This window comes from Nuphar pumila, chromosome 6, assembly GCF_984573655.1.
Source record: "Nuphar pumila chromosome 6, dmNupPumi1.hap1.1, whole genome shotgun sequence".
Lineage (NCBI taxonomy): Eukaryota > Viridiplantae > Streptophyta > Magnoliopsida > Nymphaeales > Nymphaeaceae > Nuphar > Nuphar pumila.
Window position 1 is genome coordinate 5612250 of NC_143254.1, and position 72089 is coordinate 5684338.

Consider the following 72089-nt stretch of genomic DNA (forward strand, 5'->3'; position numbering starts at 1 on the left):
ACGTTAAATCATTGTTTCAACTTCCAAATCAAAAATTAAACAGAAATTATTCTAACTAAATATCACGACGAAAAAAAATTCTAAAGCAAAGAGATTAAATAACTATTAAACCTAATCCAAAATTTTAAATATTAATTAATATTAACTACGCTAAATATGCAAGTTGTGAACAACCAATGGCAATTACGCTAGAATGCATGATTGACATTGGTCCAAGATAAAACACGCAGATTAACGGCAGCAGGGTATGTTAAAAAAAATATAAATAAGTCTAATATATTCTATCCTACGCTAAAAATGACAATCAGATTTATGCTCTATGCAATAAAAAAATCACGTTTAATCTATGCTAAAAATATTTAAATCTAACTACGTGCAAAAACAAGTAAAGAACAGGGGGGAGAAGAAACAAACCTCGCAGCTTGCTTCTGATGGAAGGGTTGAGAAAAAACACAGCCGCTCTCGTGGTTGAACGTGTACTCCGATGACGAGACAAGAAGGCACTGACGAAAGCAAGGGTTCGAAGAAAGATGAAATCGAGATTGAAGAAGGGAAGAGAAGAGAAGAGGGAGAACCGGTGATCAGATGAGATTCAAGGGAGAAGAACGAAGACAAGAGGGAGAGAAGAGCACTTGCATTTTTTCCAAAGAGAGGATGCCCCCCTCTTCTCAAAAAATACTATTTATACTAAAAATCTAGGTTAAAACAAAAAATTCTAAAAACTATATTTAATTTTCTAAATATTCCAAAAAACTACCTTGCTAAAGACTAATTTTCAGAAACACTCAATCCTAAACTAATTAAAATATGAATAAAAAACTCCTAAACTAATTAAAATACACAGGGAAGATTGAAATTGATGTTTTTCCTTTATTTTTATTTTAAAGCAATTGCTCGAAAACATTGTCAAGAATGCATTTTTAATGCAATTTTTCAATAGATCATGCGTAAAAATATATATCTAAAATGTAAAAATTATGCATGATCAAACTCTCCCATGCTTATTGTTTGCTAGTCCTCGAGCAAACTGACCCTCATAGAAAAAACAAAAGCAAAACAATTAAAGCAAAAACCTAACTCACTTTCGTAGGAAGCATAATTGCATTTAGCATATGCAATAAGCCCTTTCAGTGCCTGAGTTACCCCATTGGATGAGTAAGGACTCGTGAGGGTTTACAGTGATGCTACCAACAAACATCTCTGTCATGTATACAAAAGATTCCAATTCAAGAAGCATTAGGCCATTAAGGAGTTTGTTTTCACGAATATTTTTTGTCATTACATTCTCAAACCATATTTAGAGTCTTTACAAGCCACCATAGAGTAAACACTTTTTCCTTAACTTTTTTAAGATTTGGAATCATTTGTACTTTATTCTTGAAAAATCAAATATACATATGTCATTTCTTATTTATCCTCACTTATATGTTTTCTGCACAGATTTTCCAAAATTATTCCTAAGCAGTGAACTTTGTCTTTATACTCTTGATTTTCTTTCTTTTTCTTTTTCAGATTTTTTCATTTTATCACACTCTTTTTTTTTCAGTCGATCACTATAGCAGTTTTCAGTTTTTGTGACCCGTGTAATGAGCTTTAGGTCAATGACTCCCAGGCCCGACGACCTTAGGGCAACAAATACAAAGTATCCCTCATACTTAATTGCTTGAGTCACTAGACCTTCTATTTTTATGGTTTTATGTATAACTTTTTTCTTGTCATGTGCATTGTCAATATATATTAGGCTCTCTATAAAGTTCATGTAATGGGCTTTCAGGCCGGTGGTTCCCAAACCAGATGGCTTTAGGGCACCTAAACACCCCTCAGACTCTACTTGCTCAAACCAAATAGGCTACATATATTGACTTAGACAATAAAGTGATTTCCTTCGTTATCCTTTTCAACATGTGAATCAAACACTTCAACTTGTGTCTGAGCTCAGCTACTAGGGAATAGAAAGAGATCAAACAATTAAACGTATACATTTTTTTCACTTTTGAGCTCTTATTTTTTTATGTTGTTCATTTGTTTAGTTTTTCAAAAATAAACTGTGCATATTCATACTTGTGTTTCAAAATAAACTCTAACATGCATCTACTATCATTTCTTTGAAATCCACATAAATGACCATATTTTTCAGATTAGTATTAGAATTTTTTTTTTGGGCTTAAATTTTTTTTAAAAATGTTAGATTATGTAAAGTATTCATATAAGATTAAAAGTTATTCCTTAAAAACCTATTTTTTATGAGTTTTCATCAATACAAATACATGGATAGAAAGGAAATTTTTTGGTGTGCAAACTACACCCTCCCCCATGCTTGAATGACACTATCCTCAGTGGCACTCCCCCATGCTTAGATGCAACTGAATGAATGTGTACTAAGAAACAAAAGACATATAAGAGAAATGATAGATGTCACCTGATGTACACTTTGTCTTGTCACCTGTAACTCATAAATCATATCAATATATATATATATATATATATATATATATATATATATATATATATATATATACATGATCTATCATACATGCTCACAAAACAAAAAGAAGCAAAAACTACTGGATTACTAAAATTACAACAACAGTATGGGCTGCCTCCCATAAAATGCTAAATTTTACGTCTTCAGCCAGACGGATCTCTGGTTACCCTTTATCGTCCATGAGATCAATGGACTGAAGGTCATGCTCAATCAAGAGATTTGAGATATATAGAATCATCTTTTGCCCTATCCACTATATTTCCTAAAATTCTACTCCTCGGGACCCTGAAATGGTCATTTTCTCTGCTATGATCGAGATTAGTCCCCACACATATTTGAAAATCTTTTGGATACTTGTGGGGACACTTCTCAGATAATAAGCCATAAACTGAAGTATCATCCATGCATCTCTCTATCTGGGATGGATCAGATTGCTTCTATTGAGGATAAGTGTCCTCCACATGAAAACATTCATCATTTTCTTTCGCTTTCATGGCAGTATCAAATATATTTATCCGCAATCGCTTATTGCCAAAAAAAATATCCATCTCCTCAGTACGACAGTTAATACATGCATTGGCAGTGGCCAAGAATAGTCTGGCGAGAATGATAGGGGTCTGGTGAGCGACATTAGTACCTTCCATATCTTGAACAAGAAAATAAAAGTCCTCAACCTTGACTAACACATCTTCCAAGATTCCTCTGGGAAGCTTGGTAGACCTGTCGACCAACTGTAAGATGGTCATAGTGGGTTTCAAATCTCTAATCTCAAATATATCATAAAGAGAACTCAACAATATGTTCACACTGGCCTTAAGATCGAGCAAAGCACGCTCGATGATCATGTTCCTAATGACACAAGAGATGATCGGTGCCCCTGAATCCTTAAGTTTAGGCGGGGTTTGGTGTTGAAACACCAATCTCACATGCTTAATTAGGAAGATCTTCTTAGGCAACTATTTTGCTTATCTTTTCTAGGTGCAAAGTTTCTTAAGAAACTTTGCATGGGCAGGTACTTGTTGGATGACGTCGAGCAGGGAGAGGTTTATGTGAACATGCTTGAATATCTCAAGTATTTCTTGTATTTTTTATCCTTGCTTGCCAAAAAAATTTGGTTTCTCTAAAGCCTCATGGAAGGAGGTCTTTGGTATATATGATATGGAAGGCTCACATGGAGGAGCCCTCCCACTTTCCTAGGATGTCTCAATAGGGACTGACTACTCAACAATCAGTCTCTCTCCTTCTTCTGCAGTCTCCCTGGTTCTATGAAATTGTTTTTCACTCCTGAGGGTAGTAATAGCCTGGACTTGCTTGTGATGTGAGTCAGTCATGTGCAGACTAGAATGCATGGGTTCCTTACCCCTCAGGCTGACGACAAGCTGACTAGGAAGGCTCCCTTCGTGACACCTGCTCAAGGCCTCTGCCAACTATCCCATCTGGGTCTCTAATTTTGCAATGGATTGAGTATGGGAGTTGAGGTTGGCCTTTATGTTAAAAAAGGCCTCGAAGAGCTTCTCCTGAAAAGATTGATGGTGTGTTCTTGAGGAGGAGTCAAGCTAAGCTGGGAAGGGGCCTGTGGGAATGTAGGTCTTGGGTAACTTTTGGGGCAGTTACCCAGTCTAGCCTATGGCTGAGAAGGCATATGGGGTGGGTCTTATGGATTTTTCTACCCAAAGTTGGAGTGATTTTGTTATCTCAGGTTATAGGTAGGTGCATATGGATCATGCACCAGTCTGGAGAAAATTTGAGCAACACTCACTTGCTCCTAAACGAATTCAGGATAGAGCGGTGTTACTGGATAGTTAGAAACATAGTGTTCAGGGCTAGCGCACAACTCACACACTTTACTCACGTGAATTATTAAAGTTGGGTTGGCTAGTAGTTTGTCCACTTTTTTAGTCAACTGGTCCATTTTGATTTGCAATTCTTGGTTGAACCCAACTTAAAAACTCCATTCCCTTTTAATGTCACTTGGAGCAGATGTGGTCCTATCAAATCTCGAGGACAATGCATGGTGCATAGAGTTTTCACTCAGTGTTTTGAATAAGGCCTATGCCTCATCCTCGCTCTTGAGCATGAACGTGCCCCCACATGAAAAATCAACCATTTGTCTGTCTTTCTTAGTCAGGCCATCGTAAAAGTACTGCACCAGTTTCTATCAGAGCACTTGGTGGTGGGATCACTTCCTCAGTAGGTCTTTCAACCTATACCAGGTCTTGTGAAACTGTTCTCCCTCAATATGAAGGAAACTGGTTATTATCTTTTGATATTGGTTTGTCTTTTCAATATAAAAATATTTTTTAAGAAACTCTTTTTGCAACTATTTCCAAGTGACAATTTGTACCGTATCTAAAGACTTTAGCCAGTGCTTGGCTTTGTCCTTGAGGGAGAACGCGAATAAGGTTAACCTTAATGCATGATCTTCGAAATTGTTGATCCACATTGTAGAACAGATCTTAAAGAACTCATCAAGATGACAGTAGAGGGTCCTCATTGCTAAGGCCATAGACGGAAGGTAACATCTGTATGACACTGGCCTTAATCTCAAATTTGTTTGCTCCTACATCAGGTTCTGTGATGCAGAAGGTAGGAGTATATTAATTGAGAATGAAATACTCCCTCAGGGAATGGGTCAATTGTTGATCCTCAGCCATGGGGCTGGATTTGTGGGCTCTCCTAAGGATGGTCTCGGGGTCCTCTATAGGTAAAACAAGCTCGGGGTCAACAGAGTGTCGCCCTTGCATACACTTTGGATAGAGACCATTGTAGCAACCGTCCTAGGGATTGGTTTTCTACCTACCTAGTGCGCAATCACGATCAAAACCACATCACGAAAGCAAGCAAAAATAAAATAAAGAACTGAAAGCAAGAAATAAACAACCACACACTTAAACCCAAGCAGTTATTTTGCAGGAATCAAACTATGTGCAAGGTACCAATCATGCACAGTCATCTATGAAAGGGTAGCTTACTAGGTGGGCTGGGCAAGAAAAGTAAACTTGGCTGTAGGGATAACAAGCAATGTGGTTTTACAAATCCTAATTACAAAAGCAAACTAACAATCCTAATTAATAAGCAAGGAAAAATAACTAGCAATCCGAAAAAAAATTGCAGAAAAGAAACTAACAATCCTAAATAAAGCGCAAACAAACAAGAGGCAATAAAGTGAATACTCATTTTTCGATCGTCATTTTTCGGCAACGGCGCCAAAAATTTGGTGTAAGTTTTATGAAATAGATTTTTAAAGATATATTTTTGATAAAATATTTTGTGAAAGCCTAACACCAAATAATAAAAGTTGGCTCACACTAGGGTGAGATCTGGGTCGAACTCGAGGAACAGAGCAAAAAACTTTGTATTCCATAGAAATGCAAGCTTTATTGCCTTAAAAATTAAATGAATTAAATTAAAGAAATGAGAGTGCTACCCTCTGCGGAGGGCTCAAAGAATAAAAATAATAATTACAGACCTTATTACAAACCCATTTAAATTAAATGATCCTAAAACTAAAAGAAAATAAAAAGAGAGGGTCTTCTTGTTGCTTGTGACTAGTCCTTTGATCTTCACTGCTTCACTTGAATTAACAGGCTTATAAAAGCTACTAGTATTTCTTGAGGGCTCTTCTGAGGGGCCTTCAAATGACTTTTGAGGGACCTCTGAGGGCTCTTTTAAGGGTTCGAAGGGCTTTTTCACCTTTAACCGCTACCCTGCAAAATACATAAAGACAAAAACAAAACCAGACAAACGAAGAACTAGCCCTAAAACTAATGTTTGTTTTGGCAAGAAACAAAACTAATTCTAACAACTTTAACAAACTAAAGTGTAACAATTAAATTAACAAACTATGAAACAAACCAACTAACTTGAAACAAATTTAAAACAAACAAACTAAAACAAACAAACTAAAACTTATAACCAACTAACTACTTAAAACAGAATGAAACACTAACTAACGTAATTCAAGAAACACGTGAAGTTTAAAACTGAATTAATTTTCAATAATTCAAGTAAATCTAACTATTATGCAATAAACTAAACTAATTAAACTAAACACTAATACTAAAATATGAAATTAACTGATGGAAAACATAAACTAAATTATGAACTATTTAATTACAATGTAACAAAAAATCTAAACCACACTAATTAAAAGAAATGATTCACGTATTGATGTCAATTACACGGGTGCATGATTTGCATTAATCAATGTGAATTGCTAACACGTCTACTTAATCTAGTGCTGAAAATATTTCTATACTAACTAATAAATAACTAAATAACGAAAAACATGAACCCAACTAAAAATTTATTTCTAAAATGGATTAAGTGAAACAATAAAAAAACTCAACTCAAGCATGCAAATGATCATCAATCAACGTGCTGCATGATTGATGCTAGACGCCAAGTCATTGTTTCAACTTTCAAATCTAAAATTAACCTAACTAAATATCATGACAAAAAAAATTTCTGAAGCAAACTGGTTAAATAACTATTGAACCTAATCTAAAATTTTAAACACTAATTAATATTAACTACGCTACGCAGCCACTACGCTAAATATACAGACCGTGAATAGCCAACGACAATCATGCTGGAATGCATGATTGACATTGATCCCAGATAAAACACGCAGATTAAATCCTATGCTAAAAATGACAATCGGATTTACGCTCTATGCAATAAAAAAATCATGTTTAATCTATGCTAAAAAAATATATTTAAATCTAACTATGTGCAAAAACAAGTAAAGAACGGGGGGGGGGGGGGAGAGAAGAAACAAACCTCGTGGCTCGCTTCTGATGGAAGGGTTGAGAAGAAGAAACTGCTGCTTCTCGTGGTTGAATGTGTACTCTGACGATGAGGCAAGAAGGCATCGATGAAAGCAAAGGGTTCAAAGAAAGATGAAAGCGAGATTGAAGAAGGGAAGAGAAGAAAAGAGAAGAGAAGAGGGGAAACCGGTGATCGAACGAGAATCAAGCGGGAAGAACGAAGAGAAGAGGGAGAGAAGAGTATCTGCATTTTTTCCAAAGGGAGGACACCTCCTCTTCTCAGAAAATACTATTTATACTAAAAATCTAGGTTAAAACAAAAATTTCTAAAAACTATATTTAATTTTCTAAAAAATCTAAAAACTACCTTGCTAAAACCTAATTTTCAGAAACACTTAATCCTAAACTTATTAAAATATGAATCAAAAACTCATAAACTAATTAAAATACACATTTTCCCTCAATTTTTATTTTAAAGCAATTTCTTGAAAACATTGACAAGAATGAATTTTTAATACAATTTCCCTCAATTTTTATTTTAAAGCAATTTCTTGAAAACATTGACAAGCAATTTCTTGAAAACATTTGCATAAAAATATATATCTAAAATACAGAAATTATGCATAATCAATTGTCACTTGATTTAACATGCGATAATTAATGCACAAGCGCATCGACCCATCCTTCTTCTTGACGAACAAGACTGGAGCACCCCAAGGTAAAACTCTTGGCCGAATAAAGCTCTTGTCCATCAATTCTTGTAACTGATTTTTCAATTCCTCCAATTTCACTGAGGCCATACGATAAGGAGCTCTGGATATTGTAGTCATTCTGAGCACCAATTCTATGGCAAAATCAACCTCTCTTGCTGACAATATGCCTGGCAAGTCATCTAAAAATAGGTATGCGAACTCACAAACCACGTCCAAGTCTTTATCGGGGTCGTGCTGGGATCTATTAAAGACGCGCTGGCCAAGAAGGCCTCACAACCCTTTTCCATGCATCGTTGCACCTTTATTGCCAAAATTATCTGTCCTTTGCTTTCCTTTTTACAAGCCTTGTACTCAAGTATAGGCTGATATGGGCGAGTGAATCGAATGTGTCGCTCACGACAAATCATACAAGCGTAGTGCTCATACATCCAGTCCAACAAAATGAGATTGGCAGAGGTTCTGCCCTGAAATCATAAATTCTACTTTGGGTAGATAAGTACGAGCGATAAAACTACGCTCAATGGTGTGATAACCTCTAGAATATATCTCAATGTGATCAATGTAATGTCAAGTAAGTTTGCAAATCATGTAGACACAAAGGAATGTATAGCGCCAGTGTCAAATAAAACTTTAGCATCAAACTTTGTGATAGGAATTATACCTTCAATAACATTTGCACCCTCTTGCAACTCCTCTGCAGAAGTCGCGTAGGTGCGGCCTGTGGCTCTTCTTTGTCCCTGTGTCTGGGACTGTTGGGGTCGCTGCTACGAATGCCTTTGAGGTGTAGAGGTCTATCCCTCCTTACCTGGCTTCTTAGGGCAATCTTTGATGAAATGCCCTATCTCACCGCATCTGATACAAGCTTTTGTTGCCCTATAGTAGACTTCTGAGTGGATCTTCTTGCAATACTAACATACCGCAATTGTCTATTGTGGTTGAATACCACCCTGTTGTACTTTGTCCTTCTTCGCAGGTGGTGTTGTACTGGTCTCAGCGGCAGGTCTGAAGGGCTTTGTTCACGTTGCTCTTCGTTCTGTCGAACCGCTTGGGCTGAGTCTTCCTAGAAGACTCTCAGTCGTCTTGTGACACAAAAATCATTGTTACTATCTACTCGGGGTTGTCTTGGGAAATAAAAAGGTCAAATTTTATTTTTTCCACATGAAGTACGGTGGCCATCTCAATGACCTGGTTGAGATTCTATGGACGACTGATAAGCACTCGTGTCTTCAGTCCATCACGCAGCCCGTGAGCATACTTCTTTGCCCGAGCCTTGTCAGTGATATAGGTATGCAGGCAATATTTCTCCAGGTGTCGGAATCGTGTGGTGTATTTCGCCACCTTCATGGAGCCCTTCTAGAGATCCAAGAATTCATGCATCTTGCGATCTCGAGCAAACTACGGGAAATAGGTGTCCAAGAACACCTCCGAGAACTTCTCCCAAGATAGTGTGCGTCGCTCGTCCGGTGTGTAGCACACCTCTCGTGTAGTCTCCCACCAACTCTTGGTATCGCCCTAGAGTTGGTAGGTGGCGAAAGAGACCCGCCTTTTAATGGAAATTTTGAGAATCTCAAAGATCTCACCGATACACGAACCCACCCCTCTGTTGCGTCTGGGTCCTCCTTCTCAATGAAGGCTAGGGAACTCAATTTCATGGAGCATTTATAGGATGCTCCATGGGTTGCAGAAGCAGGCGGTGTTGTATTGCCATCTGGTTGATGGCCATTGTCATTGCCATTACCCCCATTACTAGCAAGGTTCTGACAGGTGGCAGTTAGAGTCACGAGGGCTTCCAAGATAAAGTCTCTCTGGGTAGTCCAACCAGCGGGTTGTCGGTCGGCCATTTACAACCACATAAATTTAATTTGAATTACTTCTTTGTTTAACATAAATAAAGATATTTGTTCACATGACCCTACTAGGCATCTATGTTCTAATTTTGCAACAATTATAAATTATAAGTAATTCAAGAATATAATTTCTAAAAAAAATAGAACATATTTATAGCGATAGTGGTTAGCTTGACGAGATTTGAACCAAACTTTCCCTATGCTCTGATACCAGGTTGTAACACCCCAATTTTTAAATCCTGAAAAAAAAGGTGAAATTTTTTTTTTGAAATACTTTTAAATCCTTTATCAAAATTACAACGAAAAAATTCTATCGGGACTAAAACTTGGCATGCTACTTCTCAAATACATTCATAACCATACAACAATGGAATTAAAAATTCAAATATTCATGAATTAATTTTAAAAGTCCACAATCATCCAAAATTAATTATAATTATCCAATCACAAGTAAATCTAAATAAAATATCAGTCTTAATCCAAAATGTCAGAGGTATGGAAAAGTTATGGCTTGATCCCCATCGCAACCTCCCACCATCACACGTAAGTCTACTCACTTTGTGAAAAATATTAAAATCAAAGGGTCAGACACACAATGTCTCATTATGGTAGAGCTATATTAAACAAGTGAAGCACAAATTGCATCTAACTTTTCATGCACTAAATCAAATTAAATCTAAAATAATTCAACAAGCATTCTAATAATTCAAGTAAGATACTATTTACAAAAATATCAAATATGTATAATTCATTTCAACTTAAGTCAGTAAAATGCATGAACAATTAAAAATGCATATACTTACCATTGTAGAAGCTATTCATATGCATATGCCAATTCTTATCTATAATTATATATTTTCTTTCTTAAATGATGCATGTTATGCCTATCTAATGCACATACATTTAAGTTTCACTTCTTAGCCCCGTGGGTACAAACACAGGCAGATACGTGAATCAGGGGCATGGTGCAGACAGTGTTTTCATACAAGGGTGACTTTAGCTTAGCTAGCGGGGCACCATTCACTAGTTCCTAGTGAGGAACGACAAAAGTGAGATAGACTCCTGACACCACCATCCCGATGCATCGGAATTTCACTCATAAGTTTCTTCTCCCTATGCTGCAGTCTATTGCAAAGGGTTCTTCTATTTTTGTGGGTAGGGAGGAGCAACCTTTCGTGCTCAAAATAGAATTTCATGAAGCAGATGTACCGCTTGCCCTCTCCTTGCAAGCCCTTTCTTTAATGTTGCATGTTTTACTTATTTAAATTAAATGTCTTACATGCAATATCATGATTAAATCCATCAAATAGGATTCAACCACTTTAGGGCAGTGGCTGCATATATATTAGAGCATTGCATTCAATAACATATTTATTTTTATGCTTTACAAACACACATGCATATTACATAAGCAATGTGATAAAGATTCATAACTTGGATGCATCCACACATTTACATTATCATCATCATCATCATAGAGATATGCATAAACATACATCAAGGATAACATTAAAACATTTTTAATAAATTAGCAAGTCGGACCTTTTGGTCCCTTAGCGTATAGTCACTTAGGCAAACACATTTCATTAATTAAACATTCATTTATGTCTCCATATTTGGCATATCATTCTCTCCATAAAATTAGACTTTTGCAGCATATATATAGTCTGTATTTTGTTCATAATGGCACACACATCAATAAATAAATTACTCAAGCGTTTAAAGATCAATTCTTAAACTGATTCTAAACTTGCGAAAGGTCCAACTTTGTTCGACGATTACAGAGTTTACAAACAAGTTTTTACTTGGTTGTCAAAGCTGAATTTTTTACAGTTTATAGAAAATTTTGTCAACTTTCTAGAGTTGCAAACCGTTCATAAAAATTCATATGTATGAGAAAGTTACCAATACTTTACTATAGACCTATACTTTTCTGTTTTGACTATCACAAAATAGTGGTCAATCGATGAATAGAGTCCAAAATTTCATAATAGATATAAAATTTTGTTAGCTTTCTAATGCAATAAACCGCTTGTAAAAACTCCTTCGGACAAGAGAGATACAAGCAATTTATCAGTCGGGTGTCAGGTCAAAAATACGTAATACCAGGTATATGTATTCAGGTGGGGCCAAAACGGATCACCTGAATCCATATTTTTAACTTTTTGTATAAATTAAATCAGAAAAATTATGAAATTCATACTATACTAAACTATAATAATCTACAATGGACAAATCTATTTTTCTCATCCATTTGGCTGAAAAAACGGACCCGTCTCACATAGGCTTAATTCCTCAAAAATAATTTTGATAAATTTTATAGTATAAGAAGAAAATCATGCAATTTTACTACGAATAAAAATAAAAAAATTATGTAATAATTTCATATTAATAGCATGCATATACACTACCATTTACAATTAAATTTTTTATGAACTTAATTAGGCATACCATGGGCTTCACTAAAATTACTGGATTTTTTTCTAAGAAACCCGATAAAACCAAATACGTAATATCTAAGGAATTTGACCATAAAAATCCTTCAAATTTTTAAAAAACATCTATACTAACATGATCTAGTATCTCAAACTGAGCTTTACAAAAAAATCATTGCATAACCTAAGTATTTTGAAATTTTATGGTTTTATTTTCTGATAAACCAATTTTTAGGAAAATAATACGATTTCTAAAGGGGTTTTCTCTCAAAAACCCATTCTATTTTCATTCTTTGATAGCTCTAAGCCAAACTCACATGTGGGAGGCATGGTTTAGGGTCTATACTTATGAAAATTTGATGGAATTTGTGCCACGAATTCTGTTTCACAAGTAGAGCATAAACCCCCCTACCTCTTTTGGCAAAATTCAGTTCTACGAACCTAGGTTGTTTTTTCGCATGAACTAGCCATTCTACAAGACCCACAACTTCTCACATGACCTCCTTAATCTCCCTTCATGCATGTGGAACCCTCCCTTGTTGAGCCAAGGGTGAAACGCTAAAGACTTGGTATAAGGAAATGAGAGAGAAGAGGAAGGAAAATTTGGGAGTGAGAAAAAAAACTTGGGAAAAATAAAAGGGAAACAAATGGGGTGGGGGGGTGAGACCCTCTTCCCTTTTTATAGGTCATTGATTAGGTCATGGGTTGGGGGTAATCTCAGCCCTTGATCTAATCTAAGCTAAGTTTCCAAATCAAAATTTATTTTACTTTTCCTTTTTTTTGTATTATTAATTCAAGCATAGTATGTAATGTATATGCCATATAGATTACATAATATATTTATTGTATTGTAGGCTAAATACATAAGGAAGGGGGTAGGTCAACCCCATGGGTTTCCCCCCCTTTTCCATTTTGAAAACAAATTTCAACTTGCTTGCTTGGTAAGCAAGTTGACTAAGGAAATTTTCTTTTTTTTCCTTTTTTTTCCTTCTTCTTTCCTTAGTCTAGCCCTTGCTAGACCTTTCTAGACCCATCTAGGCTAGATACCCCCCTTTATGGGGCTTGGTTTTGATAAAAGGCAACTATTGACTTTTTAGCCTTGTTTTAGGTTTTTGGTAAGTTTTTAATTTAACTTGTTTTTAAAGTTTTGTTTTTATTTTGTCTTATTTAAAAGTTAAAATGGTGTGCCACATAGGATGAGATGGCCCACCTATGGACTCCTACAAGTTTATTAAACTTAGCTAATTTTTAAATTCTATTCTATTAAATGAAATTCTAATTTAATTCAAATGACATTCTTTGCAAAGTCAAAATGTGAGATTACATGAAATGTCAATAAATAAAATTTGGGTTAAGCTTACACATAATTAAATTCCATTCATAGATTTTTGAATTTTCATAAATTTAAATTATTTGTCTTAGTTATCCTTTAAGGGTTAATTCAAATTTCTTAAAAATAAATTTTGAAAAATTTGTAACTCAATAGGGTTGATGAGACCCTCAAGCGTGCAGGGGTATTTTATCATATTTAATTTTTTTTCCAAATCCTACAAACCCTCTATCACCATGCCCACTTAAATTTTAAAATTTTATTTTATTACATAGTAAGGAAAAATGCAAAAAATTCACCAAAATGCCTAAAAAAATTGTGGGTATTACAATAATCCCTAAGTTCAGTTGTGATCCTCTCATGGCTTCCGGTTCAACTTTTTCTATATCTCTTCACTCATGCCCAATCTTGCCATTCAATAGAATGTGTTCTCATCATTGGTGTATATCAAACATAATAAACACAATTATCTATTTTGAAGGTCATAAATAGAATCTGTGATGTTCTTATAAGATCTCACCAAGCACGTAGATGAATCCTTCCTTGCACCAAGTCAGTTTATCAGAAAAGGAGAAGAGATAAAGCCAAATCCCGAATACATGGTATAGAAATGAGTAGATCAACTAGCTCTAAGTTGTATTTGTGCCACTGTTAGAGAGCTAATTCTTGGGAAGATTATTCATATATCAACTGCACACGAAGCATGAGTTACATCGAAATAATGTTGTGTTTGTCAATCCAGTCTCAGGATCCTACAATTGAAGAAGGATCTTGTGGATTCTTTGTATGATGTTAGTGAACCTGTCTCAGATGAAAATTTGGTTCACTATATGTTGAGTGGTCTCTCATGAGACTATGAGAGTTTTATCACTTTTGTATCCACCAGTGAAAAGTTACCCATGTTTGTGAAGATTTATAAACTCGTGTTAAATCAAGAGAATAGGTTGCAAATGATCCATAAACAACCTCCTCAAGGAGAATTGTCCACCACAACCTTCTTTTCTCAAAGATTGCATGAAAAATCTGGCTTTCAAGGTCAAGGATGTTATAGAAGAGCTAGACATTCATTTCAAAATTTTCATAATTTCATAAGGACAGTCTTCTTGTCTCCAATAAAGATATGGACAAGTTGTTGGTTAGTTTTTCAGGTGCTATAATCATACTGCCCGTACATACTACGATATTCTCAAAGTGTTTACAACCATGACTCTCAATAGCATGCATGACTCATCATGATACCCAGATACAAGAGTCACACATCATATCATATCAAAAGATCAAGGCATGACCAACAAAAATGAGTACCATGGATCGAATGGCATCATGGTTGGAAGTGGTTCACATTTACCCATCACTAGTACAAAGGAATGAATCATTTATGTTAAAGGGAGTTCTTCATGTTTCTTCCATTAACAAAATCTTTTGTTGGTAGTTAAATTCTCAAGAGATAACCATTATTTTTTTCAATTCTATTCTAGTAAATTTTGTGTGAAGGATCTATAGAGCAGGACTACTCTCCTAAGATGACCAATTAAAGGAAGCCTATAACCATGGTCAGTTGAACAACATGATAAAATGAACCGTTCTCTTGAAGTTAGTTTTACTCATGTTGGCAACAATCAATTTAGGATTTCTGATGAGATTTGACATTGTCAATTATTCATCCTAGCTTTAAGGTTTCAGAAAACACTTGAGATATTGCTTATAAATAATAATGGTTTTGAGTTATGTTCTTCATATGCTATGAGCAAAATTCACAAGTTGTCTTTTGATAAAGTTGAATTTCAACTAAGGTTCCATTAGAGCTTATTCATGCGGACCTTTAGGGACCCATAGCTATGCCATCGCATGAAGGATATAAGTTTTATTTGTTGCTTGATAATGATTTTTCAAAATTTTCATGATTATTAATGTTGGTCAAGAAATCTAATGCTTTATCATGTTTTATAAATTTTAAAAATATCGTTGAAAAGTAAATCAGTGGCAAAATTAAGATATTTCATAGTGATGGAGGTGGAGAGTTCTTTAGTGTTGATTTTATAAAATTCTTAAATTATTGTGACATCAAACGCTAGTTGTTTTGTCCATACACACCCAAACAAAATGGTGTGGTGGAAAGAAAACACATGCATATCGTCCAAATGGGTTTTAACTTGTTATTTCTCTAGATCAAAATTTTTGAGTGAATGCCTTTAGAACAGTCATGTATCTCATAAATTGTCTTTCTACTCTAAATATTGGCCGAAAATCACCATATGAGCTCTTTCTCAAAAGAGCGTCTGGGTATGACCACCTCAAAAAATGTTGGTGCACGTGCTACTCATATTTAGTTCCCTATATTAAATCTAAACTTGCACCAAGATCCAAGCCCTATGTTTTTATCGGATATGGGTCCAACTACAAGAAATATATATGTTATTATCCCGTGACCAAGAAAACTGTTATATCAAGACATTATTTTTTGATGAAAGAAATTTCTTTATGTTGGTAAGAAGGAGCCTATCACATTTAAAGAGATGTTAAAATGGATCCAAAACAAAAAACAATAAAAACAAGAGCAAAACTTTACCTACAATTGTAGAGAGTCACTCTCCAAATCCTATACTTTTACCCAATACCATATCTTTCCATCAAACTTCACTACCTAGTCCTCCCTCTGAACTGTTTCACTCATAAAAACCGAAAAATGAGATCACCATGAAACCTGAAAATCTAACTCCTACCCATTCCAATCAACCAAGTGAGCCTAATGAGTTTAGTATGTCGTCTTGCACTTCATCCTTTGGATTAAACCTAATTATTGACCTCTCAAATCAAACTCCTTTTAGAACTCATCATATGATCACGAGATCACATGATGGAACATTAAGACCCCGATTATTTTTGGATCTAAATATCCTATGGCCCCTTCTTAGTGAAGTGAATAAAAAAGAACAATAACCTCATCCTTTCAACCAAGTCATTGATGAATCCAAGTGTTATCAAGCCATGGAAGAAAAAATAAAGGCCCTTCACCAAAACCAGACTTGGACTCTAGTTAAAGGTTGTAATCTTGTTGGGTGTAAATGGGTCTAGAAGATCAAGAAGCATGTTGATGGATCCATTGCTATATATAGCTCGCTTAATTTTTAAAGGCTATAATCAACAAGAAGGAGTTGATTGCTTTAAAACATTCATCCATGTTATTAAACCCATGTCAGTTAGAATGATGTTGTCCATTGCTATTAGTTTGGGCTAGTTGATTTACCAATTGGATGTAAATAATGCCTTCCTTCATGGTATTTTGAGAGAGAAAGTCTATATGAGCCAACCACTGCTTCGAAGATAAGAATCATCTTCATTTTGTGTGCAAACTTAATGGTGCTCTTTATATATGTCACTTTTATTCGTCATAGCAATGATCTACATATGTTTGTTTTGGTTGACATCATTGTGGTTTCATATGATAATGTTGAACATATTGTTCAAGATTTTGGTTGTAAATTCTTCATATATTATTTTTCTGGAATAGAATTGGTTCAGAGACCTTCAGAAATCATGTTGTGCCAAAGAAAGTATATTATGGAGCTCTTGGTCAAAACAGATATGACAAAATGTAAGCCTGTTATTACTCCAGTTGCACCAAATATTACCTTATCTAGATATAGTGGGACTTTGCTAGAATATGCTACACAATCCAGAAGTATTGTTGGTGCTTTGCAATATGTTACCTTCATAAGGCTTGATATAGTTTTTTCGGTCGACAAAGCATGCCAATTTATGCATAAACCAAATCATGATCATTAGAGTCATGCAAAGAGAATCCTAAGATATCTCGAGGGACCATAAATCTGGGGTTAAAAATCAAGAAGTCTCCCTCTCTTCATTTGTCTTCTTTCTTTGATACTGACTGAGCAAGATGCTCAGACGATTGTAAGTCTAAAAGTGGTTATCTCACTGATTTGGGAACCAATATATTATCCTGGAGCTCAACCAAGCAACACACTGTTGCCAAGTAAAGTACTAAAGTCAAGTACAAAGTTGTTACAGTAGTTTCTGAGTTTGTATGGCTCAAGCAGTTGTTGAAAGAGATGAATGTTCTCCCCTTGAAACTCCAAATATATGGTATGACAACTTGGGTGCCACGTATCTTGCTGCAAATTCAGTATTTCATGCCATAACTAAACATATTGAAATTGATTATCTTTTCATTCGAAAAAAAGGTCTCTAAAACAGAAATTGATGTTCAGTTTATTTTCTCTTAAGATCAAGTTGCTGATATTCTCACTAGGGGTGGCAATCGGGTCAGGTTGGCGGGTTGGAGGGTCGTGTGGGCGGGTTGGTGGGTCAGCATACCTCAACACGAAGCCGACCCATTTATTAAACGGGTCGGCTGTGGCAAACATGAACCTGACCCATTTATTAAACGGGTAACCCGACATGACACGGTTAACCCGTTTAATAAACGGGTCAGGTCAGGTAAACGGGTTGGCAGGTTAGCGGGCGGGTTGGCGGGTCGGGTTCGGGTAAACGGGTTGGTGGGTCGAGTACGAATAAACCGGTAAACGGGTTGGCGGGCGGGTCAGAGTCGGGTAAACGGGTTGGTGGGTCGGGTTCGTGTAAACATGTTGACCAACCCACCTAACCCGTTTATTAAACGGGTCAGCCGGGTTGGCGGGTTGGCATACCCCTAACACGAACCCGACCCGTTTAATAAACTGGTCTAAGAAGCGGATTGGCGGGTCGTGTCAAATTTTGCTTGCCACCCTTAATTCTCACCAAGCCTCTCCTAAGTTTGGTTTCTTCATAGACAAGCTCAATCTTAATCTTACTAATATTAGCTTCAAGGGGCGTGTTAAGATAGCATGTGTAGATTAGTGTGATCCAGATATTTTACCCAAAACAGATCCAGTACCACATTAGGATGAGTCCAATTGTGAAGAAACTCATCTAAGCGTGAATTCAATAAGAGAAACCCCATCCAACGTGAATCCAAGAGAAGGAAAGTTGTTTTTTCAAACCACTAAATTATCAAGTGGTTCTCATGAGTTTGTTAATGATCCCAACATTTTAGCTAAAAGATCACACTCCAATCTTGATTGTAAACTCCTTTACAAAATTGTATGTACTCTTAGAGATCCAACTGCATTAAAAATCTCTTTAAAATGGGACTTGTACATGTTTATTTAAATGGAGAGAGACATGCTGCTCTGTCGTATGAGATAGAGAGAGACTGTTTATCGTGGATGTAGGTCACGCTAGACCTAACCACATTAAACTGTTTGTCTTGTGTGTGTGCGGTTCCTTTCTTTTCACAGATCGTGGATGTAGGCTTGCTGTAAGCCTAACCATGTTAAATATAGTGTGTTAGTGTGATTGTTTGTGTAATCGTGTGCAGGACCAAACCATCTGATAATTTATCAAATGCATGTAGAATTAGAAAGGTGTTAATATGGTGACAAAACCTTGTCATTTTAGATATAAGCAATGTAATGAATTATGTCACATCTTTTAAGGGATTCAAATACTCCTAAAAATACCACAATAAAATTGTGATAGTTTTCAAAACATGGCTGATATTTGTGAGTATGACAGAGAGAAATGAAAACCTACCATATAGAAAATGTACCAACCCTACCCATTAAGATTTTTTTTTGGTGTTTTCTTGAAATTCTGACCTTACAAATGTGTTCAACATGATTGTTTTACTAGAAATTGACACTTGAATAATGTATTTTGAATGTAAAAATCTTATTTGAAGCCTCAAAATTTTATGAAAATTGTAGACTGTTGATTTTTGAACCATATAAAAACCTATCCATGCATCATAATTAAATGACCCAAATGTCAATTTCTAGTAAATCGATCATGAAAACATATGTAAGGTCAGAACTTCGAAAAAATGCTAAAAATTGATGGCTCAAGCAATCAGGTACCATTTGCTAGGGTAGGGATGCAGTCGGGTAGTTTCCCACTGCTCTTGTGACATATTGAAACTTGGCTAGAGCACTAGTATATTTTGAAATCATACCAAGCGCTGCAAACATGAAATTGTGTCAATTATGATAAGATTGAATTAGTATACTGGATCTAATGAAAGAAAAGGGTCGACAAAAGTGGTTTTGTATGTTATAAAAGTGCAGATAGATTGGATTTGATCTAGATATAAATATAGAATTGAGAGAAGATATTGATCAAACCCAAAGTTATACCTGTAAAGATCAAATCAGGTAGGTTCGGATCCTGTGGGAGAATAAGGTGTCTGATTCTGATCAGAAGTCTTGCTGAACCCAATTCACTTGCACCTAATTCTGTCATAGACTTGAACCTGTCTGGAAATGGGTATTAAACCTTTGATATCCATAACTCCTGGAGGGATATAGATGCGGATCAACCTGAATATCCCAACCCATTTTTACCCGGTAGAACCATTGGATGAAAATGGGTCGGATCTAGGCATTACTGAGTCCTACATAATCAGATCTAGCACAATCGGATCAGGATCCGGATTCAGAGCCAGACGGGAAATAGCAAAAACCTAATCCGTATCTGACTTGCTTATTATCCGACATTTATATATGTATTCGGATTTGGATTTTCGTTGGATTCCGATGCAAAAACTTGACACTGAATCGGTTCTCATTTTGGCCACCGAATCCTAAACGGATTCGGATTGGGTCGGATATCCGAACTGAATCCTAACCGTTTACATCCAACGAAAGAGCCAATGCAGAAATGAAAATAGGGATGGAGCAGGTTGGTTGCAGGAAAGGTGTGTTTTTGTGAGTTCTCTTCCTTTCATTCTTTCCGGTATCTTTGTTGGTATCTCAAAATTGGTGTGCTCGTTCGAATCATAGGAGTTTTCTCTTCAACCAACAATCGTTGATCTCAAGGGTGTCTGAAGGTCGGGGTTCTCAATCTCATGTGGTCTTCCATAGCTGTAGCTTCAGAGCAATTCCAACTCCTCGTTGGTATGGACCATTGATTAAATGGAGTAAGAGGAATAAGCGAATGTGTTTGAAGGAAAAAACCATTCTTTCAAATGCTTCATTTGTTTCTTCTACTTCTTGCTCTTCTTTTTCATGTGTTCCCTGCCAGAATGATCTTCGTTTTGCAGATTGTACTGAAATAGCTTGATAAAATGAGTTGTTTTCTTATTGGGTCATGGTCCGTTTGATGGTTACTTTATCCTCTCCTGCTTTCCTTGCACAACAATTAATTGTACGTGCCATGTTTCTATAACGGTGGGACTCACTGAAGTGCACGATTTCGGTTTTTGGTCTTAAGGGTTTTTTTCCCTTCACTTGAGTGTTTTGGAACATGCTTAAATTTTCATTCTTTTTGGGTTGAAAACTGATGGGGTTTTGTTGCACTTGAATAACAAGTAGGAGTGTGTTTTGGTGGTACCTCGAGCATAATTGCGCACGTATTGTGGGAATTCTGGGTCTTTGTTACTAAAGTCTCCAATTTTTTGGTGTGCATTTTGGAAGATTTGAAACATTCACTATTGTTTTTCTTTTTAATTTCTTAATTGGGTGGCTGGAAACAAATATTGTTGACCCCTAGTGTGAAACATGTTCTAAGATTATCTGTTTGTGTTGTGCTGCTCTGATAATGTAATGACATGCTTGGCCGAACGAGAGATTATTCTACTCTAACTATTATACTGTTTCTTCTGTTTGATTTTGTTTGCTACAGAGACTGCTCTGTTGCACCTTATACGTCTTCAAGTATACTGATCTATTTGCACGTTTGATCTATTGACATGCATTATTTGGACTAACTTTTAAGAGAAGCATCTCTTTCTGATTGGCTGTGCGGTGCATTCTTCTTGGTTGTAAACCATTAGTTGCTTTTCTGGTTCTCATTCCATTAAATTCTCTGTTCGAGATATGGTGATGATAGAGGAAGACATATTTTTTCTCCGTACAGCATTTTCTAAGCACATGAGTCGGACTTCATTGATTTAAAAATTACTTAACGGGAACATATCTTCTTGTACAAAAGGCATTGGGTTCTGTACTCAGTGTTAATACCCCTCAATGCAGGCCCTGTTATGAACCCCAAATTGTGCCTGAGAATTGCTCATTCTGGGCTATGGGAAATTATTGATGACTTCAGTTTCTCTAGTAATCACTTTCTATAGGAAGTAATGGCTATGCATTTCCATCTGTTATGCTCTTGAATAAAAAATGACATTTCCACAAATTGGATTTAGTGTACCTTCCAACTAGATAATATTACTCTATCTTTTCTAGGCTGTCAAGCCAGCCACATTATCCAGCAACCTTGAGCGGCTTGATGTTCTGTTTTTTCTTGACAAAAGGCATATTTGGTCTTCTACAGAACCAAGAAATAAAATATTTTTTTCAACCTAAAATTGTATTGGGAATGTGTCTGGTTCAATCTTCTCCTTGTTGTAGATTGTCATCCATCAGCATATTCATCTAACTCTTGAGCCACTACTGCCAAATAAAGGATTCTGCTATTTGTCTGCTTAAATGTTTTCAAAGTTGCATCTTAGCATATAGAGGGCACTTGAGCACCTTCCTCAAATTTAAATCAAGGGAATATTTAAGCTTCTACATCTGTACATCTGCATCATAAAAAAGATGAGTCATGTTCGCAAAACCCTTAAATATTTTTGGGATATTTCTTTAATGATATATGAATATATGACCGACTTTGTAATCAGGTTATGCTTCTAATCATAAAAAAAAAACAAAAAAAAAACTTCAATTAAGCTTTTAATGCATGCTGTTAATAGGCCGACAACGATTTTAATTTTCAAAAGCATTTTTTTGGAGCTTGTTTTGAGCCATAAAAATAAGCTACTTCTCCAACTTGCATATATACCTTGAATTCTTCTCATTCTGATTCTGTTGGTCATTACGTTGTTACAACTCACGTGTTGTAAATTTGTTTTTGACTCTTGTACCACTGGTGACAAGGTTTATTTCTTGGTGGAAAGTTTAGTAATTACAGAATATTTCTCTTTGCAGCAAAGATGAATTGTCTCTTCATAATCAATCATATGCTTTACTCCCAATTTCAAGAGATGGGCTTTAATCATTCAGGTAGTGGATGAGTAAAATATGCTTGTACTTTATTTAGGATATCCTTCACAATATATTCATCACTATGTGGTACCATTTTCCTTTCTGGATGATGTGGATCATTCATTCTCATTAGAGGACGTGAACAAGTTGAGCTGACCAGTACCCTGTTAGGCTTGGGATAGCTTGAAGGGATCTTGCACTCATAGAATTTTCTTTGAGCTTCACTCAGTTAGCTTGACAGAACTTCCATCCTTGTGTTGAGCTCATATCGAAACCAAAATTTTTAGTTTTCATGTTTTTCCATTCTACATAGCAGGAGAGGGATAGGAAGGGTTTTTTGGAAACTTACCTATTTGAAATAAGATTTTCTTCTACGAATCCAACACTTGGCTCTAAAAGAGAGGGATGGTCTTTAAGTAATTGTTAAATATTGTATTTGCTAAAAATCAATACTATACAAAAATCATACTTATAAAGGACTTCCAACTATGAAATGGAAACAAAGAGGGGATGCTGGTGGCTCTGTCAGTGCTGAGAGAGAGACATGGTCTTTAAGTAAAAAATTAAATATTATATTTGCTTGTCAATCAATGGATGGTGACACAATATGTTTTGTTGATTGAAAATCTAAGTAGTGCACTTTGTCATTCAAACAACCAACAAAATAAGGTTGATTCTCTAGCTATATATGAAGTCTGCATTTGTGTGTGTGGACCAGCATTATGCACTAGTGTATTAGATGGCAAGAACACTTTGTTGATCATTGGCCATGGCAAGGTAGGTTCCTTTCTTCTGCTTTCCTTCCTTGAGGTGACTGGGAACCAGTTGGAGCACACTCTTTTGGAGGAGTGCCCTCACCATAAGGGGAGTGGTTGGTTTCTTCTGCAGTTTTGTTGACACACAATCTCCACTTACCTGCTTGGCCCATATGTCAATTTGTTCCTCTGTGTGTTTTCCAGTTAGGGAATTGTTTGTCTATGTTTCCTCTAGAAATAGGAAAAGGAGAAAAAAGGTTTCCACAGTTCTGTTTTCTTTTATGATTGTAGCTTTTTGACTGTTGTTATTATCATTACAGATAAAGATAGAAGTAGTTCAACTTGGCTGGATGTTGTTGAATGATAACATCATTTGTAATGGACCATAAAAACCAGTCTCAGCAAGGTCTGTTCTTTCCACTTCATTCTTCTTGATGAACTATGGATTGATAGCTGGAACTCATTGCAGGTGAGATCACACAAATCCTGGTCGAATTTTTAGAAGTTGCTATAAACTCCATTGTCTTTCTTAAAGGGATATATCCTTCTGGTATTACTTTTCTCACATCTTTTGGTCCTTTTTCCTATGTAACGTTTTCATGGAAACCAGCTTAAGCTTGCAGCAATTTTTATGCAGGTGCATTTGAGAGGCATCGTTACATGAACATTGTTGTGCAGAGGGCTCATCATCCTCAACTTCGTGATTACATCCATTCTGTAGTGTCATGCCTACAGCCTTTTCTATGCAAGGTGCTTTCAACTACTTTGAGTGAAAACTGCTCTTTCCTTAGACTAACATCATCATACTGATTATGTTTTGCTTTTAAAACATTTTCTTATTTCTTGATACCATTTTTATAAGATTTGGAGATTGACTCGTCAATTTCTCTCTCTCACCATTTATGTGTGTAAGACAAAGATGCAAACTCACAATATATGAATGCGCAATCTGAGATATTTTTTCGCCTCATGGAGTTCAGGTGTTAGCTGTTCTAAATTCTTTATATTGATCATAGGTATATAAAATTGAAAGATGTAGAATAGGTTCGTTTTGTCTTTGGAGTACGTAGTGGGTTGTTTATGTGCTCTGGTATTATCATCCCTATATGATTTTTGGCATGTAAAATTGAAATAATGTAGCATAAATTTGCTTTGTCTTTGGTATTTGGAATAAGAGCATTGGCAGGTCTGCCATGTCAGGAAACAAGGTCCTCCAAAATATATTCACCGAAACATCAAGAGTGGACACTCAAAGAGATCCACCAAAGCACCAAAAGAATACACAAGCCACAAAATGGGCTCACACACAAACACTCACTAAAGGGCAAAACACAAGAAATAAAATAATATTTTATTGATCAAATCTATGCAAGAAGGCATATATTGTAGAAGGGCTTTGCCCCATATTTATACACAAAGAGGAGACTCATAGAGAGTCGTTGGGGCCCCAAGAGCTCCTTATGTTGACTAGCTCAAAACCAAAAAAACAAAAACTAGAAAATCTAATCCTAGTTGTTATATTACATATGACTATATATATAATATATAAAGTAATGCGTTCCTTAGGTCCCCTTTTTCGTTAGGTCTCATTAGGCCCCTTCAAAAATCATAATTTGAAGTATTTTTTCTCACGTCTAACACCGTAGATGTGATCTATAGGTTTTGTTTAGTGAGAACCAACTTTTGGATTGCCAAAATCTGACCTCTATACAGGTTTTTCCTGTGATCCAAAATCAATGGCTATGAAGGTACCAGTTTTTTCTGTCATAAAAGTTTTTTCTGTGTCATAAGATCATGTCTTTTTGTCGAAAAAACATGATCCAAGAGTCTATTCTCACTAAACCGGTCATGTTAAACACATCTAAGAGTTCAGATCTATCATAAAACACTTAAAACCTATAGGGAAAAATGGGGCATAACGAGAAATGGGGCCTAATATATTCAGTTCTTATATATATATACATATAAATATATATATGCACATTTATTTTTAACACTCCCCCTCAAACTTACGGTTGGATAATCGAAAATTTATCCAAGAGAAAGTGGAATCTAGGAGCAGCGAGAGGTTTGGTGAAGAAATCCACCAGTTGATATTCTGAAGTAACATAAAAAAAAATAATAGTGTCATGTAGGAATTCCTCTCGAGCATAGTGACAGTCCATCTCAATGTGTTTGGTTCGTTTGTGTAAGGTTCGGTTGCTTGCAATGTAGATGAAACTTTTGTTGTCACAACATAGTCGTGATGCTCCTTTACTCTAAACGCCCATGTCAGCCAACAATCTCCTTAGCCAGATCACCTCCATAGTAGTTGTAGCTATGTCACATGGGTGCGGGTGCGGCACTTTCAAAAACCTAAGGTGTGGGGGTGCGGCAGGGGCAAAAATGTAAAAAAAAAATTATATATATATATATATATAATTTTGAAGTTTTAATAGTTAGCAGTAACACTATATATATATATATATAAAGAGAAACCTTGACTGTTTCAAGGTTGGCATAGTCATGGCATAGTCAGATAGACCATTTTCTTAGTCAACTATATGTCTTGGACTGGTCAAAACAGGGGTATATTAACCAGGTTATATGAACATATACATGCTTGAGTGATTCGATGTAACTTCATATTTCTATCATTAAACCTTCTGCAACATGTGTCATTAAATGAGTTATGAAACGAACTGCAGCAAAATTATGACCATGCAACAAAAACTAAAATCGAGTACAAACACATATAAGCATACACCTGTACGAAGAGCAACCATCAAAAGAACTTGAATGAAGAGAATACCTTGCGTTTCTTGAGACAGGAAAGTGAGCAACTGCACCTTAAAATATTGACAAATCAATAACTTCTGTAACTTGGTAGATCTTATAATCCTATGAACTGAACTTAGATAATGAATCAATCCCAAAACAAATAAATTAAACCCATTACATGCCCATAACATAGCAACACATTTTAAGCAATGGTTGATAGAACGACTTTTCAAAAAAGATGAAAGTAACATTTGACCTTAAGTCATCAAGCATAAGCAACTAATAAAATAGATTGTAAACGAAATAAAAAATCAAGAAGCTCCACAAAACCCATTTTAGCATAGAATCAAAAGCCCCAAAATCAAATAGTCAAAGATCCCCAAAAAATAAATACAAATTTCATTAACTATATACCTCTATAGCATCATCAATTCATCAAAAACTTTCGGAATGCCCAAACTCCCCAAATAACATTATTGAGAAAATTTCAGAATGCCCAAAACCACCAAATAATATTATTGAAAAAATTTTGAAATGACCAAAAAGCCTATCAATAAAAAGTTAAAAACCCTAGATGCTAATGACCCACATATAATACAATCAGAGAGAAGAGAGACAGTGAGAGTGACGACGAGCAAGAGACAGTGAGAGTGACGGAGAGAAGAGAGACTATGAGAGAGACAGTGAGAGTGACATAGAGAAGAGAGACCGTGAGTGAGAGAGAGAGCAAGTCAGAAGGAAACATACCTGAGAACTGAGGAGGAGCGGCCGGAGATCGTCGGCATCGACTTCAGGCTTCACGAGGATTTTGCCCTAATCCTTCTTCTCTCACTCGCTTTTCATCGGGCGAAAAAAAGAGTCTAAAAATTGGACCTAAATGACCCTGGGTGCGTTGACCGCACCCAGGGTTATGTTGACCGCACCCGGTGCCGCACCCGCGTCGCGTCGCGTCGACGCAGGTGTGGCACCTACTTTGCCGAGTCCCTGTGACTTAGAGTTGTAGCTATGACTCGATATTCTGCTTTAGTTAAAGAGAAACTTTTTGTTGCTTCTTACACCTCTAGGAAATCAACGAGTCACCTAAAAACACACAAAAACCAGTGGTTGAGTGTCGGTTATTTGGATCACCTCCCAATCAACATCAGTATAAACAATTAAATCTAAGGAGGAAGATGTTAAAAAGTGTACTCATCCATGTAACTATATATAATATAATATATTTATTTATTTTGTTTTTATTTTTTATTTATTTATTTTCTTTTTTTTGTATTTTTATTTTTGTCTAGTTCAATTTGATCTAGACCTTAAACTAGTCAAGATCCAACTAGTTCTTGACTAGTTGGTGTAGCCGTTGGAGCTAGTCCAACAACTACAATTAGAGCCGTTGGACTCTATGGAGCTCTTTAGAGCTTCTCTCTCTTCCTCTCACTTTGTGTATAAATAAAGGGTGATCCCCCTCTCCAATGTAACAATGCTTTTATGCATTTCATGTGAATGAAATAAAGTTTATTATTTTATCTTTTGTGTTTTTTCATTTATGTCCTTTTGTGGGTTATGATTGTAGTGTCTTCAATAGACACCTATTACAAACATTTGTGCTTTCGTGGAGGATCTTCATTTCCTTACATGGTATCAAAACTTAAAGCTTCTAGATCTTGGAAAGTTTCCACCTCATTTTCTGTGCCTTCATGAATGTTAATTCATCTTCTTGTTCACGATTCAAGTGCCTTTTGTGCCATCATAGTTGAAGAAAGAAGACATGTAGAGGATCATTGGCTACACAAAGATCGAGATTGTTCTCTTGTCCTTTCCTTTTTTTTCTTTTTTCTTTTCTCCTTTCTCTCTTATCATTGCTCTTTCTTCTTCACCCTTGTAAAAATGGATGACAAAGATAAAGTCAGCATCATGCCCATGAAACTAAATGATACCAATTATGTGATGTGGGCTTCAATCATAAAACATTATGTTTGGGGAAAAGGGTTGTGGGGAATAGTAGATGGTTCTGATTCAGAACAAAAACTAATTCTTGCAAAAATTGAAAATAAGAAAGAGGTGCCTCTCATGGAAGGAGAGAAAAATAAGGTATTGGCCACTTATGAGAAAAAGTGGAAAGAATGGAGGATAGGGCATGCCAAAATTATGTCATGGTTAATTAATAGCGTTGACATCAAGAAATGCTCTAGTCTAGCCAAATTCGAGCATGCCAATAAGGCTTGGGAATACTTTAGAAATATATATTCCCTTAAAGACATTTCACATGTGCGCAATTTGCAAGATAAAGTTCAGACTTTGACTCAAAAGGATAAAAGTATTAGAGAATATTATAATGAGTTGTCCGAACTTTGGAAAAAGTTGGCTCTTCTTGAGCCAAAGTGACATTGTCCCGAAGATACCGAGCTTCGCAAAAAAATAATTCGATGTAGAACATTTTTACCTATTTATAAATGGTTTGAAGCCAGAATTTGAAAAAACCAAATCGGCTCTTTTACATAGGGGAAAAGTTCTCTCTATTATTGACACTATTGAGGAACTAACTATGGAGGAAAATAGACTCAAGAAGAATACTTCAAAGAATGAAGAAGATTTCATTCTAGCCGTATCTAGATTTATAAATTATATGCATACGTATAGGCCGCCTCATTTTAATAGACAAAACAATGATTATGATAAAAGAAAAGTCATTTGTCACCATTGTCATGAATTAGGGCACAATAGGCCTCAATGTTCTAAATTAAAGAGAAGAGAAAAAAAAAAGTTGCATCCGTTTATTCATCACAAGAATCAAAAGATCAAATCAATCAAGATGCACATGTATCTATGACACAATTAATGAAAATCCTTCAACCTCTTCTTAAAGGAGCATCCTCCTCAACTGAAGCCTCAACCGGAGCAACAATCTCATCCTTCTCTGATTTCGGTAACTTTTTTTGGCTCCTTGACTCTGGTGCTTCTCTTCATATGACCTCAAATATCAATAGTTTGTTCTAATGTCTTAACAATAACTCAAGTATGTCAAAAGTTTTCACAGTTGATGGTACATCTCTTGAAATAAAAGGGATAGGAAAATTTGAAAACCTTTAAAAATAAAAAAATTTCTTTATTCCAGAAGTTAGATATATTCCCAAACTAAATCTAAACCTTTTATATGTTTCTCAAATATCTGATTATGGGTGTATCATCTCCTTCTCTTCTCATAGTTGTTGGGTACAGGATCGTCAGTCAGGGAAGTTGATTGGGGAAGGCCATAAAGAATGACTCCACTGTGGATTTTTTGGAATTACCAAAGAATGCCTTTTGTTATAATGTTCAGAAATTGGATTTGGATCTATGGGACAAAAGACTTGGCCATATTCATATATCCAAAATCCAACACTTTCCAAGTTAATTTTTTTTTTTGTAATTATGAAAGTTTTGCTTGTAAAAATTGTATTTTTGGTAAAATGAAAAGATTACTATTTCATGATAGAACTTTTGATTCATCTAGACCACTTGAGTTAATACATTCGGACGTTTGGGGTACCGCACCGGTCATATCAAAAGGCGAATATGCTTATTATGTAATTTTTGTTGATGACTTCTCTAGACATACTTGGATCTACTTTCTTAAACATAAATCAGAGGTCTTTTCGCATTTTCAAACATTTCATAAAATGCCTAAAAATAAATTTCAAAATGATATTTTCATTTTTCGCACTGATTCAAGGAGAGGATTTTTGTTAAAAGAATTTAAAGACTATCTCAATTTTCATGGCATTACACAACAAAGATCTTGCCCACACACACCTCAACAAAATGGTTTGGTCGAATGAAAACACCGGCACATTATGGAAACCACTAAGACTTTATTGATAGAAAACCAAATTCCAAAAGAGTTTTGGGCAGAAGCAACCCTAACTGCTACCTATCTCATTAATCGAATGCCATCTTTTTCTTTAAAAAATATAACTTCAATTGAAAAACTTGTCAAGTTATCTCCTGATTACTCCAGATTAAAAGTTTTTTGATGCAAATGTTTTGTCTTCACCAACAAAAAATGATAAACTCTCTCCCCGTGCCATTCCTTGTGCTGCTATAGATGTTATGATTTCAAAAATGAAAAATTGTATGTATCAAGAAATGTATCCTTCTTGGAAAAATAAAGTTTTTTTTTATTTTGAAAAGACCAAGGAAGTAACTGAATATTTCTTTTTGATGGATTTAACTTCAAAATCTGATGGATGTGACTATGAATACGACCTAAACGATGGTCAAGGTATTGTTGATTCTGAACATAATGTTACTAATGAATAGCAAACCCATAGGGACAACAATTTACAATACTTCAAACGTAGTGAATCCAATCTTCTGCGCATTAGAAAAATATTTCGAAGCACAAACCAGAAGGTCATCTAGAGTCTCTAAGCCTCCCGAAAAATTTGTGTCTTATAAATCTTTTTTCACCCACATATAAGACATTTATTGCATTAATTCACTTGTATATAGAACCTTTATCCTATACTCAAGCCAAAAACCATACAAAGTGGGTAGAAGTCATGAAAGCAAAATTAGAAGCATTAGAAAGGGCTAAGACTTGGACCATTCAAGATATTTCATAAGGAAATAAACCTATAGGCTGTAGGTGGGTTTATAAAGTTAAAACTAAGATTGACAAAACTCTTAAAAGATATAAAGCCCGATTAGTGACCAAGGAGTATTCCTAAGAGTATGACATCGATTACGAAGAAACTTTTGCTTCAGTTGCTCGGATGACCACAGTCAGGACACTGATAGCCTTGACATCTATTAGAAAATGACTCATATTTCAAATGGATGTCAAAAATACTTTTCTCAATGAAATCTTAGTTGAAAAAGTTTATATGGAAGCACCTCTTGGTATTAGTATTCTTAAGGGTAAAACTCTTCGTTTAGAAAAAGCTCCTTATGGTCTTAAACAATCACCAAAAGCCTGGTATGACAGGTTTAGTTATGTTATGCTTGATATTGGATTCAGAACTTGGCTGACTGACACTCTTTGTTTATTAAGATTTCTGATGCAGAGATGATTCTTCTTCTTCTTTATGTGGATGACATGATCATCACTGGAGGCGACAAACAAGGAGTTGAAAATATTAAAAAGCTTCTTAAAAATTATTTTGAAATGATTGATTTAGGTTTATTGAGATATTTTTTAGGAATTGAAGTTTCTTATTGCCCTCGAGGTTATTTATTATCTCGGTCTAACTTTGCTTTTGATATTGTTTCCAGGTTTGAAATTACAGATGATAACAGAGTGAATACTCCACAAGTTGTCAATATTAAAATGAGAATCGATGATGGAGAACCTCTTGATGATCCCACTCCTTATAGACAACTTATTGGAGCACTTTTCTATATCTCCATTACTAGACCTGATATAGCACACACTGTACACAAAGTTAGTCAGTTTCAGCACGCTCCCACTTCTGTTCACATGGGAGCAATTTTGCGTATTATTAGATACATCAAGTCTTCCCTTTCACGAGACATCTTTTTGTCGGCTTTATCTTCATTAGATTTAATTGCTTATACTGATGTTGACTGGGGAGGTGATCTCAATAATAGACACTCAACCATTGGTTTTTGTGTTTTCTTAAGTAAATTTTTGATTTCGTGGCAGTGCAAAAAGCAGCAGGTCTTTCTTTCGTCCATCGAAGCTGAATACAAAGTCATGGCTACCACAACAATGGAGGTAGTTTGGCTCAGAAGACTGCTGACTGACATGGTAGTTGAAGTGACACACGCTTCACGCATGTGCTGTGACAACAAGAGTGCGATCTATATTACCAGCAACCAAACATTTCATGAACGCATCAAACATATTGAAATAGATTTTCACTATGTCAGAGAGGAGTATCTACATGAAACCATTGATCTGCCATATGTTACATCAGAATACCAACTAACATATTTCTTCACCAAACCTCTGGCTGCTTCTAGATATCATTTCTTCTTAAACAAACTTTCGCTCATTGTATTGTAAGTTTGAGGGGGAGTATTAAAAAGTGTACTCATCCATGTAACTATATATATATAGTATAATATATAATATAATATATTTATTTATTTTATTTTTATTTTTATTTTTATCTAGTTCAATTTGAACTAGACCTTAAACTAGTCAAGATCCAACTAGATCTTGACTAGTTGGTGTAGCTGTTGGAGCTAGTCCTGTAAGAAGATGCAACCCACAATCCGAATCCTCAAATGATTCTCACAAAAGATCTTCCAAAAAAACCATAAAGGTTCATAAGCAAAGCTCACTCGCAAGAATCAATAGGATTCATAAAAAGACCACCCAAGAAAGAATGCAAATATAATTTCATTCAAGTGGGATATAACCCACACAACAAGATACCTTTACAATGGGGTGAGACCCCACATTTATACAAGTAATAAAGAAGAGGGAGAGGGAGTCGTTGGGCTCCCAACGGCTCTATTAAGAGTCGTTGGGAGTCCAACGACTCTCTTAGTGCTTTATGCTTTTTGACTAAGTCAAAAGGCATAAAACCTATTATATGTCCAAAAAGTAAGAAATGATGCTTTATGCTTTTTAACTTAGTCAAAAATGCATAAAGCCTATTATATGTCCAAAACTGAAAAAAGAAAAGCTAACTAAACTGAAAAGATAAACTAAACTAAACAAATAAGATTACATATGATAGTGATATATTACATATGAGATTAGCTATGAGATTACAATTTTAACACTCCCCCTCAAACTTATGGTTGAACAACCGAAAGTTTGTCTAAGAGAAAATGAAATCGGAGAGCAGCGAGATGTTTAGTAAAGAAGTCTGCCAGCTGATATTCTGATGAGATATATGAAAGATCAATGGTGCCGTGTAGAAATTCCTCTCGTACATAGTGATAATTCATCTCGATATGCTTAGTCCTTTCATGGAATGTCCGGTTGCTAGCAATGTAAATAGAACTTTTATTGTCGTAGCATAGTTGTGATGCTCCCGTACTCATAACACCCATATCTTGAAGTAATCGCCTTAACCAGACTACTTCCATGGTGGTTGTAGCCATGGCTCTGTACTCGACTTCAATTGATGAAAGCGAGACCTTTTGTTGCTTCTTGCATCTCCAAGAAATCAATGATTCTCCTAAAAACACACAAAGTCCAGTAGTTGATTGCCGATCATTAGGATCACCTCCCCAATCTGCATCAGTATAAGCAATTAATTCTAATAAGGAAGAAGCAGACAAGAAAAGTCCTCGAAAGATGAAAGTTTTAAGATATCTAATAATGCGTAACACAGCTCTCATATGGACTGTGGTAGGAGCATGTTGGAATTGACTTGCTTTGTGGACAACATGTGCAATGTTAGGTCTTGTGATTGAGAGGTAAGATAATGCCCCAATAAGTTGTTTGTAAGGTGTTGGGTTCTCAAGTGGTTCTCCATCATTAATATTCATTTTAATATTCACAACTTTAGGAGTATCAACATGTTTTTCATCTGTGATTCCTGACCTGTCAACAATATCAAGAGCAAATTTGGATTGAGTTAGTAAATAACCTTTAGGAGAATAAACACTTCGATACCAAGATTTTTTTTTTAAAATCTTAAATCACTCATTTCAAAGTTATCTCTAAGAAATTTTTTGATATTGTCAACTCCCTGTTTATCACTTCCAGTGATGATCATGTTGTCCAAATAGAGAAGAATAATAATAATACCTGCATTAGATTTCTTAATAAACAAAGTTGTGTCAGTAAGACAAAATTGAAAACCAAAATCAAGCATGACTTGACTGAATTTATCATACAAAGCCTTTGGGGCTTGCTTAAGACCATACAAAGCTTTATGTAAACGAAGGTCTTTTCCTTGAGGAATCTTAATACCAGGTGGTGGTTCCATATACACTTCTTACGCTAGGCTCCCATTGAGAAATGCATTTTTGACATCCATATGAAAAATATGCCATTTCTTTATCAAGGCAAGAGCTATTAAGGTTCTTACAGTGGTCATTCTAGCGACTGGTGCAAAAGTCTCTTCATAGTCTATTTCATACTCTTGGGAATAGCCTTTGGCAACTAGTCGGACTTTAAACCTTTCAAGAGTGTCATCGCTCTTGGTTTTAACTTTGTATACCCATCGACATCCTATGGGCTTTTTTCCTAGTAGAATATCTTAAACAGTCTATGTATTTGCCTTTTCTAAGGCATTTAACTCTGCTGTCGTGGCTTCGACCCATTCTGATTGTTCTTTTGCTGAATCATAATTAGAAGGTTTTATGTATGAATGTAATAAGGCAATATATGCTTGATGTTTTGGGGAAAAAGACTCATATGATATAATTTTTTTGGGCACTTTTGACACCCTAGAAGATTTTCTTGTTTCTATTTGATCCTATATTTTAGAATATTTTTCTAGAGCACAAGGTTGCTCTAGATTACCTCGTCTGAAATATTGAATACAATCTGGGTTATTATGAGATGGTTTGGTGCTTACAATATCATTTTGATCTTCTTGATCAACTTCACCTTCATTAATCTTTGGAACTAAGTCCAATAAGAAAGAGTATTCATCTACTTCTCTAAAATTCTTAATTTCAAAATAACTCTCGTTTTCTAAGAATGATACATTTCGTGATACATATAACTTTCTAGTTTTGAGATCAAGGCATGTATAACCTTTTTGACGGTTTGCATAACCAAGGAATGCACATGGAATAACATGAGGGAAAAGTTTGTCATTCTTGTTAGAAAAAACAAAACATTTGCAACCAAATACCCTTAATCTTGAATAATCTGGAATTTGTTTGAAAAGTTTTTCCACAGGTGATATATTGTTTAGCAAAGATGATGGCATTTTATTAATGAGATATACTGCAGTTAGAGTAGCTTCGGCCCAAAAGTTTTTTGGTACTTGCTTGTTGTTTTTATAATATGCCTATGTTTTCTTTCTCCTAAACCATTTTATTGTGGAGTATATAGGCATGATCTTTGATGTGTAATGCCATGTAAATTTAAATAATCGTAAAATTCTTTTGATATATATTTTTTCCTTGAATCAGTGCGAAAAATTGAAATATCATTTTTAAATTGGTTCTTGACCATATTATGAAATATTTGAAAATAAAAAAATATTTCGAATTTATGTTTGAGAAAATAAATCCAAGTATGCCTTGTAAAGTCATCTACAAAAATGACAGTACGAAAAACCTCCTTCTGATATGACAGGTGCAGGACCCCACACATCCGAATATACTAACTCAAGAGTTGAGTAGAGACAAAATTTCTTTCTTGAAAGGGTAATCTCTTCTTTTTTTTAAGAATACACTTTTCACACTTGAATGTCTTAGAATTACAAAAAAAATTCATATTTGGAAGAAAATGAATCTTGGATATGCTAGAATGACCAAGTCTCCTATGCCATAGATCCAAGTCCATTTTTTGAATATTACAATATAAAGTATTCTTGGGAATTTCCAAAAAATCCATGTAGTATAGGCCTCCTTTTCTATGACCTTCCCCAATCAGCTTCCCTGACTAGTGATCCTGCACCCGACAACCACGAGAGGAGAAGGAAACGTTATATTCATGGTCAAATAATTGAGAAACAAACAAAAGATTGAGGTTTAATTTGGGAATATACCTAATTTGTGGAATAATTTTTTTTTTGAGTTTTAAGAAATATTTTCAAAATTTCCTATCCCTTTGATTTCTAATGATGTTCCATCAGCAATAAAAACATTTGACCCTTTTGAGTTATGACTTTCAGATAACATATTAATATTTGGGGTCATGTGTAAAGAAGCACCTGAGTCAAGAAGCCGTAAAAATTTACCTGGATCGAAAGTGCTAACTGAAGAGACTGCGACTTCAGTAGATGAAGATGCTCCTTTGAGTAGAGGTTGAAGCGCTTCCACCAATTGTGCTAAGGACATACTTCCAATAGAAGATTCATTTGACTCTTGTGGAGGTCCGACTGAGGCAACCTTTTTCTCATAAGGTCTCTTCAATTTTGGACAGTGAGTTTTCACATGTCCTGGTTCCCGACAATAATAAAAAATGATTTTTCTTTTCTAAAAGTCATTCCCTTGTCTTTTATCATTTCTCCTTCCATAGTTAGGGGGTTTGTAAGTTCTAACATAATTTTCTGGTTTTGACACGGCTAAAACAGAGTAATCATCACACTTAGTAATTCTACTCTTGAGTCTATTTTCTTTCATACTTAGTTCTTCTATTGTGTCTTCTATTGAAGGTACATTTCCACGGTGGAGAAGAATAAACTTGGTGGATTCAAACTCTGATCTTAATCCACTAATAAATTGAAAAAAATATTTCGCATTTATTTGGTTTTGGCTGAGTTCTATATCTTGTGGGCAATGCCACTTTGGTTTAAGAAGAGCTAACTCTTCCCATAATTCCGACAAACCATTGTAATATTCTCTAATACTCTTGTCTCCTTGAATCATATTTCTAACTTTGATTTGTAGATTGTACATATGTGCAATATCTTTAAGAGAATACATTCTCTTAAGGTAATCCCATGCATCATTTGCATGCTCAAACTTTGCAAGGCTTGAGCATTTCTTTATGTCGACACTTGTTATGAGCCAAGACATGATCTTGGCATGTCCCATTCTCCGTTCATTCCATTTTTTTCGTAAGTGGAGATGGCTTTAATTCTTTCTACCTCCGTGAGAGATATTTCTTTTTCTCTTTCATCTTTAATAAGGATTAGGGTAGGTTCCACATCGGTCCCATCTATTAATCCCCATAATCCTTTTTCCCATATAAGATGCTTCATGATTGAAGCCCATGTGACATAATTGGAATCAGTGAGTTTGATGGGCTTAATGGTGACATTCCATTTTACAATTTTTGGGAAGAAAAAGATAAAGAAGAGAAAAAAAAAGATCAAATGCAAGAAAAAAAATAAAGATGAGAATACTCTACCACAAACGGTGAGTACAAGTATTCCTCCAAACTTTCACACGCTCACAACTTCAAGGGAACTTTACTTCCTTTCAAAATATCGAATGCCACGCTTCCCGATACACCAAAAAAACTTAGCTTGATCTCTTCAACCAACGATTCTGATACCATGTAAGAAGATGCAACCCACAATCTGAATCCTCAAATGATTCTCACAAAAGATCTTCCAAAAAAACCATAAAGGTTCATAAGCAAAGCTCACTCACAAGAATCAATAGGATTCATAAAAACACCACCCAAGAAAGAATGCAAATATAATTTCATTCAAGTGAGATATAACCCACACAACAAGATACCTTTACAATGGGGTGAGACCCCACATTTATACAAGTAATAAAGAAGAGGGAGAGGGAGTCGTTGGGCTCCCAACGGCTCTATTTAGAGCCGTTGGGAGTCCAACGACTCTCTTAGTGCTTTATGCTTTTAAACTAAGTCAAAAAGGCATAAAGCCTATTATATGTCCAAAAAGTAAGAAATGATGCTTTATGCTTTTTGACTTAGTCAAAAAGGCATAAAGCCTATTACATGTCCAAATCTGAAAAAAAAAAGCTAACTAAACTAAAAAGAAAAGCTAACTAAACTAAAAAGATAAACTAAACTAAACATATAAGATTATATATGATAGTGGTATATTACATATGAGATTAACTATGAGATTACAATTTTAACAAGTCCAACGGCTACAATTAGAGTCGTTGGACTCTATGGAGCTCTTTAGAGCTCCTCTCTCTTCCTCTCACTTTGTGTATAAATAAGGGTGATCCCCCTCTTTAATGTAACAATGCTTTTATGTATTTCATGTGAATTAAATAAAGTTTATTATTTTATCTTTTGTATTATTTCATTTATGCCCTTTTGTGAGTTATGATTATAGTGTCTTCAATAGACACCCTATTATAAGTATTTGTGCTTTCGTGAAAGGTCCTCATTTTCTTACAGAAGAAGCATATAAGAAAAGTCATAAAAATAGAAGTTTTGATATATCTAATAATACACAAAACTACTCTGAAACTGGCTTGTTGTGCGAACTGCATGCGCAATGTCAGGTCTCGTAATTGAGAGATATGACAGAGTCCCGAAAAGTTGTTTGTATGGTGTTGAATTTTCAAGTGGTTTCCCGTCATCAATCTTCATTTTAACATTTACAACTTTGAGAGTATCAACCTTTTATCATCTGAAATACCTAACCTGACAATAATATTTAAATCAAATTTAGATTGAGTCAGTAAATAATCTCTAGAGGAATAAACAACTTCTATACCAAGAAAATACTTTAAAAATCTCAAATCAATCATTTCAAAATGTGTTTTGAAAAGTCTTTTAATGTTTTTAACTCCCTATTTGTCACCTCCTGTGATGATCATATCGTCCACATAAATAATAATAATAATAATAATAATAATAATAATAATAATAATACCTGCATTAAAAATCTTAACAAACAAAGCTATGTCAGTTAAACAAGATTGAAATCTAATATCAAGTATAACTTGACTAAACCTGTCATATTAAGCTTTTGGAGTTTGTTTAAGGCCATACAAAGCCTTATCTAAACAAAAAGCCTTTCCTTTAGGAATAACTATACCAGGCAGTGCCTCCATATAAACTTCTTAAACCAATTTACCATTGAGCAACACATTCTTAACATCCATTTGGTATATAGGCTATTTTTTTACAAAGGCAAGGGCTACTACGGTTGTAACTGTGGTCATCTTAATAACATGTGCAAAGGTTTCCTCATAATCTATTTTATACTCTTGGGAGTATCACTTAGCAAATAACTTAGCTTTGTACCTTTCAAGGGTTCTATCACTTTTGGTTTTTATCTTATAAACCCATCAACAACCTATGGGTTTTTTTCTTAGGAAAATATCTTGGATATTCTAAGTATTCACTTTTTCTAAAACATCTAATTCTACCCTCACGGCTTCTTTGGCATACTGAATTGCAAATTAATGAAACAACTATTAATAATAACTTAAAGAAAAAGAACAGTGTAATGTACATTTTGAGATGTTTCGTCGAGAGTATGAGACTCTTGGAGTTGTAGTTTTGGGAAAACCGAAATGATACAAAAACTTCGTGTGCATTGTTGTTGCCGCTGAACCCGATATTGTGGTTCTTCCTCTTGACCACGGTTTTAGGGAGTTTTCGCCACTTTTCCTGGGAGTGGTATGTAGACATAGCTGTTGTTTTGGTATACCAAGAAAAGTAGCACTTATGGATAAGTGGTCCCTGGTGTCCCGAGATTAGATGAGTGGTTTAATGTTCTAAAGTCTGTTTCGGTCGAGGGCTAAGTTTGGAAGCCAGTAATAAAATATAATTTATGTGCTAAGTTACCCAGAGAATTCTACTTGACTTCGGGAATTCTTATCCGTTTGGTGTATCTGCGGACAATTGTAATAAAAAGATGAACTTAAATTGTGTGCATCTTAGTAGGGATATGAATACAATTAAGAGAACTTGATAAAAATAATAATTTATTCATGCATGTGCACTGACATCATTCAGAAGGTTTTTTTGCTTCAACATAGTTTGAGGGTTCTATGTAGGAACGTATCAATGCAATGTAAGCTTGATACTTAGGTGAAAAGGACTCATAGGACACAATTTTTTCAGGGGTTTTGCTACTCTCAATGACCTAGTTTGTGTTTCTATATGATTTTCATTAGTATATTTTTCAAGTGCACATGGATGTTTAGAACTATTATGCTTGAAATATTGAATACAATTCTGATTTCTTCACTTATCTCGTTGTCATGTGATTCTTCTTCACTCACCATATCATTTTCGATACCTTGATCTTCATCAAGATCAACATCACAATCACCAATATTTGGAACTAGATCCAACATAAAAGAATACTTAGTTATGTCCTTAGGATTTTCAAATCCATTTTTTTCTTTTTCTAAGAAAAACACATTTCTTGAAACATATAATTTCTTAATTTTTAAAATCAAAGCATCTATAGCCTTTTTGGTTATTTGCATATCCCCAAAAGGCACAAAGAATAACACGAGAAAAAGAGTTTATCATTTTTATCAGTAAATACAAAACATTTGCATGTCATCAAAAGTCATGTCCTAGTGGTTTCTATAATATGCCATGTTTTTTTTTGGCTAATCCATTTTGTTAAGTAGTTCTAGGACACTACTTATTTCTAAAGATATTTCAAAAAGTTTTTAGGCCGATGCCGTTCTAACATCAACGTATTTGATAAATAGAATGACCTCATTTTCCTTGAAAAATATATCTCCTTATGAAACATTATTTGAAAGAACACCCAATTTCAAGCGATTTCGAATTTTTGGTTATAAGTGTTTTGTACTCTTACATAAAAGAGATAAATTGTCTTCAAAAGCCATTGAATGCATATTCATGGGTTATGAAGAAAACCAAAAAGGATATAGATGTTTTGATTCTAAGAGTAACAAACTATATCTTTCTAAAGATGTAACCTTTTTGGAAAATGAAATTTGTTTTGAGAGAACCAAAGAAAATAATGAAGTAGATTATACTTTTCTATTTGACCTCTTGCCACAAGAAGAGTTGACTTCTTGTGATGATTCTTTGAACGATAACGGTGATAATACCTTGAATGATAATATGCATTCAAATGATGAGAATGCATAATCATCTATAAGAAATAATGATATTATTGATAAACCCATACAAATATATACCTGGCGAGAGCAAAGGAATCTTCTAAATGCTTTAGAAAAATATTCACAAAATTCGTCTTTAGAAGAAACCTCTCTTAAAAGATTCAATAGTGTCTCCAACCCACCAAATAGGTTTGCATCTTATTACACATTGACACCAAATTATAGAACGTGTCTAATAGCTTTACATTCCCATCATGAACCGTTACATTATAATGAAACAAAAAATCTTTCACGATGGGTTGAAGCAATGAATATAGAACTTAAAGCTCTTGAAAAGGCTAAAACATGAGAAATAACTTCATTACCCATAAGGAAGAAATCTATAGGATGAAGATGAGTTTTAAGGTTAAAACCAAAAGTGATGAGACTTTAGAAAAACATAAAGCTAGGTTAGTGACCAAAGGGTACTATCAAGAATATGAAATTGACTATGAAAAAACCTTTGCCTTAGTAGCTAGAATGACTAGTGTTAGGATACTCATAGCCATTGCAACTATTAAAAGATCACCCATATACCAACTAGATGTTAAAAATACTTTTCTAAATAGTGAATTAAATAAGAAAGTTTACATGGATCCTCCGTCGGGGTTTTGTATTGAAAAAGGAAAAATCCTTAAACTTAAGAAAAATTTATATGGTCTTAAACAAACTCTTAAAACTTGGCATGATAAATTTAGTAATGCAATGACTCCACTGGGTTTTCATTCTTGCTATACTGACATTGCTCTTTTTGTCAAAAGCATAAGTTCTAAAGTTGTTATTCTTCTACTTTATGTAGATGATATGATAATCACCAGAAGTGACAATCTGAGAGTCAGTGATATTAAAAATATTTTTTTTTGATATGTTTGACTTAGGCTTTTAAAGATATTTCTTAGGCATTGAAGTTGCGTACTCTCTCAGAGTGTACATTCTTTCTCAAATGAAACTTGCTGCTGATATTTGTACTAAGTCTGATATTTCAGATGACAAGAAGATAGAAACCCTTGAAGTGATTAATGCTAAATTAAGGTTGAAAGATGAGACTCTGCTAAAAAATCCTATACCTTACCGCCAACTTGTTAGGTCTCTCACTCACCTAGATATAGCTTATGCTGTTTACCTGGTCAACAAGTTTCAGCATATGCTCCAACCACTATACACATGAGTGTTGAATTAAGAATTGTGAGATATATCAATAGTACTATAACAAATGGAGTTTTCTTATCTTCATCTTCTTCATTAGATTTACATGCTTATACTAATGCTGATTGAGGAGAAAATCCCAATGATAGAGTCTCAACTATGGGTTTTTGTGTATTTTTAGGTGACTTTTTGATTTCGTGAAGATGCAAGAAACAACAAAAAATATCTCTATCTTCAACAAAAACTGAATATCGTGCGATGACTACGACAACTATGGAGCTTGTATGGTTAAGAAGCCTTCTCAGATACATGATGATAATAATCTCAAAACTTTCGAAGATGTATTGCGATAATATGAGTGCAATTTATATCAGAGTTACCAGTCGAGGAAGCGGGAGCGGGAAGCGATACAGGAAGCGGGAGTGTGAAGCGAGGCACTTTCAAAAATTTAGGAAGCGGGAAAGCGTGGGACCACTTAGAAGAAAATTCCGAACCGTCTCGGAAGCGAACCGGAAGCAACTTAGGAAGCGAACCGGAAGCGAAAAAAATATAAAAAAATGGAGAAGCGAGGGGGGAAGCGTGGGGGAAGTGCGCTTCTCAAAAAAAGGGGACGCTTCCCCTCACACTTCGGAAGTGCGACGTTTCGCGCTTCCCCTTTTACCTAGGCGCTTCCGGTAACTCTGATTTATATTGTAAGCAACCACACCTTCCATGAGCGAACCAAACACATTGAGATGGACTATCATAATGTTCATGATGAATACATGAGAGGGACCATTGAGTTGCCATATGTTACATTAGAGTAACAGTTGACTGACTTTTTCATCAAGGCTTTTCCTGCTCAGTTTATTTTTCTCCTTAACAAACTTCCGGTTACTTCGTCGTAAGTTTAAGGAGGGTATTAAAATATGTGTATATGTGTATATATACTTATGTATGTATATATATATATATTTTGGTATTGTAATAGTTAAATGCCTTATAGGGGCATTTCTATCTTTTCATATGTAATAAATACACTGTTTATTAAAAATAATATTTTTTTTATTAATTTTTTTCTTTTTTGTAATTAGGGAGTTCCTCGACGACTCTAATTGGGAGCTCCCCAAGGTCACTCCCTCTTCTCTATTTTTTTTTGTGTATAAATAGTGATCATCACAAAATTTGACGAGTGTTGAGTTCTGGCAGGAGCTCGTTTGAACTCGGAAGGGATAAGAGATATTGCTGAAATTCCAGTGTGCATTGTGGAACAACTTTAGTATTATAGCCCTTTAATAATCATTGCCATCTTAAAAGAAAATGAAAACATAAGCCTGAAAATTTTGAAAGAACATTAATTCTTTTTTGGGGGATGAGGTAGTCGTACAGAAGAATCATATGAAGAAAAAATTTAGGCGTATACTCAATGTTTTCCATGTTATGTGTTTTGTTTTTTTGGACAAATGAACTCTAGATATATGAGCAAAATCTGTAGTGGAATTTGCATTTTCAATATAGATCAGGTGGCATGGTCCTGTAAGGATCATACAGTAGATTTAGCTTTCCAAAATGCATTTGCTACGAGAAAAGTTTAAGACATTTTTGGCAGCCAAGAGGTTTAGTGGATGAACTGTAATGAAGTGCCGGATGAAGTCTCCAAGAGCAAAACAAGAGAGCACGCACATACACAAATAGCCACTAATGGGCAAAAGAACAACACAACCACTTAAAGTGGTAAGGCACCCAAAAGAAGAGGAAAAATATATATTCCACTCAAAAGGCTTCAAAGAAGCATTCTTTACAATGGGGAGAAACCCCTTTATTTATAGACAAAAGAGGAGGCCTTGGAAGGGCTCCTAGAGGGACGTTGGAGCCCTTCCAACGGTCATAAATATGACCGTTGGATGCTCCAACGTCCCCCTAGGTGGGGCCCATTCCAAGGAGGAAAAGGAAAAGGAAAAGAATAAAGAAAATAAAAAAGAAAGAAAAAAAGGAAATAAAAGAAAAGGAGAAAAAATACAATATGCGATAAGAAGTAAAAAGACTGTTTTACCCCTATATGGGTCTATTTACAAAAGATATAAATATATATATATTTATATATGTAGATAGACACATAGACATATATATAATTAATATATATATGTGTATGTGTCGTGATCTATATATATAAATATATATATGTACAACATATTTTAACACCCCCCCTCAAACACACGGTGAGATCACCGAGAGTTTGCTAAGGAGAAAGAAGAAACGAGGCGATGGCAAAGCTTTGGTGAAGAAGTCCGCCAACTGGTACTCGGTTGGAACATAAGGCAATTGAATGGTGCCTCGTAGGAACTCATCACGAACATAATGGCAATCCATCTCAATGTGCTTTGTTCTTTCATGAAAGGTGTGATTGCTGGCAATGTAGATAGAGCTCTTGTTGTCGCTGCACAGTTTTGAGGGAGTTGAGAATGAGACTCCCATATCTTTAAGCAAACTTCTTAACCATATGATCTCCGTGGTGGTAGTGGCCATCGCACGATACTCTGCTTCAGTAGAAGAGAGTGAAACTTTCTGTTGCTTCTTACACCTCCAAGAGATAAGTGACTCTCCAAGAAACACACAATACCCTGTGGTAGAAATACGATCATCGGGGTTACCACTGTGAAATTGTCTACGAAGAGACAATACATAAACAAGCATAAAAACCTTATAAAAGAAGTGCACGAAAGCACTCTCACAACACTTGAACAAAATACACAAAAAGTGTATAAATAATAAACATGCAATAATGCATGTATTTCAATATATAAAAGCAAATGCTTGAGACTCTCAAGCTTGTCTTACAACAAGAGGGAACACCCCTATTTATACAAGAAAGAAGAGGGCAAGAGGGGGCTCCCCAAAGGAGTCGTTGGGGAGCTCCCAACGGTCACAATTGTGACCGTTGGGGGCTCCCCAACGACTCTATTGGGGAGACCCCCAATGCCCCTTTTTGAAAGTGCAAAAAGGCAAAAATAAAAGAAAAAAAAGAGTTACAAAAATAAAAAGAAAAAGGAAAAAAATACAGCATATTCCAAATGGGATATGCGCAAAATGTGGAAAGACAAAAATACCCTTATCGGGTAAAAAGAGAAAAATGTATAAATATATATAATTATATATAGAGATACGTATACATATAATATATGTATACGTATCTCTATGTATATAAGTATATATATTTATACTTACAATAATGCTTTTGTGTATACATTTTAACACCCCCTCTCAAACTTACGGTGTGATAACCGCAAGTTTGTCAAGGAGGAAATGAAATCTAGGCGAACAAAGAGCTTTTGTGAAGAAGTCCGCAAGTTGATATTCAGACGTCACGTATGGTAAATCAATGACCTTCTTCAAGTATTCTTCCCTGACATAATGGCAGTCCATCTCAATATGCTTTGTTCGCTCATGAAATGTGTGGTTTTTGGCAATATAGATTGCACTTTTATTGTCGCAGCACAACTTAGTTGGTTCTCTGATAGGCACTCCCATATCTTCCAAGAGGCGTCGAATCCATACAATTTCCATGGTAGTGGATGCCATGGCTCTGTATTCGGCTTCAGTGGATGATAAGGATACCTTCTGTTGCTTCTTACAACGCCACGAGATCAACGATTCTCCTAAGAAAATACAAAAGCCAGTGGTGGAGTGACGGTTACTAGGGTCACCTCCCCAATCTGAGTCAGTATAAGCAAGCAATTTTAATTCAGAAGAAGAAGATAGGAATACTCCCTTATTCACCGTTCCCTTTAAATATCTGATGATGCGAAGCACAACACTCATATGAACGGTTGTAGGAGCATGCTGAAATTGGCTGGCGATGTGTATAGCATGTGACAAATCGGGTCGAGTAATGCTAAGATACATTAAAGAACCTACCAACTGCCTGTAAGGAGTAGGATCCGTTAGAGGAACACCGTCGTCAATCTTCATTTTTGCTCCCACAACTTCAGGAGTTTCGCATACTTTGTCATCAGAAATCCCTGATCTGTCAATAATCTCACAAGCAAGCTTAGACTGAGATAGAAAATAACCACGTTGCGAATAAGCAACCTCAATTCCAAGAAAATATGTCAGAAAACCCAAGTCTGACATCTCAAATTTTGAAGTCAAGACGAACTTAATACCCTTGACTCCTTGAACATCATCACCTGTAATTAACATGTCATCAACATATAGTAACAATATTACAATCCCTGCCTTAGATTTTCTAGTAAATAGAGCAGTGTCAGTATAACAGGAGGAGAAACCATTTTCCAGCATTACACTGGTAAATCTGTCATACCAAGCTTTGGGGGCCTGTTTCAAACCATAAAGGGCCTTTCGAAGATGAAGAACTTTATCTTTAGGGATCTCCATGCCTGGTGGAGCATCCATATACACTTCTTCGTTAAGATCACCATTTAAAAAAGCATTTTTTACATCCATTTGAAAAATATTCCAATTTTTAATAAATGCAATAGTGATAAGACATCTAACTGTAACCATTCGGGCTACAGGAGCAAAAGTTTCTTCATAATCAATTCCATACTCTTGCCCATATCCTTTTGCAACTAAGCGAGCTTTATACCTTTCAAGGGATCCGTCACTCTTAGTTTTAACCTTAAAAACCCATCGACAACCTATAGTTTTCTTTCCTATGGGTAGAGTTTCGAAATCCCAAGTTTCAGCCCTTTTAAGAGCATTAAGTTCATTTTGCATAGCTTCTTGCCATTCTATACATTTTTTAGCTTCTTCAAAATTTCTAGGTTCAAAATAAGAATGAATGGCACTAAGACAAGCCCTATATCGGGGTGAAAAGGAATCAAAGGAGACAAAACGAGTTGGAGGTCTCCTATTCCTCTCAGATCTACGGTGATCGAGAACAGGAACAAGTTCACTATATTGATCAATAGCACTTCTAAAGGTGTCTTGGTTTCTACGTGAGTATGTTATTGGATCACTTGAAATCCTGCCTTCTTGTTGGTTATGCTCTTCGACATTACCCTCAATGTCCTCATCATGGTTTGATGATACATCATCATCACTAGATATATCATCATTACTAGACAATAAGTCAAAAAGGAAGGAATAATCAAAATTTTCTTGTTGCGAAACATTTTTTTCAAATCCACTTTCATTTTCCAAAAAAGTTACATTTCTAGAGACATAACTTATCTTCTCGAAGATCATAACACCGAAATCCCTTTTGAGTTTCAGAATAGCCAAGAAAAGCGCAGGGGATAGCCTTGGGAGAGAGTTTGTCATTCTTATCCGTAAGTATGAAACACTTACACCCGAAGACTCGTAACCTATTATAATCTGGTTCAAGTTTATATAAAATCTCAAAAGGGGATATTTTTCCTAATAATCTAGAAGGCAAACGATTTATCAGATAAACAGAAGCAAGAGCAGCTTCAGCCCAAAATTTTTTTGGTATGTTCTGGGAAATAAGAAGGGTTCTAGTGGTCTCAATAATATGTCTATGTTTTCTTTCGGCCAACCCATTCTGTTGGGGGGTTTTAGGACAAGATCTTTGGTGAATGATTCCTTGATCTTCAAGATATATTTTAAATTGGTTGGAGAGATATTCTCCTCCAGAATCACTTCTAAAAATCTTTATGTTACTATTAAATTGATTCTTGATCATCGAATGGAAAGTTCTAAAGCATGAAAAGACTTCATGTTTGAATTTAAGAAAAAAGATCCATGAATATCTAGAGAAATCATCCACAAAAATAACATAATAAGAAAAACCTCCTTTTGAGACAACAGGTGCCGGTCCCCAAACATCGGAATGAACAATTTCAAAGGGTTTTGATGAGAACATAGTTCTTTGCTCAAAAGGTAAACTTTTCATTTTTCCGAGAATACAGTCATTACAAGAAAATGAACTTTTACATAGGTCTTTTGCAAAATGTAAGTAAGACAACTTGGTGATATTAGGATGACCAAGTCTTTTGTGCCACATGTTTATATCTTTGTTTCGGGCAACATTACAAAAAGATTTTGGAACTCGAAGAGATTCCATGTAGTATAAATCGCCTTTTCTAAAGCCTTCCCCAATCAATTTCCCGGACAGGCGATCCTGTATTAAACATTTATCACATGAAAATTTAATATCACAACCATGATCCGAGAGTTGAGAAACAGAAAGAAGATTTAAATTAAGTTTAGGTATAAATCTAATTTTTGGAATAAAAAAATCTTGAGTTTCAAAATTACCTATTCCTTTAATTTCAAGAGAAGTTCCATCCGCAGTGGAAACAAAGGATGGAGAAGCATTTTTTGAATAATCGGAAAGTGAAAACATGTTTGGGGACATATGAAAGGATGCACCTGAGTCCAAAAGCCAAGGGACTTTACCTGGAATGGAAGAAGTAGACACGGCGGCACCGGATGTAGCTCCCTTGAGAAGAGGTTGAAGGGCTTCCATAATTTGGTTCAATGAGAGTGACCCACTTGATGATGCCTCTTCCTTTTGTGGTGCGCCGGTGGTGGCCATAGCAAGGAGCTTCTTCCATTTGGGACATACCGGCTTGATATGCCCCGGTTCTTTACAAAAGTGACATATAGTCTTGCTATAGTCCCGCTTCCCTCTTTGTCCACCATCTCCTCCTTGATTTTGGAATTTAAAGTGAGGAGGACGATAGGTCTTTACATTATTTCCGGGTCTTGATACGGCATTAACCTCATTATTTTCTTCATAATTACAAGGAACCATAAGAACACTTGGTCCTTGTTTACATAAATTCATACGAGTCTCCTCACCATTTAATTTGGTGAGAACATCTTCAAGAGAAGGAGTAAATGAGGATAGAAGTGATGACCTTATTTGCTCAAATTCCGGTCTCAACCCATTCAAAAAATTGAAGAAACGATCTTCTTCAAGTTGCTTGTGGCGGAGTTCAATTGCCTCTCCACTCCATTTTGGTTCAAGCATAGAGAGCTCATCCCAAATAGAGGAAAGATCGGCAAAATATTCCCTAATAGACATTTCACCTTGAGTAAGGGAGAGGGCCTTCTTTTGAAGATAATACTTATGAGATAGGTCTCTTGATGTATACATCTTCTCGAGATAATGCCAAGCTTCCGATGCCTTTTTGAATTTGATAATGTTGGCATTAATCTTCGTTTCGACGGATGCGAAGAACCAAGAAAGAATCTTGAAATTCTTCATTTCCCATTCGTCGTGTTTCTTTGAGTATTCTTCAAGAGCTTTGATCCTTTCCTCTCCCTCAAGAATCTTGATTTCACTTCCGTCCATTATGGTTATCTTGGGTTCCGGTTCCGGAATTGTTCCTTGCACATAACCCCACAATCCTTTTCCTTTTTGTGGGCCTCCATATTCCCGGCCCAAATATGATAGTTGGACCCATTCAACTTGAAGCCAAGGGCAAAGTGAGACTCTTTCTCACCCATTAAGACGTAGAGAGAAGAAGAAAAAAGACGTACCAATACGATGTTTCAACTTCTTCTTAGCACAAGATCCTTCTAAAATATTTGAGAAGCAAGATCCACCACTTCAATCTCAAAAAATCCGAAGGCACGGTTTTCGAGGCACTCGAACAAAGGCGGATCTCACGATCTCCAATCACCAACCGAGCTCTGATACCAAGTGAAATTGTCTACGAAGAGACAATACATAAACAAGCATAAAAACCTTATAAAAGAAGTGCACGAAAGCACTCTCACAACACTTGAACAAAATACACAAAAAGTGTATAAATAATAAACATGCAATAATGCATGTATTTCAATATATAAAAGCAAATGCTTGAGACTCTCAAGCTTGTCTTACAACAAGGGGGAACACCCCTATTTATACAAGAAAGAAGAGGGCAAGAGGGGGCTCCCCAAAGGAGTCGTTGGGGAGCTCCCAACGGTCACAATTGTGACCGTTGGGGGCTCCCCAACGACTCTATTGGGGAGACCCCCAATGCCCCTTTTTGAAAGTGCAAAAAGGCAAAAATAAAAGAAAAAAAAGAATTACAAAAATAAAAAGAAAAAGGAAAAAAATACAACATATTCCAAATGGGATATGCGCAAAATGTGGAAAGACAAAAATACCCTTATCGGGTAAAAAGAGAAAAATGTATAAATATATATACTTATATATAGAGATACGTATACATATAATATATGTATACGTATCTCTATGTATATAAGTATATATATTTATACTTACAATAATGCTTTTGTGTATACATTTTAACAACCACCCCAATCAGAGTCAGTATAAGCAAGTAAAGTAAGAGGTGAAGAAGAGGGTAAGAATAATCCTTTTGTTATGGTGCCTTTCAGATATCTCATAATTCTCATGACAGCAACCATGTGAATGGTGGAGGGAGCAGTCTGAAATTGACTTGCACTATGAACTGCATGAGAAATATCGGGCCTAGTGATGGATAAGTATGTGAGCGACCCAATCAATTGACGATAAGGTGTGGGATCAGCTAAAGGAGTGCCATCACTAGCTCTCATCTTGGCATTGATTATTTCTGGCGTCTCCACCTTCTTGTCATCAGTCAGTCCAGATCTGTCAATAATGTCGGAGGCAAGCTTCATCTGAGAGAGGACATACCCTTTGGGAGAGTATGCAACTTCAATACCTAAAAAATATCTTAGATAACCAAGATCAGACATATCAAAATTTTCTTTGAGAATATTCTTAATAAGGTTAATACCTCTCTTATCATTACCTGTGATAATCATGTCATCAACATATAATAACAGAATTGTAATGTGATCATTAGAATTTTTAACAAACAAAGCAGTATCAGTATAACATGAGGAGAAACCATTATCAAGAACTACTTTGCTAAAAAGATCATACCAAGCTTTAGGTGCTTGTTTAAGACCATAGAGAGCTTTATTTAACTTTAGAATATTTCCTTTACCAATTTCAAGACCTAGCGGAGGATCCATAAGCACTTCTTCATATAAATTTCCATTTAAAAAAGCGTTTTTAACGTCAAGTTGATATATAGGCCATTGTTTAATGGAGGCTAAGGCAATTAAAGTTCTCACACTAGTCATCCTAGCTACGGGAGCAAAGGTTTCCTCATAATCAATTCCATATTCTTGGGCATAGCCTTTTGCAACCAAATGAGCCTTGTATCTCTCAAGAGATCCATCACACTTGGTTTTAACTTTATATACCCATCTACACCCAATTGCCTTTTTTCTTGATGGTTGGGGAATAATACTCCAAGTTTGAGCTTTGTTAAGTGCCTCTAATTCAACTTTCATTGCTTCAATCCAATGTGGATGATCTTTAGCTTCTTTAAAGGAAGTAGGCTCATGATATGAATGAATTAACATGAGACAAGCCCTATAATTAGGTGAGAAAGATTCATAAGATACAAATTTTTGTGGAGGTCTACTATTACGAGAAGATCTCCTAGGTGCATTAATAGGTTCTTCTAATGAGAGATCTTGAGAATATCTTTCAAGAGCAGGTTGATGTTCAATTCCTGACCGCCGGGTATATACATTCATTTCATTAAGATTCTCAACTTGAGAATCATTACCATGCTGAAGTATATCATTATGATGGGAGATGCCATCACAAGTATTATCGCAAGTACTTGCATCTGGTGTTTCAATTCTAGGAGCAAGATCAAATAGGAAGGAATAGTCAAGGTTTTCTCTAGATGTGTGAACATCAAATCCATTTTGTTCTTCAAGAAAATTTACATTTCTTGATATATAGAGTTTATTATTTCGAGTGTCATAGCATCTATAACCTTTTTGATTTTCACCATATCCAATGAATGCACATTCAATAGCTTTAGGTGATAGTTTATCTTGTCCTTGAACAAGCACAAAACATTTACATCCAAATATCCTTAATCTATTAAAATCTGGAGTAATTTTGAATAATTTTTCAAAAGGTGATACATTTTTTAAAGAAGCAGAGGGCATACGATTGATTAAATATGTTGCGGTAAGAAGAGCTTCGGCCCAAAAGTTTTTAGGAACATTTTTAGAAACAAGAAGTGTTCTTGTAGTTTCAATTAAATGTCTATGTTTTCTTTCCGCAAGACCATTTTGTTGTGGGGTTTTAGGACAAGATCGTTGATGTAAAATTCCATTTGTTTTGAAATAATTTTGAAAATCTTTAGACATGTATTCTCCTCCAGAGTCGGATCTAAATATAGCTATATTGTTTTGAAATTGGTTTTGAATAAGAATATGAAATTCTTTAAAATTATTAAAGACATCGGATTTATTTTTAATAATGTATACCCATGTATATCTAGTAAAGTCATTAACAAAACTAACATAGTAAGAGTAGCCTCCCTTGGACAGAACGGGTGCCGGTCCCCATACATCGGAATGCACAAGTTCAAAAGGTCTTTTTTACACAAAATTACTATGAGAATACGGAAGCGAATGAATTTTTCCAAGGATACAATCATTGCATGTGAATGTATTTGTATTACAAAATTTTTTCAAAAAAGGAAAGAGATACAATTTAGAAACACTAGGATGTCCAAGTCTTTTATGCCAAGTCTCAATATCTTTGGATTGAACATGATTACAAAATGATTTGGTTGGCAATGACAAAAAATCCATATAATAAAGATCCCCTCTTCTATGGCCTTGCCCAATCCGCTTCCCGGACCGGAGATCCTGCACATAGCAATGGGTAGGTGAAAAAGTGACATTACATTCAAAATCGGTAATTTGGGAAACGGAAAATAAATTTAAATTAAGTTTTGGAATAATTCGAATTTTGGGAACAAAAAATTCTTTGTTTTCATTATAAGTTTTCTCAAGATTCCCAATGCCTTCAACATCCAAGGATGTTCCATCGGCAGTGGAGACAAAAGATTTAAATTTGTTGAGACTTGTTTTTGATAAGAGTGATGCATTCGGAGTCATATGAAAGGAGGCACCCGAATCAAGAATCCAAGAGGTCATACCTGGGAAGGAGGAGATAGCGGCGCCGGAAGTGGATGGTGTAGAAGAAAACTGAGAGGAGCTCATCTTCATGAATTGTTGAAGAGTTTCGGTAAGATGAGCAAGAGACTCTTTTATGTCACCATCTTTCTTTGAGTCTTCATTTGGAGGAGCTTCACCAACGGAGGCCACCTTCTTTTTAAATCTTGGGCAATCCGGACGAATATGGCCCGGTTCATTACAATTATGGCAAATGATTTTCCTTCCTCCACCACCATTATTTTTGAAGAAATGAGGTGGTTTGTATGGCCTTACATTGTTGCCGGGTCTAGATACGGCATGAACTTCATCAACATCTCGTTTTAATGCCAAACAAGTCTCTTCTTGACATAAGTCGGCCAAAATATCACTTAGAGGAGTAAAGGCCCTATGGAGAAGGGATCCTCTAAGTTGCTCAAATTCGGGGCGAAGCCCATGAATAAATTGGAAAAATCTTTCTTTTTCCATTTGCTCTTGCCTCATAACAATAGCACTACCCTCCCATTGGGGTTCGAGAAGGACAAGTTCATCCCATAAAGAGGATAGGGCACTATAGTAGTCCCTAATACTCATATCACCTTGTTTAGTAGCTCTTACCTTTTCTTGTAGGAAGAAATGCCTAGCAAGGTCTCTTTGAGTGTACATGCTTTTCATAAAGAACCAAGCTTCATTAGCCTTCTTGAATTTGGCGAGATTTGCACAAATCTTTAATTCAACATTGTTCATGAACCATGCTAAAATTTTAGCATGCTCACTTTCCCAATCTTCTAATTTAGAAGAGTAATCAAGAATAGCCCTCTTTTTCCTCTTCGTTCAAAGCTTTTTCCTCATTACCTTCAAACTTAGTCAACTTCAATTGTGGTTCCGGAATGGTTCCACGTACATAACCCCAAAGTTTTTTTACCTTTGAGATTGTTTTCCATGGCGGCCGCCCACATGCGATAATTGGTCCCATCCAATTTGAATGAGAGGTCGATTTTTGCATCCTTGTTGGCCATTTGTAGAAGAGGAATATAAATGCACGAAAGAGAAGGATATTACTTGTCAAAAGAAGATCCGATGAAGCTTTATCAACCAAGGCTCTGATACCATGTAATGAAGTGCCGGATGAAGTCTCCAAGAGCAAAACAAGAGAGCACGCACATACACAAATAGCCACTAATGGGCAAAAGAACAACACCACTTAAAGTGGTAAGGCACCCAAAAGAAGAGGAAAAATATATATTCCACTCAAAAGGCTTCAAAGAAGCATTCTTTACAATGGGGAGAAACCCCTTTATTTATAGACAAAAGAGGAGGCCTTGGAAGGGCTCCTAGAGGGACGTTGGAGCCCTTCCAACGGTCATAAATATGACCGTTGGATGCTCCAACGTCCCCCTAGGTGGGGCCCATTCCAAGGAGGAAAAGGAAAAGGAAAAGAATAAAGAAAATAAAAAAGAAAGAAAAAAAGGAAATAAAAGAAAAGGAGAAAAAATACAATATGCGATAAGAAGTAAAAAGACTGTTTTACCCCTATATGGGTCTATTTACAAAAGATATAAATATATATATATTTATATATGTAGATAGACACATAGACATATATATAATTAATATATATATGTGTATGTGTCGTGATCTATATATATAAATATATATATGTACAACATATTTTAACATGAACTGCTTCCTGATGTAATAGTAGAAGTGATTAATTCAAAACTGTTTCAAATACATTGCTCTACTTGACTCATAATCTGGTGGAGAGTGTGTACCAAGGATTCATCTATGTCATCTTAGGTAGATGGTGGTGGATGGTGTTTGATATAGTTAATCTCTTGGCGCACCCTGGTTTGCCAGTAGTGAAAGGAAATGGCGATACGCTAGTTAGGAACTATAAGTTTTATGGACAGCCAAGAAGGTCGTAAGAAATGCATATATTGTTGTGTAACCTCAATTGCTCGGACTCAATGTGGAGCCAGCTAATGACATGTTTTTGAGGTTGTTAGAGGGATAATTGATATGCAGATGCTACTCTGGAAACTTGAAAATATGAACCAAGGCACATACTTGTAACCCTGCAATTTAGAGGACAAGATAAGTATGAATCATACAGAAGAATCATATGAAGAAAAAAATTAGGCGTATACTCAATGTTTTCCATGTTATGTGTTTTGTTTTTTTGGACAAATGAACTCTAGATATATGAGCAAAATCTGTAGTGGAATTTACATTTTCAATATAGATCAGGTGGCATGGTCCTGTAAGGATCATACAGTAGATTTAGCTTTCCAAAATGCATTTGCTACGAGAAAAGGTAAAGACATTTTTGGCAGCCAAGAAGTTTAGTGGATGAACTGCTTCCTGATGTAATAGTCGAAGTGATTAATTCAAAACTGTTTCAAATACATTGCTCTACTTTACTCATAATCTGGTGGAGATAAGCATGAATCATACAGAAGAATCATATGAAGGAGAGATGCACCTCTACTAAATTCCGAAATATTCAATGTTATTGAAGACAAAGTTCAAAAGTAATGCTTTATCATATCATGAAGGATGTTTCTGTAGGCATGAACCAAGCTTTTTGCTCCCATGCCCTTTGGGACATAATTTTAATTGTATTGGTGTTAGTTTCCCTCTTTCATGCTAGTTATGTCTTGTTCTGTTCCTTGTCTAAATTGTTCAAAATCTCCTGTGTTAGATGCAGACTTCACAGTCTCAATAGCGGAGTCCTTTGAGCTATGTCACACGGACTCTTCTAACAGGGCACTGCACCTGCGTCGCACCCGCACTCACTTGGACACAGTTTCCATTGTGTTAGGTGAAGTTAACCACACTGAGGTCCATTTCTATCCAAAATTAGATCCAGTTAACCCTAATCAAGTCCATATATATATATATATATATATATACACAGTGTTAACTTAAAACTGTTAAAAATTATATATATATATATATATATATATATATATATATATATATATATATATATATATATATATATATATATATATATATATATATATCCTCCCCACACCGCTGCACCCAAGTTTTTTAAAGTGCCGCATCGCCTCATCCACACCCGCACCCTCATCCGCACCTGCACCTGTGACATAGCCTTTGAGCTATGCCATGTATAATAAGGCTGTAAATTTATTTGGTTGTTTCTTATCTTCATGTTAAAATTTGAGGATGTCGATTATTCTTGTAAAAGTAAGATGCTTAGCGTGTAGGATCTCACAATCAATTGTACATAAATCCTGTGTTATGTTTCTGGTTAGGGATTGGTTGAGAGGATAGTGGTTATTTTTTATAACCAAGATCATATTCCTGCTGAGAAATTTGTTTTCAAGCTATCTCTGAACCAGTCATTCAACTCAAACGTTGAAGCAGCAGATATGGAGTTTGCTTTGAGGTCCTTTCTCATAAAACTTTCAGTGACTGAACCTGTTACAAGGGCTCTCCCTGAGGGTAGGTGCTATTTCCTTGAACCTTTTCTGAATGTTGCATTTTCATAAGGTTTTTGTTGAACAGTAACATGTCTGTCTTCTGGTTCTTATGAAGGGGGCTGAATATCAACTATTTTTTTTTCTTTTTTCCCTCCTCAACAGATTGCCAGTGGGAAATTACAGCTTACTTTCGTTCTTTACCATGTGCCGATAATGATAGCAAGGAAGCCCAGATGTGGATCCCTACAGACACTAAGCACTGGCAACATCCACCAACGATTACACCGATCAAGTCAATGAATAGTGAACCTTTGAACTTGCAGCTGTACTTGGAGCACCCACAGCCAACAGAATCATAAAGCTGAGATAGGTGTGGTTCTGTCCCAGAGGATTCAACAATTCGCAACTGTTTTCCATGTTCAGATAATGTAGGAATGGACTTCTTCTAACGATTCCAACTAACCTTAAAAAAATTATGATTTTTTTAAAACAATTGCAGAAAACCTTCCACGGACCCGGGGTACATCACATATTTAATATATCTATCCCATAAACTATTTCATGCATAGAGTTAATTAAAATAATAATTAAACTTCATTTATTTAATCAGTAAATCAAAAGTTCTAAATTTAAAATCGACTCAATGTAATCCTACACATAGGTCAGAATCTAAGCCACCAAGTCACAAAGCCTCGAGTCTTCCAATTAGCCAGTCCCGCTCATCACTGAGCTTCTGTGGCGGTAAAATAGTTTTAGAAAGCGGGTAAGAACCGAAGTCTTCGTACAATTTTTTTTTAAATCTAACAATAAAGAAAATAACATAAATTAAATCATGTACAAATTTAAGAAGATGCGATTTGTGGCTTCTGCAGGAAGTCGATTCATGGCATCACTGAATGACGATTTGTAGTTATCGTTGAATAGCGATTTGTGGCATCGCAGCATAGTGATTTGCGGGTATTGTTGGAATGTCAATCCAAGCGGGGTGAAAAGGGTTGTTCCAGTAAGCTGTTTTGGGCCATTGATCAAGGTTGCGATTAATTTTATGATCCGAGTAAGCCTGCACCTGCATTTTTCAAGTATGTGGTTGCATAATGTTGGACTTGTGTAATGATAATAAAAAGAAATCATTTTATGATCCGAGGTTTTTGGTTGATTTAAACAATTTCTTTATTTATTGAATTGCGAGTTACATCCAATAAATAGAATATGTCTCAACATAGCTACCAATCTACTTCCAATATAGTGTCATGTTCACAAGCTATGAGTGCCCTTTGTTTTTCTTTATACTTGTGCTTCTTGACAATTTTTTTATGGTGCATGCTCGCCCCTCCCAACTAATAATCCTTTAAGCCCTTATCAACAAGAAAAATCGCTGGGTCTACATGATAAATCGCCTTAAGTTATAAATTTCTTGTTAAATAAATTATTATTTTATTTATCGTAGTTTGCGCTTTAGAAGTCTTTTGGTATGTAATCAATGTTGGGAGAAGGTTTGCATTTCTTGTGAAACTTGTAGTATGTGTCTTATATTTTCTATTTCAATGTTGGGAGGAGGTTTGCGCTGTACAAGTATTCCATTTATAACTTGTAAACATGACACTATCTTGAAAGTAGATTGACAGCTATGTTGGGACACATTCTATTTATTGGATGTAAATCGCAATTCAATAAATAAAGAACTTGTTTAAATCAACCAAAAAAACTTTGATCATAAAATGATTTCTTTTTATTATCATTACTCGAGTTCAACATTGTGCAACCACCTACCTGAAAAATGCAGGTGAAAGCTTACTCAGATCATAAAATGAATCACAACCTTCATTAATGGCCCAATAAAACTTACTTGAACAACCCTTCTCAGCCCGCTAAGATTAACATTCCAACAATACCCCCAAATCACTATGTTGCGATGTCACAAATCGCTATTCAACGATAACAACAAATGGCCATTTGGTGATGTCATGAATTGACTTCCTGCAGAAGCCACAAATCGCTGATAGGCTCACAGCACAAACTATCCAGCGATGGGTGTGCCACACCCTTGCACAAGTATATTATCCACTTACGCAGCTTCAAGCGATAGCCACAAATCGAAGCTTACACTTCCGGACAATTAAATCGTCATTCAGCTGATGATCACTACTACAAATCATTGTCTAGCGAATACGAAGGACAACCTCATCATGATTAGGCGGCGCACTTGGAATTCTGCTACGGAATTGAATAAGGAGGGAAACCAGTCACAAACAGCTTTGAATGTAACACCATAATTGTTTTTCATTGTAATCCATCATTTATAAGACCGAATGCTGTTAAGATTGCTAGAGTGTAAGAATCAATATATGCAAATCGGTCCACCAATGGTGTTAGGATTGTTTTGCTGTAAGCTTGCATTCGAGGATTGTTTACTTCATTTTTCATTAGACAAAAGGTCTCCGTAATTATTACAGTTATCCCAGTAAGGTAGGCCTTCTTGAAATCTAGTGGACTATGGCAATTATTCCTCTTCTCTTTCCTCTTCTACTTCGTCTGTATTGATCGAGGTCATAAGACCACCTCATCCAATCGATGTACTACTTACAGGCCTTGCATGTTCCACAGTACTCTACGAGGAAAGGGAAATAGGTCCCCAATAGGCTGTTCTAGTAAGGAACGGAACGTTTGTTGTTTACAAATCACAATACACATATGCGTTGTATACAGACAGCAAAGGATGTATCGTAAATGTGTTGCTTTATCATACATTATTCATTGATCACGGTGGTTGAACAGTAGATCTTTTGGCTCATAAATAGTCGCACAAGTACTGGACGGTGTGCTTATCTTCTACTGCATGAACCAACAATAGTCAAACCGACGCTTCCTTTATAAACCTGGAGTTCTTTCCTCGAACATGTAACCAGCTACATAGAAATTTGTGGTCGGTGAGGCAAAGGAAGACAGCGACACGACCAACAATGGCGAATCATGCGTATATTGTCTACACGTTGTCTTCATTTTTATCAAAATCCGTCTCTTTCATGCCGTATTTGCGATTTGTGTTGTGTGTTCTATAATGTAATTTCAATACCGTTCATTGCAATGTCCTTGTTCCTTTCAGTAGAACATCCACCGACGAAGTTGGGCGAGAACTTAGTCAATCACTCTTGCAAGACATCAAAAGAATGCACAATGAATTCGCTCAATGCAACATGATCAATAATTTTGTTCGTATGAAAATAGTAGTTGTCTATATACGTAAGCCATGTGTACGTACGTTAACAACACCATATTTGCTGCAAACAAACTATATCCGATTTCATCAGTTATATTCAAAGCAACGCGCCAAGCAAGACTATAAGCATCGTCAGCCCATATTTCATGGTATATCAGTTGTCATTTATGTTGCTTTTGGTTATTGATTTAGTCCAGTTGATTCGTATGTTAACATTGTTGTTAACAAGGTTTTGGTTTGCAGACTATGTTACGCCGTTTGCCATACTCCAGTGGATTTAAAGACGACTTACCTTATTGGGTTAACAATAATCATTGCAGAGACCTTTTGTCTAATGAAAAAGTAAATAAACAACCCTAGAGTGCAAGGTTACAACACAACAGTGCTAATAACATTTTTTACGATCCATTTGTAGATATTGATTCCTATACTCTGGCATTCTGAAAAGCATTGGGTCTTATACGTGATGGATTTACACGAAAAACAACTATGGTGTTACAATTCGTTGGAAGTTAACAGTGGTTTACGACTTGACATTTTCCATCTCGTAAGATTTCATCTATATGAGTATCACATCGTGTACTGGAGTCATGAATTTACTTTCGGCCGCATTATTCTCAGATCGGTTTCATCAAAGCCATTTTGGGAGTCGACGTTAGTGAGTGGATCTATAGCACGACATACCATGCTCCTATACAAAATAATGGCGTTGATTGTGGCGTATCTGTATTGAAGTACATTGAAGCGATATACAATGGTGCAAAACCCTGTTTCGACGTTGTATGCTATTTCTTGGCCTCTGTTATTGGTGATTAAATGCATGCCTATTGGTTCCACATTATAATTTGTTTTTGCAGGTTGATATACCTGGATTCTGCGAAGAACTCTGCCAAAAATTGACGTCTTTTCTAATTGCGGAGGCGAAACTAACCGAGCCGCCACGAGGATCTAAAAGGCAACGACCAACGGTGCCCAACCCGCATGATTGACAGTCGCAGAATTACATTGCGTTGTATGCAATGAACAGAGTCTTCTAATGTTCGAAATGATAATAGTCAACATCGTTATGAAATGTTTGATGTTTAAACATCGCCCTATTGCTGGCACGCACTGAATGAAAATCGCAGAAGAGATTCGAGATGAATGCGGTGAACAAGAGCCATTAATGTCGCTTTCGTAATTACAAATAGTACACAACGATAAGACGGGTTTGCTGTTGAGAAATGGTGGTCTAACGTCAGTTTCACTACTACTTCCATGAAATCTTGTGTATGAATTTAAAAATTTATTGAATTTTAAACAACTTTTTTTTTAATTATGATATTGCATACATATAAAAAAGTCTACACGGATACCACAACTGCGTCGAAGTTGCCTATACACTCGATTCAAGAACAAGTCATTTTTGCAGGGATTGTCGGTTTGTCGGTTCTTTATTCGCGAAGCAAAGTGGAACACATCCTTAACCAGTGTGATGTGTCATTCAAATATTAATGAAACGTCCTATCACCCTCTGTCAGTTTTTAAATAAATACGACATATTTAATAAACAAAGAGCAAATCTCAAATAAAATACCCTCCGCATTAATGAAATTGAACAATGGCATGTCATAGAGCTATTCTCAAAACTAATCAATGTGATTGGACCTGGTAGTTCAAAGCAAGGTAGCACGTAGTGTGTGGGTTTGAGATTGGTCATCCCGAGTCACTCTCATCTAGCCATGCACTACATTCGTTCACGATGGGCATATATATTACGATTTCATTCTCGTAAGTTCAGCAACACAGCGATTTCTGAGAACAAACCTTTCTTATCGATAAATACTTCATCATTTGTTCAAAGCGAACATTACGTGCCTTTGTGGACCACAAATCGCGGAAATCCATTTTCGCGTTTTTTCGTTATGCGAGCTATACAACGATTTCGGAACAACAACAAAATATCTTTCGCTGTACAATATTAATAATTACCGAAGAGCAACATTACTAGCATTAGTTAAGCGCATACAACACAAAACTATTTGTCGATACGATTTAGTTTTCGTAGATGAAGCAGTACAACGATTTACAAAAGTGTTTTCTAATGTTCAAATTATATTTCAACGGAGACAGATTTACAAAATTTGTAGTCTTACAAAATTTGCCTACCGGAAGTCCTTCTCCTACATATCTCCAGTCTGAAACCTCCTCCTCGCGAGGGAGAGGAAGAGGACGCCGTCGAGATCCTGCTAGCCACCCTGAGCGCATCGATCGCATCCCTCGCCACCGCTGACGACCGCAAATTAAATGCCCGCGATTGCACCGCCGACAGTTCCACGTCAGCCAACTCCACCACTGCCTACGACTCCTCACCATGTTGCGATTGCACCGCCGTAGTTGGGCAAGAACGGTGATGGCGGAGCTCGTTAGGTTGTACAGATAGAGCAATCGATAGGTTTTACATTACATATTTTGTCTCTAGTTCTTTTTAAACTCAATCAAATTTCCGCATATTTCCTCGCGTAATTCCGGTATATCTTCCTGCAACAAAAATATGTAATGTGAAACTAATATATAACAGGAATCCCCAATAACAGCGGATATAAAGCTCATACAGTGTTGAAAAAAGGTTCTTCTCCTTTGTATATTGCTTCAATATGCTTAATTACGAATATGCCACAATCGACCCCATTATTTTGTACAGGAGCATCGTCAGCACAGAGCAACATCCACTCAGCAATGTCGACACCCACATACTCGTTTAGGAATCCCGCCCGTGATAAAGGAAAAATATAGTACAGTCCGGTCCACCTCAAATAGCTACGATTCACCTATGGGCAAAAGCTTATCAAATGCATAGTGTCACGTTCTACACCACTGTGGCAGTCCAATGAGTTGTAGCACCATATTTGTTTTTCCACAAAATTCATCTCGTATAAGACCCAATGTTCAGGATTTCGCCACAGTGTAGGAAGTAAAATCTGTGAATCGATACAGTAATTTATAATTCCATAGACATATTGTGATGGAGATGTAACGACTAAACCTTGGAGAAGTGGTTTGTTCACTTACCTTTTCAAAATTCGAAAAGTCTACGCACTCATCATCGTTGTTCCAACAAGGTAGTGCATCTACGAATCCACTGGTGTATGGCTTTCGCCGGACGTACATCTGTTGTACGAAATAGTAAGGTTTAACCAACAAGAAAAGTGAGTAAGACATAAAAGTAAATAAAACAATGGCAGACCAGACATACCATGAAATAAGGGGTGATGATGCGTACTGTATTGCTCGTTGCGTTGCTTTGAATATAATTGACAAAATCACATATTGTTTGGTTGCAAAAATTTATGAACTTCAAAACATACAAACCGAAGACCTAGAAAATAATAGCGGTTACGTACGTACAAAATTACTGATAGTGTTCCCGTTTGCAAATTCATCTTGCATCTGCTCGATGTCATCTACGACCTCGTTAGGGCGTTGCCGCCCACCCTTGTATGTGGATGTTGCACTGAGTGCACCATGAGCGTAGTATTCAGAATTCGACATTGAAATTATTTTCTACAGTAAACAACACAAGTCGAAATACGACATGAAAAGGCAAATGTTGACTAAACCGGTCAAAAGGTTCATAAAATATACGTCTTAAGCGCTAAAGCTGGTACTATGGAAGTTGTTGTCTTCTTCTTCGGCGTCGTGTCTGGTCGTATTGCTCCCATCTTGCTCTTCTTTGGCGCCATGCCTGGTCGTATTGCTCTAATCGTCTTCTTCTTTGGAGCCATGCCTGATCGTACTGCTCCCATCGTCCTCTTATTCGGCGCCATGCCTGGTCGTATTGCTCCCATCGTCCTCTTCTTCGGCGCCATGCTTGGACGAAGATATCGATGCCACCTTTGCAACGCAGATACGGAATCAACGTCGTCAGTCAAATATAAAGGAAACGTCCTTTAACATGTCGCCCTTTTTTGAAAACCACCCGCAAATTAAATGATTGCGTTGTAAATAATTAAAAATACGTCTTTTCCCATGCCGCCCTTTTTCGAAAACAACCCGCAAATTAAATGATTGCATTTTAAATAATTAAAAACCGTCGCTTCGAATACCGCCCTTTATCGAAAACAACCCGCAACTTAGGTGATTGGGTTTAAATACTTAAAAAACCATCGTTTCGACTTCATATTATAACTCGATTGTCTAAAAACTCTATAATTTTTTATATTCTCCCGATGTCCAAAATTGCTAATATCTACAATGGTGAGGATACTTTCTCTTCACAACTGCGAATTTATGTTTTTTTGCGATACAATTATATCGCGCGTTGAATATATCCACCACCCACTTAAATTCAGAATCACAAAATTTTTTATGCGAATTTAGACCTTACGAACTCGCATAAAGTTATTTACAAAATCGTGGTAAAACTGAAACCACCAAAATCGTAAATATCCTACTCTTTCGCATATACGTTAATATTTCACGGTAAAACTGAAACCACCAAAATCGTAAAAATCGTTTTGACTTCATATTATAACTGTCACTTGCATTGAAGGTGTCCCCGCAAATGAGCGATTTCTGATAGGGAACAATATCATACCGATTTTGGTTGACCGGCATCCTATTACGCGATTGCAATTTACCTATGATCATCAGTAGCGATTTCTGAGCATCATACTTTTCTTATCGCTATCGACTGTTATCATTTACGACGTCGGAACTCATTAAATTATTGTTCACGGCATACATCACAAATCCTTTTTGCGATATATTATCGAGACAAAGACAAATACAACGATTGTTGCAGAGAAATGTTCTATTATAACGATGGCGACCTTAGTTGATGTCACGCATTCTGAACAACAGACATCTATTTTCGATTAAAGTTTATTTATTTACGAGATCCACAGACGAAACGTGTTTGTTACATGTAATAATAAAAAATTAAATAATAAAAGAGTGTCACATTACCACAATTAATTATACAATTACAACAAATAGCTATTGTGATAAAAAAGAATGCCCAAGGTTTATTCCTAGGCACTTGATGAATCAGATGAAATATCATACACTTGTCTCTCTTTTTTTATTGGTGGACTGTCTATCCTGGGTGGCCTCTGGGTTGTGTCCATCTTACTAAAAAAACTAGTCATCATCTCTACCACTGAGTTCAATTGTATCCCCATATTGCTTATTTCTGTCCTTAATTTCTTATTTTCCCTCTCCATAAGATCGAACCTTGCAGCAGAGACAATGTTCTCTTTTGTAGCAAGTGTTCGCTCTTCATCGCGCTTTGTTACTGAGGGAATCATTGTTGTAACTAGAGAGATGACGTTTTGGTTGTAGAGGCTAGGCTGCAACATGAGAGGGGACAGTTGGGAGGCATGGGTTCCCAATTTTATCGATCACCAGATTTCGGTGCATTGGTTCTCAATAGCTTTCGAAATAGAATGGATCAAATTGTCGTCCGTTAGAATCATACGATACGACACAGACACCACCTGAGTTCCAAATGAATAATTCGTCCCTATAGCGTTCGCGCCAATTCATGTTCCTGCACCCACCACTATTCATCTTCCTTCTCACTTTCAAAGGCATATTTAGGATAGACTGCCCCAAGCCAGATTGTAGGAGAACTCGACTACCATGCTGCAACTCAGCTTTATAATTGCAAAACAACCACAAATCGCGGTCAGACAATCTAGTAGCCTCTGCAACAACGTCTTGGTCATCGTCCTCCCCATCTCCATAAGGTCTCCACAAAACCTGTACATTGATAATTCTTTTTAATAACGAGTGACAAATATATTACAATATACTTAAGCATGATATGACGACAACGATATGTACTACGGAAGACAATCCTGCAGCGATGATTACTTAAGAATGCTAAACATTACAACGATTTATAATACTCAATGATAAATGCTGACACGATTGTAAACAATTTTAGAACGTTTAACTCATTCAGTTGCAGCCCATCTAAAATGGACTTAGTATTATGAACTGTGACGTTTATTCTAGCCCAGCGACCGATATTTGGAAAACCACAAATCGAAGGGCAACAACGTGGACGCAATGAGATAATATGTTCCCACGCCCAAGCCTAACAAAAATAATATTATTAGTAACACTACAACCTTCAATGAAATTAGTCTACAATTACTAAGTATGTAATCAACAAATACCTGAACAAATGGCCAAAATCCCTCAAATGTTTTCGTACCATTACTTGCACGGTAGAGTTGACTGTACAAGTGTGCGAGCATAGCGACACCCCAGGCATAGTTGTCGACTTTGTCTAAGTCTGTCAGGTACTGCAGCCACATGAAACCTATTCTCGAACCAGAATAATCAGAAAATAATGTAAGACCAAAAAAATAAAGAAGGTAGCCGCACAACTCTTGGTCAGCTGTTTCAGATGCACAAGTAGCGGAGCGGCCTTCCCATTTATTACAAAAAAATGAGACTTTCATTGATATGGACTTCGTTCCACCAGAAATACATTGACTCCATTCGTCCATCGACATTCCTAAAAGGGCTGTGCATTTTTTCCTTGCGTTATAGTTTGAATGTCGTAATAGGACAACACTGTCATCACACTTAAGGCCAGTGATCCTCGTCACATCTTCTAGAGTCATGGTGATCTCAAAAGAATCAAATTGAAATGTGTTTATCTTATCATTCCACTTATTTACCAGGTTGGTCATGATATTCCAGCAAGTTTCAAAATATTGCTGGTCCAAAAGGCCACCGAAGTGCATATTTCGTAATCGGTCCTTCTGATATGCACTCAGTTGACCATACCACGACAGAACTACAGGCCATTGACACCGACCTCCGAGCTTTTCACCTAGTGCTCTACTTCTCTCGTGACCTATCTGTAACACAAAATAAATATTACTCCTACCAATTGTTAATTAGTTCTATTTGTACTTATAAATAATATTTTACTAATCGCTATAAATAATATTGGTTGCACACAAACTATCACAATAATCGTTATACATATTAATACTTAACACAATAATCGCTATACCAAAATCGATAAACATATTATTAAATCTTCACAGACAAGGCAGATTTATTTACCTTGGTCGCTCTTTTCTCCTGTTCTCCCTCCAACCTAGGCCTTTCTGGTGGGTCCACTGTCTCTGACTGCCTTTCCCTTTCCTTCTCTACCGACTCCACCATCGCCTTCCTTTTTCTCTCCTTTTTTTTCTCGCCCTCCTTCTCCTTCCTTTCTCTCTTAGCTTTTCTCGTGCTCCTTCTCCTTCCTTTCTCTCTTTTTCCTTTTCTCATGCTCCTTCTCCTTCCTTTCTCTCTCCTTTTTCTCGTCCTCCTCCTTCATTTTTCTCTCCTTTTTCTCCTCATTCTTCTTCCTTTCTCTCTCCTTTTTCTCCTCCTCCTCCTCCTTCCGTCGCCTTTCTTTCTCTTCCAAATATTGTTTCATTCTTTCCTGCACTTCCTCCTCCTGCTTCTTCCTTTCTCTTTCCTTTTCTTCCTCCTCCTCCTTCTCCTTCCGTCGCCTTTATTTCTCTTCCAAGTCTTGTTTTCTTCTTTTCTGCACTTCATCCTCCTGCTTCTTCCTTTCTCTTTCCTTTTCTTCCTCCTCATCCTTCCGCCGCCTTTCTTTCTCTTCCAAGTCTTGTTTCCTTCTTTCCTGCACTTCATCCTCCTGCTTCTTCATTTCTCTTTCATTTTCTTCCTCCTCCTCCTTCTCCTTCCGCCGCCTTTCTTTCTCTTCCAAGTCTTGTTTCCTTCTTTCCTGCACTTCCGCTGCACTTCCGCCTCCTGCTTCTTCCTTTCTCTTTCCATTTGTTCCTCCTCCTTCTTCTCATTCCGTTGCCTTACCTTATTTTCCTCATCCTTCTTCTCCTGACTTTGCATTTCCTTACATTCCTCAAACTCCTTCTCCCTCCTTCGCCTTTCCTTTTCTTCCTCATCCTGAGGCTTATTCCGTTCCATCTCTTCCTCCTCCTTATTCATTTGCCTTTGCCTCTCCTCCGCCTCCTTCAGTAGCTTTGCCTTGTTTCGCCTTGCTTTATGCTTCAAGGCCCTTTTATCCAATTTCGCCCTAGCCTCCATCATTACCTGGTTAAAATACATTTCCCTCTCCTCCTCATTCTTTCTTTGCCTTTCTCCCTGCTCTGCCTTCTTCCTTTTCCTTTTCTTTTCATTCTCCTCCTTATTTCTTTGTTTTGCCTTCTCTTGGTCATCCTTGTTCTGCATCTTTAGTTCTTCAACATTCTTCCTTTGGTCCGCAACCTCGATATCTGAGGGATAATCCTCCACATAATACAATTCCAAGGCTTTTTTTCTGTCTTCATCGTTCTCAATCTTAAGTATATTTTGGTACCTCTCAAAAACCTTAGATAGATGAGACTGGCGGATCACTTCTCTAATACACAAACCATAGAACGACGGGACATCTCTTCTCTGATGAGCCGCATACATTGCTAACCTGCACAACACATTAAATGATCATCATGATTAAAAATCGTCATCGTTGTAAGATTTATCAAGCAACCTTCAGATTGAATAACAAAACCTTACACGAAACTCACCGAAACGATAGGATTTTGGATATTCCAACTGTATAGTAAGCAACAGTAACAACTAATACGCAACAGAAGGTGGCAACAATGCTACAACTACACATAAGATGGAAATGGATGCTCTGGAACAAAGGAAAGGATGCTCCGATGTACACATATGAAAGCAAAGTATGGTCCGGTAGAGTTTTTTGCTTAGGGCGAGAATGAATTGTTTTGAACTATTTAAATCCTACAACATACAACTTGCTACATACGCAAACTTTGCGGAAGATTTTGACGCGATAACTATGGAGGGCAGTTTTGTCCTTTTTATGAACCGCCGATTCAGTTTTCTAGATGGAGGGCATTTATGTCCGTTCGAGGAAGAGGAAGAGAATGGCGGTAAAGGGTACTTAAGTCTTTGCGATGGCACCAAATTACGATGCAATATGATGCGGACACACATGGGGATACATGCCAGTCTGCATCTTATACGTGGCGCTCTTTGGGAACACCCGAACATGAGATGGAGTACCGGCTCTGTTCAAGGGGGGAACATATAACCTGCTGGACTTCAAAGTTCTTTCATTGAAAAAAAAACAAAGGGACTTTAAAGGCCCCAAGGGGGTTGACGGGTGGGGCCTTGGCTGCTAGGCAGGGAGTCAAGGTTTGATTCCCATGGGCGTCTGCCCTCTGCACAAGCCAATTCATAGCATAGGCTCCAGAGGAAGGGGTCCTATCCTTGGAGTTTTATGCTTCCAGTAAGCTAAGCCAGCACGATCATGTCTTCATGCCGGGTGCAATTTCTTCAGGTTATAAATTCAAAAAACAAAGACTTCAGAGACGGGCAAGAGTAGGCTTGTGTCTAATGAAAGGTCTTGAGATCGAGGATTATCAATAGCATGAAGACACATTCCATATTGAAACTCTCACTGGGGATCCAATTACTACCATATCAAGGTACTTTGATTCACTCCTTATTACACATAGGGTTCCCTGACTTGGAATGTTTCTTTTTCTTTTTACAAAGTATAATCCTCACTAAAAATGCATCACTTAATGAACCAGCCTCTCTGCAAAGTAAAACTCCAGGTTAAGGACACAATCACCCTACCTTACCTGCCCCAACCATGATAAAGTATAGGCAGCCCCATGTGCTAGTGGGATTTGATCTTGGGCATCCAGCTTAAGTGTCTTGCTTTGTTCCATACTTTCATTGCAATTTATCAAAAGTGATACTAAGTGTTTCGTACCACTAAGCTTTTTACTTTTGTTGATTGATGTAGTTACCTCATTTGTTTTTTTAAGTGCATGTAATAGCCTTTGTGCTAAGAACCCCAAGGTACAAGGTGAATTTGGAGCCCCTATGTACTCGTTAACTTGTTAATAGGAGTGCTTGCTTTCTTGTGGTCTTTTATGCTCTCTCGTCTCTCCGCTCTCTTTATATGATTGTTTGCATGTGTGCTTGTGGTATTATGCATGTGCGCTTGATAAGTGGCATTTAGCTTGATTTCTGTTGTAAACTTGAAAGGCTATTTCGATATTGGGGTACATTGAGGCACATCACGGGGGGCTTTTTTTAACTTGTGACAAGTTGGTACCAGAGCCTTATTGAAGTTTGGGACAAGGATTTGACATTCTTCGTTAAGTATGCCTCTAAAAAAGCATAAGGATATTCTTTCGAGGAGTCAGGTTCCTTCCGAAGACGATTTCATGGTTGATGACTATGTGACTGCTCTCGTGCACGATATCATCAAGCTGACAAAGATCGTGACCAACGTAAAAATGTTAGTTAATGATACTAATACCGCTTTAGGGTGCTTAATCAAGAGATCAAGACTGCAGTAGAGGGAGTGGAAGACTCAGTAGAAGATCTTGCCACCAGATATGAAAACTCTATATAAAGTCTTAACACCAAGTTTGATGATCTGCTAAAAAGGTTCAACATCTTGACTATTGAATTGGATGTTGTTCGACGAAAGAATGATCAATTGGAGTGACAACTGAGGAATGCCTAGTTGGTGGAGCAGCGACACATGTGAATAGGTGATGTATTAAGTTGCCTGCAAAGTACAAAGGCACTCAAAACTTGAGAGATCTCGAGAACTTTATTTACTTAATGGACCAGTACCTCGAGGCTGGAGGTATTATAGAAGGTTCAGATTCCTTGCACACCACAACAATATATCTTATAGATGACGTTATGCTTTGGTGGAGATGCCGCAAAGGCAATGTTGATCATGGGGTTGTTGTGGTAAATTCATGGGTGGATCTCAAGAAAGAACTGTGCAACTTCTTTTTGCCCAAGAATGAGAGTAGAATTGCCTGCAACAAGATGTTGGCCTTGAGGCAGACTGGGTCAATTCATGAGTATGTCAAAGCATTCACCTCATTGATGCTAGACATCAAGAACATGGGTGACACAAACCAATTGTTCTACTTCATGCATGGACTACAAGGGTGGGCAACTACGAAGCTCAATTCACAAGACCTTCAAACTCTTGTTGTGGCACTCATTGTTGCCGAGAAGCTCACTGAGATTGATAGGTGCAATACGACATCCTAGGAAAGACAGTTCTGGAATGATCATAACAACAATAGAAGAGATAATCGAATGAATGATCGAGGAAACAACACTGGTAATGAGAACCATCAGGGTGATAACCAGCAGAATTGTGACCAGCAGAAGGGATAATACAACAACCAGTAGAGAAATAATAACTACCGAGGGTAAAATTATCATCATCAAGATTATTACATCTGCCATGGTGATCACTAGAAAAATTGTTGTCCCAACAGGAATCGTGGTCAAGGGAACAAAGATAACTGCAAGCCTAGAGTTGTAAACATCGTCCAAGCTAAAGCTGAGCATGTTGCTGCATAACTGTCGATTGTTGTCGTAATGCAGATGAATGTGGTGAAGGAGATACTTGTTGTCGGACCACCCATGAGCAAATAGTTGATGTACTTGGAAGTTCTTTTGAATGGTTGACTCACCAAGGCATTGATTGATAGGGGCGTCATGCACAACTTTGTTTCTTTAGAAGAGGTGGAGCGAATGTGGTTACAATAGGAAAAGATAGAGAGTCGAATAAAAGTGGTCAGCTCTGAAGTCACACCTATTTATGGGGTTATCTATGATACAACAGTGAGAATCTTGAGTTGGTCTGGAAGGGTTACATTTTTTGTAGTGTCAATAGATGATTTCATGGTCATCCTAGGGATGGTGTTCCTTCGAAGCAACAAGGTTGTGTTGATGCCTTATCTAAATGTTATCAGCTCTGAAGACAAGAAGCAGCCTTGCACAATTGCTGCACTGCCTGTGGTAAAGCCTTGCTAGCGCTTAGTGTCTACACTCAAGTTGAAGAAGGGTCTCAAGAGAGGGGATTAGGCCTTCCTCGTGATGATTTGGGAGATTGAGGAAGAGGAGACCATTGTTGACGTCCCGATGGTATTAGCGTCAGTGTTGAAGGAGTTCAGTGATGTTATGTCTGTCGAGTTGCTGAAGAAGCCACTTCCACGGAGAGAGGTAGATTATGAGATTGAGTTGGTTTCGAGTGTGCGGCCACCTACTATGGCATCATACCGCATGCCGACTTCCGAGTTAGCAAAGTTGCAAAAGTAGTTAGATTGCAAATGGAAGTCGAGATCATTTGACCATCTAAAGCACCCTTTGGAGCGCATGTGCTATCCTAGGCGAAGCATGATAGTTTCAAGCCCTTGTGTATAGATTATCGAGCATTGAACAAATTGACTATAAAGAACAAGTATATGCTTCCTTTTATTGCAGACTTGTTTGATCAGTTGGGTAAAGCTTGTGCCTTCTCGAACTTGGATATGTGATCAAGCTATTGGCAAGTTAGAATTGCCGAAGAGAATAAAGCCAATACCACTTGTGTGATACGGTATGGGGCGTTCAAGTTCCTTGTTATGCCATTCAGCTTGACAAACGTGTTTGCGACCTTCTTTATACTGATGAATAAGATATTCTACCGGCACTTTCACAAATTCGTCATGGTTTACCTGGACAACATAATGGTGTACAATATTTTATGAAGGAGCATGTTCAACACCTTCAGATTGTGTTTCAAACTCT

The 72089-nt window shown here is 36.4% G+C and overlaps 1 protein-coding gene across 1 annotated transcript; it reads left to right on the forward strand.

Moving 5' to 3' along the window:
- The first annotated feature begins 20309 nt into the window (after nucleotides 1-20309).
- LOC149833745 (DNA polymerase zeta processivity subunit-like) lies at nucleotides 20310-56761 on the forward strand. Its single transcript, XM_090010994.1, has 7 exons — nucleotides 20310-20330; nucleotides 20416-20529; nucleotides 23693-23778; nucleotides 23842-23922; nucleotides 24010-24122; nucleotides 56096-56285; nucleotides 56426-56761. The coding sequence occupies exons 3-7, from the start codon at nucleotides 23733-23735 to the stop codon at nucleotides 56620-56622; spliced, it is 627 nt and encodes a 208-aa protein (XP_089867120.1). The 5' UTR covers nucleotides 20310-20330; nucleotides 20416-20529; nucleotides 23693-23732; the 3' UTR covers nucleotides 56623-56761.
- The last annotated feature ends 15328 nt before the right edge of the window (nucleotides 56762-72089 follow it).

What these genes read in the sequence shown, in the direction of transcription:
- LOC149833745 (XM_090010994.1), top strand. Translation starts at nt 23,733, where the DNA reads ATGATAACATCATTTGTAATGGACCATAAAAACCAGTCTCAGCAAG. An exon ending in TAAAAACCAGTCTCAGCAAG is followed by an intron (nt 23,779 to 23,841) that starts GTCTGTTCTTTC and finishes AACTCATTGCAG; the next exon opens with GTGAGATCACACAAATCCTG. An exon ending in TAAAGGGATATATCCTTCTG is followed by an intron (nt 23,923 to 24,009) that starts GTATTACTTTTC and finishes ATTTTTATGCAG; the next exon opens with GTGCATTTGAGAGGCATCGT.